Here is a 70352-nt window from a genome sequence, read left to right on the forward strand (position 1 = left end):
GAGCTTTGTTGTTTTCTGTTGACTCGCCAAGTTTATAGCCGAAAAGGTTTGTTGTGCTGTTCTTCGCATGAAGTGCTGACAAAAATGGCGATTTGGCTCCTCGAGGTAAGACGTCGTTTTCATGTAGTATTCTTTCTCGTGTTTACTTGAAACGTAGAATTTCTGCAAACATTTGCTTTCAAATTTGTTTGTCATAAATAAACTTCGTTGTTGGGCCATATTTTTTTTGTTCCGGGAAACGCTGAGTTAACAAAACGGTCTCTTCTAGGCAAATAAACGGGAGTTGTAAACAATCCATCGACCACAAAACTCCACAACAGTAAGTGGAAAAACACCGTTTTGAATCCTTCGAAGTCTTTTCTTGCCTGAAAAAAGGTCAACCCTAGGATTTTGTCGACTTTTAAAAGATCTTTCTCTAACAAAATGGGAAAAAAGCGAGCTCACACATTATCCACTCGCTAGGAGGTGAATATTGTTGAATAGTCCGAGATAGTGAACCAATCAGATTGCTTAAATCACCAAGATCACTGAGTGTGTATATACTAAATCTATATAGATACTTGCGTGTTATTAATTTTTTAATTATTATTACATGTATATTATTATTGCTCGTTCCCTCCAGCTTCCGCGCCATAAATACTGATGAGGTAATAAAGGAATTGTTTATTCATTTATTCACTATCTGTTTCAGATACGACGATAGCTGAGATGATAAAAGAAGAAACTGACGCTGAAGAGTTCAGAGAACGAATTCAAGTTGAACAAGGTGATTTCGTTGTTTTCTATCGTCTCAGTGAGACAAAGTCCTAACTGAAAGGGACGATAGTAACCGCTTCTCTCTTTGTCGATGCTGTTGTCGATTCTATAACTACTCTCTACCATGCAAATATGTGATGATGATTATTTTAGTAATATAGCTAAGACTTTTACGTCTCTAGACGAAAGCCTTAAGTATGACCATTCAGACTTCAAGCTCCATTTGCTTCAACCAATCAGAAGCACTACCTAGATAGTGCATCATCAGTGTGGAATTTCTGCGTTCGTTTCTCAGACGTCATTTTGTGGGGAAACCATTGGTGGAGTCGCGAAAGTCGCCTGTTTTCTCAGGCCATGTGGATGTAAGTGTAGCTAACCAGTACGTTAAGATGGATAAATCGGTGAATTACAGCTAAAAAGACAGACAGACTGACTGACTGAGGCGCCATTTTACCTCCCAAGAGAAACTGAAGACAATGCTTATGCAAAATTTTGGGGTGACCAACAAATAGCATTATGGTATGTTATGGTATTTCTGGAGTGATCAATTTTAATTTTGTATTTAATAGAAACTGTCTCTGGTTTTTCTTTATCTCTAGAACTGGCTCAAGGCCTTGATACGGACAAAATCAACCCTTATATCGAAAAGTGTTTTGGAATAAAGAAAGATCTTATAACGGTGAGAAAATAGACATTTCTTCACTACATCTCTTCAACATTTACGACACTTAGGCGTTTACGTGTGCTAACGCTTGCGTGTTTTGTTTGTTTGTTTCTCTGTGTTTTTGCAGGTTCTCCGTCTACTGTGTATTCAGTGTTTAACCAATAATGGGTTTAAGCCTAAGATGCTAGAGTTCTACTGCCGTGAAATTCTTCAAGTAGGTGTTGTTATCATGTGCTAAATGCAACAAACTGAACAAAGACCCTCTACCTTGAACAACAAAAAACATATCATTATTACTTTGCATTTTTTCAGACATATGGCTTTGAGCACGTGTACAGGACACTTTCTCCACTGGAAAATGCTGGCCTTCTGAGACCGCAGACCGCACGGTCATATAATATCTTACGCAAGTCACTAAAGCTTGTAATGGAAGACGTACAGGAACAGGTAGAAAGAAAATGATGCATTGCGCATGTCAGATAGGTAGATAGTCATCGTCATAAATATAGTAAACCCCTGCAACTAAGAACCTGCTTTTTAAGAACCTGTTAGTCTAAAATTTGCCTGTTAGGCGCCCTCTGTGTAAGAACCTGTTTAGGTTATGAGTCTCCCAGGTGGGGGCACATAAATTACTAGGGATACGTGTTTCCCAGAAGGGGAACACATATCACTAAGGATATGTGTTCGCCAGGTAGGAGAACACATATCACTAGGGATATGTGTTCCCACCTGGGAAAAAACATATTACAAGGGATACCTGTTTTCCAGGTCAAGGAACACATATCACTAAGGGTATGTGTTTCCAAGGTAGAGGAACACATATCACTAGCGATACGTGTTTCCCAGGTAAGGAAACACATATCACTAGGGATACGTGTTTACCAGGTGGGGGAACACATATCACTAGGGATATGTTTTTCCCAGGTGGTGAAACGCATATCACTAGGGCTATGTGGTTCCCAGGTGGGGGAACACATATCACTAAGGATATGTGTTTCCCAGGTGGGGCAACACATATCACTAGGGATATGTGTTTCCAAGTAAGGGGAATACATATCACTAGGGCTATGTGTTTCCCAGGTGGGGGAACACATATCACTAGGGATATGTGTTTCCCAGGTGGGGGAACACATATCACTAGGGATATGTGTTTCCCAGGTAGAGAAACACATATCCCTAGGGCTATGTGTTTCCCAGGTGGGGGAACAAATATCACTAGGGATATGTTTTTTCCAGGTAGGGGAACATATATCACTAGGGATATGTGTTTCCCAGGTAGGGGAACACATATCACTAGGGATATGTGTTCCAAGGTGGGGGAACACATATCACTAGGGATATGTGTTTCCCAGGTAGGGAAACACATATGACTAGGGCTATGTGTTTCCCAGGTGGGGGAACACATATCACTAGGGATATGTGTTTCCCAGGTAGGGGAACACATATCACTAGGGCTATTTGTTTCCCAGGTGGCGAAACACATATCACTAGGGATATGTGTTTCCCAGGTAAGGGAACACATATGACTAGGGATATGTGTTTCCCAGGTAGGGGAACACATATCACTAGGGATATGTGTTCCAAGGTGCGGGAACACATATCACTAGGGCTATGTGTTTCCCATGTGGGGAACACATATCACTAGGGATATGTGTTTCCCAGATGGGTGAACACATATCACTAGGGATTTGTGTTTCCCAGGTAGGCGAACATATATTACTAGGGATTCGTGTTTCCCAAGTAGGGGAACACATATCACTAGACATATGTGTTTCCCAGGTAGGGGAACACATATCACTAGGGCTATGTGTTTCCCAGATGGGGGAACACATATCACTAGGGATATGTGTTTCCCAGGTAGGGGAACACATATCACTAGGGCTATTTGTTTCCCAGGTGGGGAAAGACATATCGTTAGGGATATGTGTTTCCCAGGTAGGGGAAGTCATATCACTAGGGATATGTGTTTCCCAGGTGGGGAACGCATATCATTAGGGATATGTGTTTCCCAGGTAGGGGAAGTCATATCACTAGGGATATGTGTTTCCCAGGTAGGGGAACACATATCACTAGGGATATGTGTTTCCCAGGTGGGGAACACATATCACTAGGGCTATGTGTTTCCCAGGTGGGGGAACACATAACGCTAGGGATATGTGTTTTCCAGGTAGGGGAACACATATCACTAGGGCTATGTGTTTCCCAGATGGGGGAACACATATCACTAGGGATATGTGTTTCCCAGGTAGGGGAACACATATCACTAGGGATATGTGTTTCCCAGGTGGGGAACACATATCACTAGGGCTATGTGTTTCCCAGGTGGGGGAACACATATCACTAGGGATGTCTGTTTCCCAGGTAGGGGAACACATAACGCTAGGGATATGTGTTTTCCAGGTAGGGGAACACATATCACTAGGGCTATGTGTTTCCCAGATGGGGGAACACATATCACTAGGGATATGTGTTTCCCAGGTAGGGGAACACATATCACTAGGGATATGTGTTTCCCAGGTGGGGAAACACGTATCACTAGGGATATGTGTTTTCCAGGTAGGGGCACATATATCACTAGGGATATTTGTTTCCCATGTGGGGAATGCATATCATTAGGGATATGTGTTTTCCAGGTAGGGGAACACATATCACTAGGGATATGTGTTTCCCAGGTGGGTTAACACATATCACTAGGGATATGTGTTTCCCAGGTAGGGGAACACATATCACTAGGGCTATTTGTTCCCCATGTGGGGAACACATATTACTAGGGATATGTGTTTCCCAGGTAGGGGAACACATATCACTAGGGCTGTGTGTTTCCCCAGGTGGGGGAACATATATTACTAGAGATATGTGTTTCCCGAGTAGGGGAACATATATCACTAGGGATATGTTTGTTATGTGGGGGAACATATATCACTAGGGATACTTGTTTCCCAGGTGGAGGGACACATATAACTAGGGCTATGTGTTTCCCAGATGGGGGAACACATATCACTAGGGATATGTGTTTCCAGGTAGGGGAACACATATCACTAGGGCTATGTTTTTCCCAGGTGGGGAAACACATATCACTGGGGATATTTGTTTCCCAGGTGGGGGAACACATATTACTAGGGATACGTGTTTCCCAGGTGGGGGAACAGATATCACTAGGGATATGTGTTTCCCAGGTAGGGGTACACATATTAGTAGGGATACGTGTTTCCCGGGTGAGGGAACAGATATCACTAGAGATATGTGTTTCTCAGGTAGGGGAGCATAAATCACAAGGTTACATGTTTTTTAGGTTGGGGAAGACATATCCCTAGGGATATTTGTTTCCTAGGTGGTTGAACACATATTACTAGGGATATGTGTTTTCCAGGTAGGGGAACATATATTACTAGGGGTACGTGTTTCCCAAGTTGGGAACACATATCACTAGGGATATGTGTTTCTAAAGTAGGGGAACAAATATTAGTAGAGATATGTGTTTCCCAGGTTGCAGGCGGGAAAAACCTTAAAGTAGCCGGTGATAGTCCCGGTTACCAGCGTATTTTGACAAGCCTGGTAATGGTATGCTTATTTTATATGAGGAAGAAGCTGAACCGCTAGATACTCTTATCTTTGTTTTATGTTTTTTGGTTCAGAGAATAAGAACCTATTTAAGAACCTAAACTGAACTACCATTAATATAAGAAGCTGTTTAGGCTATTTGGTAAAATCCAGGTCCTTAGTGGCGGGCGGTTTTTTACTGTGGATGTGGCAGTCCAAGTAAACTATGATAGAAATTGGAGTCTTTTTCAATCATTGGAGGGCGCAGAACTCCTTAATAGTTATTACAACAAAACCCGCGTGAAACGTTAAGCATGCGTTTTTATTGGCCAATTTCCTAATCACATATTTGTTTATAAAAGAACGCTGAGAGTGCGTTCTGTTGTCCCTGAAAAGATACGCGCGTTTACTCGTAGCCTAAAGTAGGAAAGTATTAGTAAAGATCTTTTCAGCTTTCTGCTCACAACCAAGTCATAGTTTTCCAAATTCCGTGACCATATCTTGTTTGTTTCCGTACAGAATCCAAATGACATTGCCTACGTGTTTTCAGGATATGCACCCCTGACTGTCAGACTGGCTCAGTTCTTAGCTCGGCCACAAGGCTGGAGAGGCCTAGAAGAGGTGATATTATTGTTACTTAGCTTCCGTATTTTTTGAAACTTTCTTCGTGTTTTAAACCACTGAATTTTCGCATTTTGGGTGGTGGCTTACGGGAGGTTCAACTGTACCAAAGAAACTATCGCGACATAGCTCCTTTTAGGCATTATTTCCTTGTTCATGCTTGAAGACTTTGTATGATGTTGCTATTGTTGTTTCTCAAGTCCTGCTAAGCTGGTTTTCAACTTTTTAAGTATCTCGTTCAGTCTCAGCCCCCTACCAACGAAAAACAAGTCAAATTACAGGGTGCAAAGAAAATCATTTTTACAGCTTGCCACTCGGGCAAGCTGAAGCTAGCATTTACTAGGCCAGACGTCATTTCAACTTGCCCCAAAAGCTTTTTGACGAGCAGAATTGATTTCACAGTTCTTCTGTTATTCGAATTCCTCAAAAAACATCACTTGCCTGTCAGGCAAGTTAAAAACAGAATTCACTAGCCCGTTAGCAAAAGGCTATCGGACATTACTTTCTTTGCACGCTGAATTACATGCAAACTGTACATACCATCACTCTTAAAGAAAGCTTTTGCTTGCTGATTCGCTGGAGGCTGATATTTACATAAGTCACCTGACAGTGTATTTCAGTGGTTTGTAGTTTAATTCTCCTGTGATTTCTGATAATTTCTGTTATGCAAGGTTCTACGTTTGCTTCCTGGCCCTGCAGTTGAAGAAATTCAGCGGCTTCCTCCTGGTCTTCAGAAAAGTAAGAATGTATAAAAAACCGTTCATTTTGCCAAAGTGGAATTACCTATGTTTTGCATTGTTTACCACATTTTCTCATAACACGCTACTAAGGCCCTGTCAAAACGTACGCGGATATTTTTGAAAACGAATATTTTTTCTCCATTTTCAAAAAATAGCCATCCACACATAACGTATTTGAATCGTTTTGGCCCGTCCACACGAAAGCGATAAGACGATGGAAATATGATAACATGCGTAATGCTAGTGGTATATGATGTATGACATCATCGTATTCGAAAACCTCCGTTTCCGTCCGTCCACACGTAAACGCCGGCGTTTCAAAATCTCCCCTCTGGGGCGCGTTTTAACGTGCGTTGTTGGTGCGCTGAAAGCATCGTCTACGTATGGACGGAAGACTAATACAAGGAAAAAAATCTTAGTTTTGGAAAATATCCGGATTCCTTGTGGACGGTGTCTAAAATGTTTAACATTTTTCTCTACTCTTGTATTAAAGGGGCATCCACAAGTACAGAAAGTTCAATGGAAGGACCTTCCAAAGTAACTCTTATTTATTTTATCGGGGGCTGTACTCACGCCGAGATATCTGCTTTGAGGTTCCTCGCACGACAAGATAACAGTAAGTTTATCGTAAAACATTTGTTAAATACTTCAGTACTGTTACGGGGAAAATATATCCTATCGTGCGAATTACATGCGCGACTCCAAAACATAACATTTATGGTAACAGTTATTATTTACAGTATTTTCACCCTATCATAGCTATAACAAAATTCTTCAGTTTGATTGGCTATGAGAAACCCTAATTCAGTGAATAGGGCCTAATGCTGAACGCTTTATCGCGTGAACTAAAACAGGCACCAGTGCTTTTTTTCTTTGTCTAGGCATCAATCTCAAGGGGGCGGGGGAGGGGGGTTGTTTATTACTGTTCGAATGGACTTGAAGTATGCCCCCTTTTTAGTCCGTAAAGAGAAACGTGCAAAACAAAAAATTGGCCTAAGTGCGTTCATTCACGGTACTCAGTGTGTAAACCGTGACGGCTTTCATTTCCTGCACTACATCTGAAGAAAAATTAGACTGGTAGCGTTTTCCTGTCTGAAGGTTTTTTTTCCTCCAATTTTGTTAATGTTGTGATTATTTGATAACAGAACCTTGTGTTGTCCAATTCTGCTTATAATCATACTTGTGATTAAATAAATCAAGCTCGTGTGACTTGTATGATTACAGACCCAGCTGGACTCTGGTCAGTCAGGTTAGCGTTATATATAACCAGGAAAAAAGCACTCTCTGGTTCGTGTCTTTTTTCCTCGGCGAGGTGGCTGGCGCTGTACTCTCCTGCCTGGGATGAGTTTTATTTGATTATTACCTCGTTTATTTTGCTGTTTTAGGCCCCACAGACTACTTAATAGCAACCACAAAGATTATTAACGGCAAGACATTGATCGAGTCCATTATGGAGGAGGGTGGAGCCCACGATGGGAACCCTTTTACGTAACACTGTCCCTTCTGGCCATTCAAATTGGCAATTTGGACTGCTTATTCCTTCCTTTCTGAACGGCTTTTCAGTGATTTTACATATCTTCCTTAACTACAAAGGTGTACCCTACAAATTAGTTAAAGACAGTCACGTGCCCTCAATTTAGTGGGTTCTTACAACTAGGGGGGATTTCCACTGTCGCGCAATTTTTACGTGCGCGTTTTTACGTTTCTGCGTGACCTTCAGTACATTGCCTCTATTTTATTTACGGGCGTAAAATTTACCTGCCTACCCACGTAAAAAGTAAGCGACAGTTGAAATCAACCTTTACACGCTTTCACCGTACTGAAGAGGTCTTGTTTCCAAGGCAAACCCACAGCTGCATACACTATACCTAACAAAGGTAGATGATTTACTCCCAACCATTAGAAATCACACCTTCTAGCGGGCCGCCCTCTTTCAAGTTTACCTGACTGCAATCCGCTTAGATCTTCTTGAAATCAAAAATGAGAATTCATGAGTGAAGTAAGTAGTTTATCTAACTTTGCCTTAAAACATATACTCGGGAAGAAAACAGGTTGTAAACTAAAACGATATCGCACAAACAAACAAACAAACAAAACATTCAGGCTGGGGAGCCACTACAGGTTAGTCGATTACTGTGTTCTCCTTACACATAAGAAAATACGGAAAATAATACATAGAATTAAGAACACATACATTAATTATCATATGAGAGAGGTTTTTTACGTCTTTATGAAAACAAACATATCTTAGTTCTTCTTGAAACTTGCTGTGAAGAAGATTACCTTAGTGAGAATAATTTCGCCTCATTGATCGCGAGTGGAGAATGGTCTGAATAGAGGCATTAAGACTACTTGGCCATTGAACCTATTTTGAGTTGGTTAGATAGGACAGAAGTAGATCCCTTAGAATTTACTCTAGCTGTACTTAAGCGAACCAGTTCCAGGCGTTCATATGGTGGAGTGTGGCGCGAAGTCAGAGAGAGAGCAGGAGAGGGGGAGAGAGTGGGGAACGCGTTCCTTCGCTCTCTCCCCCTTCCGGCAACCTCTCGCCGATCTTTCTGCTCACCTCTCTTTGCGTCGTCCCCTGTCGGAACGCCTGAAACAGGTTATACTTAAGCTTTATTAACTAGAAGGCTCCGCGAGCGGGAAAGATCGGGTGAATCCTGTTTACTGATTAGCTACCCCTGCGGGCAAGATGGGCCTTTGTTGCCCGCTCGGCTCGGGAATTCCCGCTTTAGTCCCGCAAGAAAAAGTAAATCCCTTATCGAGTAGGTACTTAGGCTGCGTTGGTTATGCAAAATGAAAATTTTTATAAACATTATAAATAATATTGCGTACACATTACAAAGAATATTTCAGTTAAGAAAGCTACCAATGTAGTAATTATGGGCGCTTTCCATTTAGGAAAAAACCCCGGAAATTTCGGTGGTAGCAAAAGTGGAATTTCCGATTGGTAAAAAGTTGTTCCATTTGGTCGTAAACCCCGGTACGTGGCGGTGCCCGACCGTGGACCTGGAACTGGTACAAACTACGAGAAACGTAAGTGGAACACGACATTCCGTTCGAAAATTCCAACCGGGAAAACGGGACCACCTTTTTAGATTTTCCACTTTTTCTGGGAATTTTCCAGTGGGACGAACCGACGAAACGTGTTCCATTTACCGCAGAACCGGAAATTCCGGAAATTTTGACTAAATGGAAAGCGCCCTATGTCACAATAAAAGTAGAGGAGATTTCTACTCAATGTGATATGTTTATGTTTAAGGACCTTCTAAAGAGAAGAGGAGCCTAAATCTTAACTATAAAATACCATTTTATAGTTAATCGCCAAATTCGCAGTTTTTTAAAGGGGTTAGCCCAAGATTTTGGTGAATAAAATTGTTTTCGAAGTTAATTTTTCCACAAAATTGGCCAAGAAATCATGTTTAGGCATCTACTATAGAGAACAGGAGCCTAAATCTTAACCATAAAGAAACATTTTTAGATCATCGAAAAATTCGTATTTTTTTCAAAGGGGTCAGCCAATGATTTTCACCAAAAATATCAATTCTCTCCTGTTTGTTTTTGGACAAAATAGACCAAGGGGATTAGGGATCTTTTGGAGACAAAAAAAGCCTTTATAGTTTATAAAAATATCATTGTTAGATAACTAAATTCGCATTTCTCTGAAAGGGGTTAGCCCATGGAGGTCAAGTCAATAAAAGTACCATAATCGCCAAATTCGCATTTTTGTAAAGGGGTTAGCCCACGATTTAGGTCAAAAATAGGGAATTTTTTTTCGTACTTAGCCTTTGGACAAAATAGGCCTTAAATAACGTTTGGTGATCTTCTAGAAAGAAAAGAAGCTTTTCTTGTCAATAAAATACCATTTTTTTTATTTTCCCTAAAATCGAAATCTGCAAAAAAATACCAATTTTTGACCAAAACCATGGACTAACCCCTCTGAAAAATCTCAATGTTTCGACTTTTTGAACTTCTTGTTTTTACAGTCTAGAAAGGCGTTTCTCCCTGCTAGAATATCTTAAAACACTTTTTTCTGGCCTATTTTCCCTAAAATGAAAATCTGGAAAAATTACCAATTTTTGACCAAAAACATGGACTAACCCCTTTGGAAAAATCCCAAATTTTCGACTTTTTGAACTTGTTGTTTTTATAGTCTAGAAAGGCGTTTCTTCCTTCGAGAATATGGTAAAAAACATTTTTCTTGCCTATTTTCCCCCCCAAAAAAAATCTCGAAAAATTACCAATTTTTCACTAAAACCATGGACTAACCCCTTTGGAAAAATGTCAATTTTTCGACTTTGTGAACTTCTTGTTTTTACAGTCTAGAAAGGCGTTTCTTCCTTCTAGAATATCCTAAAAGACATTTTTCTGGGTCATTTTCCTTAAAATCAAACTCTGGAAAAATTACCAATATTTGACCAAAACCATGGACTAACCCCTTTGGAAAAATCTCAATTTTTTGACTTTTTGAACTTTTTGTTTTTACAGTCTAGAAAGGCGTTTCTTCCTTTAAGAATATCGTAAAAACATTTTTCTGGCTTATTTTCCCTAGCATCGAAATCTAAAAAAATTATCAATTTTTGACCAAAACCAAGGACTAACCCTTTTGAAAAAATCCCAATTTTTCGAATTTTTAAACTTCTTGTTTTTATAGTCTTGAGAGGCGTTTCTTTCTTCAAGAATATCGTAAAAATATTTTTTCCCCTATTTTCCCTAAAAAAAAATCTGGAAAAAACTACCAACTTTTGACCAAAACTATGTACTAACCCCTTTTAAAAAAAATTTACATTTTTTCTTTCTTTTTGAACTTCTTGTTTTTACAGCCTAGAATGGCGTTTCTTCCCTCTAGAATATCGTAAAACACATTTTTCTGGCTTATTTCCTTTAACATCGAAATCTAAAAAAAATTACCAATTTTCGAACAAAACCATGCACTAACCCCTTTGAAAAATCCCAATTTTTCGACTTTTTGAACTTCTTGTTTTTATAGTCTAGAAAGGCGTTTCTTCCTTCGAGAATATCGTAAAAAACATTTTTCTTGCCTATTTTCCCTAAAATAAAAATCTAAAAAAATTACCAATTTTTGACCAAAACCATGGAATAACCCCTTTGAAAAATCCCAATTTTTCGACTTTCTGAACTTCTTGTTTTTACAGTCTAGCAAAGCATTTCTTCCTTCTAGAATATCGTAAAAAACATTTTTCTTGCCTATTTTCCCGAAAATAAAAATCTAAAAAAATTACCAATTTTTGACCAAAACCATGGAATAACCCCTTTGAAAAATCCCAATTTTTCGACTTTCTGAACTTCTTGTTTTTACAGTCTAGCAAAGCATTTCTTCCTTCTAGAATATCGTAAAAAACATTTTTCTTGCCTATTTTCCCGAAAATAAAAATCTGGAAAAATTACCAATTTTTGACTAAAACCATGGACTAACCCCTTTAAAAGAATCCCAATTTTTCGACGTTTTCAACTTCTTGTTTTTATAGTCTAGAAAGGCGTTTCTTCCTTCGAGAGTATCGTAAAAAACATTTCTCTGGCGTATTTTCCCTAAAATGAAAATCTGGAGAAATTACCAATTTTTGGCCAAAACCATGGACTAACCCCTTTACAAAAATCCCAATTTTTCGACTTTTCGAACTTCTTGTTTTTATAGTCTAGAGAGGCGTTTCTTCTTTGTAGAATTTCGTAAAACACATTTTTCTGGCTTATTTTCCCTAAAATAAAAGATCTAAAAAAAATTTCCAATTTTTGACCAAAACCATGGACTAACCCCTTTGAAAAATCCCAATTCTTCGACTTTTTGAACTTCTTGTTTTTATAGTCTAGAAAGGCGTTTCTTTCTTCAAGAATATCGTAAAAAACATTTTTCTTGCCTATTTTCCCTGAAATAAGAATCTGGAAAAATTACCATATTTTGACCAAAACCATGGACTAACCCCTTTGAAAAATCCCAATTTTTCGACTTTTTGAACTTCTTGTCTTTAGAGTCTATAAAGGCGTTTCTTCCTTCAAGAATATCGTAAAAAACATTTTTCTTCCCTATTTTCCCGAAAAAAAAAATGGAAAAATTACCAATTTTTTACTAAAACCATGGACTAACCCCTTTGGAAAAATCCCAATTTTTCGACTTTTTGAACTTCTTGTCTTTAGAGTCTATAAAGGCGTTTCTTCCTTCAAGAATATCGTAAAAGACATTTTTCTTGCCTATTTTCCCGAAAATAAAAATCTGTAAAAATTACCAATTTTTAACTAAAACCATGGACTAACCCCTTTGGAAAAATCTCAATTTTTCGACTTTGTGAACTTCTTGTCTTTAGAGTCTATAAAGGCGTTTCTTCCTTCTAGAATATCGTAAAAGACATTTTTCTGGGTCATTTTCCCTAAAATAAAAATCTGGAAAAAACTACCAATATTTGACCAAAACCATGGACTAACCCCTTTGGAAAAATCTCTTTTTTTTTGACTTTTTGAACTTCTTGTTTTTACAGTCTAGCAAAGCATTTCTTCCTTCTAGAATATCGTAAAAAACATTTTTCTTGCCTATTTTCCCGAAAATAAAAATCTGGAAAAATTACCAATTTTTGACTAAAACCATGGACTAACCCCTTTGGAAAAATCTCAATTTTTTGACTTTTTGAACTTTTTGTTTTTACAGTCTAGAAAGGCGTTTCTTCCTTCAAGAATATCGTAAAAAACATTTGTCTTGCCTATTTTTCCTTAAATAAGAATATTGAAAAATTACCAATTTTTGACTAAAACCATGGACTTACCCCTTTAAAAAATCCCAATTTTTCGACTTTTCGAACTTCTTCTTTTTATAGTCTAGAAAGGCGTTTCTTTCCTCAAGAATATCGTAAAAAACATTTTTTCCCCTATTTTCCCTAAAAAAAAATCTAGAAAAAACTACCAACTTTTGACCAAAACTATGTACTAACCCCTTTTAAAAAAAATCTCCATTTTTTCTTTCTTTTTGAACTTCTTGTTTTTACAGCCTAGAATGGCGTTTCTTCCCTCTAGAATATCGTAAAACACATTTTTCTGGCTTATTTTCTTTAACATCGAAATCTAAAAAAAATTACCAATTTTTGAACAAAACCATGGACTAACCCCTTTGAAAAATCCCAATTTTTCGACTTTTTGAACTTCTTGTTTTTATAGTCTAGAAACGCATTTCTTCCTTCAAGAATATCGTAAAAAACATTTTCTTTTCTCTACTTTCCCTAAAATAAAATACTGGAAAAACTACAAATTTTTGACCAAAACCATGTACTAACCTTTTTTAAAAAAATCTCAATTTTTTTTTACTTTTTGAACTTCTTGTTTTTACAGCCTAGAATGGCGTTTCTTCCTTCTAGAATATCGTAAAACACATTTTTCTGGCTTATTTTCCCTAACATCGAAATCTAAAAAAAATTACTAATTTTTGACCAAAACCATGGACTAACCCGTTTGAAAAATCCCAATTTTTCGACTTTTTGAACTTCTTGTTTTTAGTCTAGAAAGGCGTTTCTTCCTTCAAGAGTATTGTAAAAAAAATTTTTCTTGCCTATTTTCCCGAAAATAAAAATCTGGAAAAATTACCAATTTTTCACTAAAACCATGGACTAACCCGTTTGGAAAAATCTCAGTTTTTCGACTTTTTGATATTATTGTTTTTATAGTCTAGAAAGGCGTTTCTTCTTTCTAGAATTTTGTAAAACACATTTTTCTGGCTTATTTTCTCTAAAACAAAATCTAAAATAATTACCAAGTTTTGAGAAAAACCATGGACTAACCCCTTTGAAAAATCCCAATTTTTCGACTTTTTGAACTTCTTGTTTTTAGTCTAGAAAGGCGTTTCTTCCTTCAAGAGTATTGTAAAAAACATTTTTCTTGCCTATTTTCCCGAAAATAAAAATCTGGAAAAATTACCAATTTTTGACTAAAACCATGGAATAACCTCTTTGGAAAAATCTCAATTTTTCGACTTTATGAACTTCTTGTTTTTATAGTCTAGAAAGGCGTTTCTTCCTTCAAGAATATCGTAAAAAACATTTTTCTTGCCTATTTTCCCTGAACTAAAAATCTTGAAAAATTACCAATTTTTGACCAAAATCATGGACTAACCCCTTTGAAAAATCCCAATTTTTCGACTTTTTGAACTTCTTGTTTTTATAGTCTAGAGAGGCGTTTCTTCTTTCTAGAATTTCGTAAAAAACATTTTTTTTCCCCTATTTTTCCTAATAAAAAAATCTGGAAAAATTACCAATTTTTGACCAAAACCATGGACTAACTCCTTAAAAAAAAATTTCAATTTATCGACTTTTTGAAATTCTTGTTTTTATAGTCTAGAAAGGCGTTTCTTCCTTCGAGAATATCGTAAAAAACAGTTTTCTTGCCTATTTTCCCTAAACTAAAAATCTTAAAAAATTACCAATTTTTGACCAAAACCATGGGCTAACCCCTTTCGAAAAATCCTAATTTTTCGACTTTTTGAAAATCTTGTTTTTGTCGTCTAGAAAGGCGTTTCATTCTTCTAGATTTTCTTAAAACACATTTTTCTGGCTTGTTTTCCTTAAAAGCAAAATCTGGAAAAATTACCAATTTTTGACCAAAACCATGGACCATGTTAAATCCCAATTTTTCCACTTTTTGAACTTCTTAGTTTTGTAGTCTAGAAAGGCGTTTCTTCCTTCTAGAATATCGTGTGGCCTATTTTTGCCTAAAATAAAAATCGGGAAAAATTTCCAATTTTTGACCTAAACCATTGGAAAAATCTCAAATTTTCGAATTTTTGAACTTCTTGTTTTAATAGTCTAGAAAGACGTTTCTTCCTTCTAGAATATCGTAAAACACATTTGTGTGGCTATTTTTTTTGTAGTTTGCTTTTAGACAAAATAGGCCTTAAATAACGTTTGGTGATCGTCTAGATAGAAATGAAACGTTTCTAGTCAAGTAAATACCATTTTTACTTCATTGCTCTATCTCGCATTTTTTTAAAGAGGTTAGCCCATGATTTTGGTTTAAAATGGGAAATTTTTTATAGGTTGGTTTTGGACAAAATAGGTGATCTAGAGAGAAAAGAAGCCTTTCTTTTGAAATACCATTTTCACATAATCGCATTTTTTTCAAAGTTAAGTTTTGGATAAAGCAGGCCAAGCAGTAATGTTCAGAGAACTTCTAGAGAGAAAAGAAGCCTTTCTAGTCTATAAAAATACCATTTTTTCATAGTAGGCAAATTCGCAGTTTGTAACTGAGAGTTAGCCGAGAGAAGCGACGACCAGAAATGCGTCGGTGTCCGTAGACTACCCATGATTTTGGTCAATTTTGGTTTTTCGACAAAAGTGGTCAAGAAATAATGTTTAGCATGACTAAACATAACCTTTTTTACCCTATCACCAACAAAAACCGTTGTTAGTCTTTACCTTTTGTTTTAAAGTATTAAAATGTGGATGTTAAGTTTCCTATGAGGACCCCTTGTGTTCCCAGCAACATTGGCCACATTATTGAGGTAGCGCGTGAGACCTGGGTCTGTTTTATGCAGAATTGCACCATGGGACTAGTACTGTTTTGTAGCTCGAATTTAGACCCAGTTTCTAGCGCATTTTCGCGGTAGCCAATAAATGAAGAGATGGAGTCCGTCCCCCAAAACAGTCTCCAATATAGTGCAATTCCACACCACACCGACGTAGTCTCATGCACATGCTCAGCATGTTTGTTACTGGCAAAAAGAAAATCCTGTAAAACTAGCTCGTTACTCGTCAGATATAAAGGGCCGCCTGATATCGCGGCTACGCATTATTTGAGCTTTATATTGCATTTCACTCAGCACTTATTTATTACACCAAAGATTTTAGGGTGTACGATGGGACACGTGACCAGACGATGACACGTGACCAGCCCATGCTCCCCCCCTTCCATTTTCTAAGGGAAAAACCCTGGGGAAAAGGCTGAGAAATGTAATTCGCCATTTTATGTTTGTTTCCTTTCTTTATTTTTTATATCACTCTTCCTGCCGTAAGGATTAATTTACTGTTTTAATTTTGAATTGAAGATTTTACTGATCCAGGTCTACTAAAGATCCGGCTTACTCTCACTGGTTTGTCGTTGTGGTTTTGCCTTCCCAAGTGTTTTCAAGAAACGATGTTTACCGACGTTTGTGACAAAAAAGCCACGGAGACCATGAGATTACCATTATGTCTGGCAGTAAGTTGGAATTTTTCTTGGGGGATCGCCCATGATTCTGAGTAAAGGAGGATGAATGACCTCTCTTGCTTGGTCCTTTATCCTCTCTCCGCGTTCTACGAAAAATACTGGAATTTTGTATTTGTTTCGTCAGTTTTGTCAGAAAGGGCCAAGAAATCATATTTGACGACGTTTTAAAGTGGTGAAAAGGCCACAAAGACAATTTATAAATATTCCTATTTTGGCTGGCAGCTATTAGCTGGATTTTCCAAAGGGGGCAGCCTTTGACCTTTGGATAAAAAACAGAAATTTCTTTTGGTCTGAAATTTTAACTAGCCGGCATCAGTACATGGATATTGTAGTTTTTCTATTCTTATTTAAAGATTTAGATAAATAAATTTTCAGTTCAATAAAAGAAAAACTTAGTAAGCGCCCTCTAACTTAGGAATAAGTTCACTCCTTCGATCAAATAACCGTCTCTCCAACACCCCCAATCCCCACCCCCACACTTAATTTTGGTTACTATGATCCGGGGCACTTAAGCGGAAATCCTCCGGGAAATGCCCTTAGACAGCTCACGTGATATACGGCTATCACCTTCCAGCCGGATCGGTGTATGTGATCTTTTTCTTCCATCAGCATTTGTTGGTGCGTCGGTCATTTTCGGGCGCTACTCCAAGCAACCATGAGCTGTCATTTGGTGTCGCTGTTGTTGTTTCTTACCTTGTTGTCGCAGACCCAAGGATTTTGTGGTAAGAAATTCAGGAAAATGCCTTTTAAAGTGAACAGTTAATTAGATTATTGGTGAAAATTGCAATCGTAACGTAACGTGAGGAGAAATATAGTATCTGACAATTCTGAAGAATTCATTTTGAAGAATTCACGTTCTGATGTCTTCAGTTAATACAGATCCGTTTTCATTTAAGGAGGGTATCGTTTACATGCCATTTTCATCAACAGAACTAGTTTGTAAGAAATGTAGGAACGGGCTTAAACACATCGCCCTTGCACCGGCAACAGTTGTTACTGCGTTTTAAAATAATTCATTGTTCGACTTACAGCGTGTGGTATAAATGATAATCGAAACATGATTTTAAATTTACATTCTTGCAAAGCGACAGATTGCTAGTTGTTTTTAACCCCAGACTAAGTAATTTTTTCCTTTCTTACGAAATTGAGAAAGAATTCACTTTGGTCCTTGCCGCGAATTGGCGGGTGGGGTGGGGGAAGGGGGGTGGGGGTGGGGGGAGTTATCGCTTCACTTGGTACGTGCGTAGCGGAGCTCCTCCTGGAGGGTACGCATGGTCGCTGAGCATGTTTCTCTTTACATAAATCTAAAATAGTTTTTGAAATAAATATTGAATTTGTTCCGCTTTAAAATTTACCTCAGCCACCAAATACAAAAGCAGCTTCCCCGCTTGGGGCCCTAATGACCCCCGTTCCTTGCCTGCGTGCAGACGTCTCCTATTTCCTTTTGTTGCGTTGGAGACGTCTGCACGCAGGCAAGGTTTTCCAGCCAAAACAAATCAGAACATGTGCCATTGTGTGCTGACCGTTCTAAATCTTGTGCGACGCCGCGGAAAATTTAACGTGTACGAGGAAATTATTTCTTTACAATTTACTGTGCATGACACATCACACCATATTTGTAAACAGTGTCTGAGAAAACTACAAAAACGGCGTGGACTTCGCAGCAGGTAGGCAGCCAAAGAAACTAAAATCTAAACACTTAACTACTGCATCTGAAATCAAATCCTATCAGGAACACCCACAGAAGCATAACCACAGGAAAAGATTACTCAGTATGCATGTAACAATCCTGCTTCATGATCTCTAAATGTAGATTTACTCAGTTAAAGTTTAGAATGCTGCATGTTCTGTGTAGTGCTGGTAACCTTCGCGCGGGAGAGAAAAGAAGAAAAACCTCTGTTCAAGCAGACTCTCAAGATCACGTTTCGCGTTATCACGAGCTTATGAGTCGTGTTTGGCCTGTCAACTCTTATTTCTAACCGGATATTATTTCACAATTTATGCGAAATAAAATACCCTGCCAGCGGGACGCTGGAACACGATTAGCGACGGCGTTACGCAGACGTCCCTTTTCCGCGTGCAACAAAGGAAATAGGAGACGTCTGCACGCAGGCAACCCCGTTCCCGACCCCAAATTGAAAATCACTTTTGCGACTTGATGATAGATGACGAAGGAAGTTGCAAAAGAGTAACTCACGCTCATTTTGTAAATCAATGAATATCAATTGCTTTACAGTAACAAGCCACACGCTACACTGGTCACACGCCATTATTTCTACTATGCTGAATAAGGCAAAGAACAAGTTCGGTCACTTGAGACGGTTCTTTATACACCGAAGGTTATCGACTTTCAGCTATCATTTATCTCGTCACGCATCTTTCTCCCGAGACAGCCCTGGGAACGAGGTTGACATATGTCTTCGTAACGCGTTCCTTCTCCCCTAAGAACTTCTGCGTGAGCTGTAGAAGGTGACTAAAGACGACAACTAGAGACTACTTCGAGCAATATTGACAGGAACTGCCGAGATAGTGGCGGGCCTCATATTTTCCGCACCTGACAATCTTTTGCCAGTCGTCTATGCAAGAGCCACAATGGCACATTATGGCTCTTGGTTTGTGACATTTTTCGTATCCGTTGCTCTATTAATTAAAGAAACGCACGGATCATAAATTGTTAATATCAGGAGTATTAGTTCTTTAGATTCAAAATCCATTTTTTGGATTTTTCTAAAGAAACTCCCCCCAGCATTTAGAATGCTTTGTTTGATGAGTGGCATATTCATTCCGCATGCCACTGAATTATTGTGAGTTCTAGCATCGCTGAAGGCATGAACGATCAGCGCAATTACAAGCTCTTCTATTTCGGGTTATGGGATTAAATAAAAGTAGAAACTCATAAGGGGTTGTGAATTTCTGATAAAAGTAAACAAATGAATTGATGTCTTAGTACAGCAACAAACTCGTCAACCTTGTTGATTAAAAACAACAACGATGATAACGACGACGATTTTACATACGTTGCCCCGGACGAGTTTGATGGTCGTACCTTGAGCATAGACTAACCGAGCTCAGTGACAGTCGTTCGCATGTTCTCTTAAATCCTTAAAGTTGCGTCGGTTGTTGTGTGGTCCCGACCTGTTTGGCTCTTCTTGCCTGGGCCCAACAATCGTGCAAAACATGAAATACGTTTAACTAAGACTTAATCTGTTTTAGGTTCAAGATTCTTTCAGACAAGCCTTATCCGCTCAGCCGTCAAAGCGGCCGAATGGCTGCAAAACCAACAAGACGAAAATGGTACGTACGGGGAGGGGCACGTGACTGCCGCTGCTCTGCACTCCTCCGGGTTGATTGGGTATCCTGTGGAGAAGAAAGCCGACTTACTGACCGCTGAAATAATTAAAAACGACCTAGGCTCTATTCATGGTGCTAGACTCGGCTCTTACATACTTGGTGCCCTGGCTACCTGCCAGGATCCACATAACATCAACCAATCAAGTTTAATCCTGGCTCTGAAGAGTAAACTTGACAAGTATCCTCATTTGAACTTTGATCACCCCTACCAGTACAGCTGGGCAGTAATGGCCCTTTGTAGCAGCGGGAACATTCTCGGAAAGAAGACGAGCGACTACGCGAAAAAAGTGATGAATGACATTAACGGACAGCTGGACAGGAATAAAAATTTTAGCGTGGACACTTTATCTATGCAGGTATTGGCTTTGACCTGCATCAAGAAAACCAGGAAAAGAAGAGACGCAAGGGGGCTGCAGAAAAAGCTTCGAGCCAGCATTAACAAGGCGAGTGAAGAACTTAAAAATCGTCAGATAAATGACAGCACGTTTGGAGAGAATGAAGTTTCAGCAGCTCTTGCTTCTCAGGTGAGTAGGGTGAGGGGAGGGAGGGGAGAGGTTGCTGTCATTTGTTAAGTGATGAATCGATGATTGTAGCATTATTTGACCGAGGGAGGTGCTGGTGCATCGTTTACTCAGTGACATTTTGATTTTGTAGCGAACGGCAAACATTAACCCTTTTCTTTCCCGAGAGAATGATGGACTCTTGTAAGGTGGTTCTCACTTTTGACTCTATCTGTGGGTGAAATGCTGCTGTATAGCATTACAATTAAACTTCTTTGTCAGTTCTTTCACATAGTGAAATTTATTGTCCAGCATTTCACAAAATGAAATTTTTTGTTGAATTTTTACTTTTGCCAATTCAGGAAGTGAAAGGGTTAAGATTGACAGTAACGGTGTGTCACCAAAACCAGTTAAAACAAAGCTGAGCAATCAAATTAGAGAAAAGCGATCAACGAATTCAAAACAACCCTTTGAATCAAACAACAGCTTTTATGAAACTATTGTTTGGCCCTGGTTACGGTAGCCGCCATGTAAAACGTCCCTTGGCACCCTCTGCAAACGTAATTCTATCCTCAGCATTGCAGGGGCGTAGCTACGATATTTCCAGAGATACGCAGAGTTTTACAAATTAACCCTAACCTGTCTTCCTTGTTGTTTCCATGCGGGTGATTTAATTAAATTTCCGTTTTCTTGTCATTAAGGTGATGTAATGACTTTTTTTTATTTTCAGTTTGTTTCTTTTTAAATTTGACATTTTTCAGCCACGCAAATGCGAGCTGGCGCAAGCTACAACGCTGGATTACCCGACCCGCTGGATTGGTAATACCTCTAGACGGGTCAAAAAGAACTACAGCAAAATAATTAAATCAATGAATAAAGGTCAATGAAATGAAACTGGAGCACCCAAATTGATTCTCGTGCTTTGAACTTTTTTGTCATTCCAACTAGGCTCTGTTAGCGGCCGAAGCAAAGAAAACTAAGTGTACCAAGACCATGCGCTGGTTACTATCTCGACAAAAACCCGACGGATCCTTCACCAACCTCATGTCCACAATTGCCGTGCTTCCAACTTTGATCGGAGCCTTACCTTTTGATGTGCAAAATAGATCATGCCCTACGAGTACTACAGGTAAACATTATGGCGTGCAGTATATATTACGCTCTGAGAGAAATGTAGGTAATTATCATGACGTGCAGAACATTCCCTGTTCTGAGGGTACCACAACCAGTCTTGTTTCTCAATGTGGGAGAAAGTACCGATATTTTTTGAGCGACCGGGAACGCACCTCAACCGGAAGTGGAATTTTTGCACTCTTGAGCCTTGATATTGAACAAATGTTTGGGCCAATGTCTCTTTAAGAATAAAGATGCTAAGCAATAAAAATTTGGTAGAGTCAAAGCATGCTAAAAGAGAAAAAGGCCCACTCCCGGTTGATGTGCGTCGCTCAAAAACGTCACTGCTTAAACTCAGTCCCAAATAATAATGATAAACATTATGACGCGTAGAATTACCTCCCTGTTCTGAGAGAACTATATTTAGTTCAACGTTATTTAAAAACAACAACAACAACAAAACAAAAGATCCTAGCCTGTGAATACAGCCCGGGGATATCTCTATGGTGGCCAATACGGGGAGACTTCGTCCGAAAGGTGTACCGTTTTCAGGCTTCACCAATATAAAAGGTAGGAATCTCGTGAGTTGAAGCATACGAAAGGGCAGGGAAAATTATCATTAGGTGTTTAGGGACGGTTTCTCTTGCGAAACTTCCAAGCAGCAGGAAGTGATAAGAGGCGGCTGTTTTTGTAGGCGAAATCAATCAGTAAATTGATCTAAATTAAATGTGCAATAAATTAGTGTAAGCGGTCTCATTCTTTCACCTGTTTATAAAGAAGATAGCATCTGGGATGCGACTGATTTCACATTTAATTCTTCTTCTGTGAGGTCCATTCCCTTCCTCGAGAGATCATTTCTATCCCAACTGGTTCCAGTTTTAAAAATACAAATGTCTCAAAACAAGTTATCATTATTATTTTGTTTTTGATTCTGTTTATAGGTGAGGAGGGAGGAAACGAGGTGAGAAGTTAAAAATGTGAAAATCTAAATGACGAAATAAATACTAGCACAGTTGAGTTACTCTAGCAGAGTTTCAAACTTAGTTAAACAAGAAAGAACTTTCTGTTTTCATAAAATAAAAGGCTATACAAGGTTTTCAAACTTGTAAAACAACGGTAACAAGCTCTATTCTCCAGAGATCTCAGTCACCCAGGTCTGGTTACAAAATGGTTTCGTCTATTCTCCTGTCGCTACACTCAGCCGAATAGAAAATATTTCTGCTATAAATATGAACAGACAAAACAACACAATAATACATGGAGGGAGCAGCCAGCAATCGAGTTAATTATACCAATAAGAGTTACAACAAAAGCACCAGAATATTACCAAGGGACTGGGGAAATTTGTTCGCTATATCGAACACCTCGATTTTAGTGTGAAATTCACAAAGAGGGGCTTATAAAGGGTCTAATCATCTCAATGGGAACTGAACAAAACAATGTGACCAACAACTAAAAGAAATACATCTTAGTTTCGGATGTTTCGAGATGCTATTTAATCCATTCGCCACGTGTTGCTAACGGACTAGATGTGTGCAGAAGCTGATAACAAAACTTTGACCAGTGTGATTCCGTAATTCCACAGATGATAAACGTTTGTGTGGAGCTGCAGTTTGAAGTAAACAAGTACTCCAAAGGGAAAAGCCCTCCTCCCCGCGTATGCGTCAAGGTCCTTAATGGCACGAATGCGCATGACATCCTCAAAGTGGCCGTTAACGAACATCCCTGCTACAACTTCACTGCTGTCAACACGTCCTGGGGCCACATGATCACCTCCATTTGTGAAATTGAACAAAGACATTCGGATAAGTTCTACTGGATGATAAAAATCGACGGCAAATCAGCAGCGACAGGCATTGATGATCTCATACCTTCTGATGGCTCTAATTTGCTTTTTGAATACAAAAAACTTAATTGGGGCAAGTAAGATTAGCTTTCAGGTGGTTATTTTTTATGTATTGGAACAAGTCGACAGTAATTGAAAGAGTTCGTAACATTAGAAAGCGAATTTCAATTTCATCTTCTTTCATTGTTATTTAAACAATAATTTTAGAATTTTGGTGCTGGCAGTTAAGTATTTCCTTTCCTCAGTTAATTTTTAAATTTTCTTTCTTCGTGACAGGAGAATAAAGAATAAAGCATTCAAAAATCGGCGTGACAAAGAAGGGGATTAATAAAGATATTTTACCTGTTTAACACATTTCCACACAAGGTTATACTTATACTGGGAAATAATAAGCTTTCGGAAAATAAGGAAAAGACCGAAAGACGAGATGAATCTGAATTTTTTTTAATGTCTACACTGTAGAGAGGAAAAGTCGTTACGTCACGTTGCAATGGTAGCAAAATTTCTGGACCTCAAACGGTGGTCCTCAATATGGCAGAAAAAAACCGGAAAACATTGACATATACTCAGGAACAAAACGGGAGCCCATACTTTTCTTCTATGGTTGGACAATGCTTATGGCCGTCACTGCCAAGAAAGATTGCTCAGAAAAAACTGCGGCAATTCGAACAGACGAGTTTTATCGGCTCTGTCGGGTATATGTTCTTCAAATGCGTTTAATTCGGCTTTTTACCATTAAAACTCTGCTTATTTTCCTGAAATATATCTTTGAATGAATATTTCATACCGACCAACTAGCGGTTTCCGCCCGACATTAAACGGGAAATGCTTAAAATATGATTTGACGTTACCAGACGCATCTCTAGTTTCCTGGTAAGTTAGGCATCGCTCTGGCATCGCCGCTCTTACTACTAGCCCTTAACCTGAGCTCGCGAGGTTCTGCGATACAAGTATTTCTCAAGCACTTCGTGCGTAATTAGGTTGTAGTTATAGTTTTTTTTAGTTACTGAAGAAATCATTTTATAGCGGGTAGCCTAGTGGGTATCGGATAGCTCATTCAAGATGCAATCAACTTTTTTTTAGTCCCTAGGCCTCATTATTCCGCGCGGCCAAAGCGTTACGGGTCACGTGATCCAAGCGCGTTCGCCTTGGAGACGCCTTGGATACGTCACCGAAGAGAATTGACCGAGAGGGACTGGGAAAACGCCGTACAGGGACTAGGCAACAATCGAGTACATTAAAAACCCGCGACTAAGAACCTGCATTTTCCTAAGTTAGCCTAAACCGGTTAGATGGTTATTAGCATAAATTTAGGCTATTTAGGTTCTTATTTTCTGAAGGGAAAAACACACAGCTAACAGTATTTCGTGGTATCCAGCTTTTTCCTTCTATATTATCTGCATACAAGTATATTGCAGTTGGAGGGAAAGATAGATGTCTCCAAAGAGGATCCTGAATGTTCACGTATCTTTTTGCCCAAGTGAATAGAATTTTTTTTATAGATTTTAGAAAATGAAAACCTGTTTCAAATTTTAAGCTAAACAGGTTCTTACATAGAGGGGCATAGCTGGCAAATTTTGGCCTAACCGGGCTCTTAAAAAACCAGGTTCTTAGTTGCGGGTTTTTACTGCATCGTTCTTGACGGAAGTTTGGACGTGTTGAAAATTTTCTTGCCTTAATCAATCCACGTTTTATCTATCCAAGTTTTATTTATCCATGGCTTATCCATTTTTAATCAATCCAGTCCATGTTTTACTAATCCAGTCCAGTACAGTCCTATTTTATAATATGTCCTGTTATGTAGGTTTAAAAAGTAACTTATTTTGGGGATTTTGCTACAGTATTTGAAAAGTCATTGAATTAGGAAAAGTATTAATCTTTCACGCATTCGTAGCAAAACTCGGTAACAGATGTTTTCTGTTGGTTTTCGGCTACCATGTTGAGGGGTACTAACATGGTGTCTCCATAAAGCTCTATAAATTTAGATAAAACATTTCTCCGAATATCTCGCATATGAAAAATTGCACCGACCTGAATCTCGGCGAGGGTCTTTGTATATTTACGTTCTTTTATTTCCCGGATTCTAGACTTGATCTATTGAACGGTTTTGATTTTTATCTTTGATGGCGTGACAGTGAAAATCAGATTCCGGAATCGGTGAAATTTTTGCTTGTGGAATCCGACATCCTGGGCTTTGAAATCCGGAATACAGCTCAAGGAATCCAGAATCCTAGTTCCACTGACAAAGACTAGAATCCAGTAACTGGAATCCGGAATCCGCGGCGTAGAATCCAGAATCCAAGACTGTCTTGGATTAACACACATGCAGCGAGGCAATTATGGCTGGCTCAAGAGTTTCGTTCTCAAAATATCTAGAACGCCATTCTGATTCTCTACCGCACACAGAGCAAACGAATGTTATATTTAGATACATGACAGTCGACAAAATTCATTGTGGGTTGAGCATGACACCCAACCTCGTTCCCAGAGCCTTTCCCTTGAAAATGGAAAAAGCCCTGGGAATGAGGTTTGATGACACCCGCATCCACGCCAGAGCAGAGTGTTCAAATGTCAGCTGTCAAAGGACTTAGATGAGGAAAGCAGAAAAACCGGTTAAGCAAGGACCCTGTAACTTTGGGTGATACGTGTTGGACCTGAAGTGATCACGCGACGTGGTAAGTCTGCACGAGTAAAATAAAGTGATCAACGTACTGAGCAAAAGTGGCAACTGAAAAGCTACATGCAAGATATCATTACTCACCAAACGCTGAACAGTCCGTGCAGAAATACATTGCGACTATAATGCGCTGAAAAGATTACTTAAACGGAATTAACCTGTCCGAAGGTGAGCGATTATTTCAGCGAGAGATTTTTACCTCAACGCGTTAGCGTATACCGTTCCACTAAGCAAACTCTTCACGCCGCGCGATTTTATGGTTATGTGACAGTAGCAATTTTGGCGGGAACTGGCGAGAACGTGGTGGACCTCATAGTAGGCAGCTTGAGCAGAGACGTTTTTGAGCAACGCACGTCAACCGGAAATTGACTTTTTGTATTCTTGGGCAGTGATTTTGCCCTAATTTTAGGGCAAATCGTCTCTATAAGGCAAAGATAAATAGCGATACAAATTTGTTCGCTTCAAGGCATTTTTAATAAAAGGGAGAAGGCCTCACTTCCGTTCGACGTGTGGTCGTTTTGATTGTGGTCACGCATGCTCATTGATACCGCTGTTTCTAAATTCGGTGAAACTCATTTTCGACCCCAGTACTTACGATTCTGACTGCGTGCGTATAAAGCTTCTTTCTTCTCTCCCTGACGGTCATGCGCAGAGCAGATCTGGTTTCGAGATTGTGGTGAAACTCTGTCTGGTGTGGTCGTGACTACCTCGTCCTCAGTCGCTCGCGATCGTTTATTTTGAGGAGAGGGAGATGGGAAGGAGAGAACAAGGGGAAACTGCTCTTGGAACGATGACAAGCAAGTATCACCTTTCCTAAGTTGATCTTTAGCTACTTCCGCCCTCCTTTGGATTTTAGTGTGCGTTGTTCAGGCTTCACCATCGCACCAAGGAATCATGAATTGCCATTTGGAGTCAATTTTGGTATTTTTTACCTTGTTATCCCAAACACAAGGATATTGTGGTAAGGAATCCGATAAGTGCTTTTCAGAATAATAGATTAACAGGGAAAATTGCATCGTTAATGCAAGGCATGAAAAAAATAGATCCTAAAAGGGCAATTTCAAGGCGATCACATTCATAAATATGAGTGATTCACACGTTTTCAGTCAGAACAGTCGTTTTTGACAAGCGATTTGCCTTCTGACAGAACTAGTTTGTTAAGAGTATTTTGACGAGCTTGAAAGCATCGGGCGTTGCGTCAATGGAGACATTTTCTCTGCAATTACGTTTTCGTTTGAAAACACTCTCATAGCGATTTAAGTAATTTGAATTGACGACCCAGTCATTATTTTAATATGTACTTTTCTCGCACAGCAATACATATAGGTATATCTTTTGACCCTGCAAGTTATAAAGCTATAATTGGGAGGGGGCTGGGGGGGGGGGGGGGGGGTCTTGCTGTGAAACTGAGGAAGATAATACGAAATTTTTCCTTGGGTCAGGGGAGGGAGAAAGTGGTTACCACCACACGCGTGGAATTTTAAATAGCTATATTTATTTTGACTATGTGTTCAAAAATAAGTATAGAGTTTTCGGTTCTGAGAATTTCTTTGAAGGATTCGAAGATGACGCCAAGAGTTGTACAAGGAATCATGCTTAACAAGGTGGCGATTTTTTTCATAGTAAGCCCTCCCTGCTCGGGGCCCAGCTGTAATCAAGATTTCAAATTCTCAACTACGTTGGTGAAATGATGACTAATTAACAAGGTAGTTGCCTTACACCAAATGAGTTTTGAAGGGAGCAAGACAGAAAAAAAGTTCATTGAATATCGATTGGCGTTAAACCCTTGCTTCGCTGACCAGGGTAAAGTAGAAGGGCTATCACGTGAAGCCGATTTTTATGCACTTCAGTATCAGGATAAACCACATTCTTTGGGCGAATCCCAGATAACAAACTTTAGCTCGTGTATACCTTGCCTTCAGAGGTCCGTTCTCAAAGAAAAATATCTACGACACCAGCATCCTGCTTCCCTTTTTCCCCGCATGCCAAACCGCAAGGATCGTTCGTTTCTTGCTGCTGGGTACCTTTGCTGTCGAATCAGTTAGTACATGGCCCTCGATAGATCTAGCGAAATTTTAATGTTAATACATTGTAAATACACGACGAAATTCTATTTTTAGGATAAAACACTCATCCATGCCAGAGCCACGCTATCTGGATAGAGTTTCTTGTGTGAAGTTCAAATGTCGATAGTGAAGAGATTTAGATGTGGAAATAAACATGCACGCCAGCACAAGAACCTGTTTTGTGAGATTGCGTGAAATTGAGGCCGGTAAATCGAGTGACAATCGTACGTGTTGGACCACGTGATCACAAGGAGGCTTTGTGTTAAGTACACTGTCGGCTCGAGTAAGATTACGTCCATGTTCAAAGTACAGAGCAAAAGTGACTACATCGAGCAGTCAACATTTCGTGCATGCAGAAACACATTCTATTAAACTAAAGTGCACTGAAATGATCACGTAAACGGAAGTAACCTGACCTGAGCAATGACCTGAGCGATCATTACAGCTTTAGCGTGCTGCGCGCGTGATATGTCGCGGCTTCGCCGCTCGTGCGGCGCGATCAGTTGGATCATTAGGACGAAAAACGTAACTTTCTGGCACCAAAGGTATATTTTTACAATTTAGGCGCGAACTGGCGCGAACGAGGTAGATCTCACAGTTTTCCCACAGGGTAGATAGTCTATCTGACAGCTTGTCAGATAATAGAGGATGTTAGCATCGACAACGAGTACGAGTTCTAGAACGAGATCAACTATTTTGCTTACTGCGCATCCGTTCTGCGCATCTCCACGTTTTCAAGACGTCCTGTCAAGTTGCACTACGACGAGTTCTCACCAAAAACTCGAAGTGGGTAGAACGACTGGGAAGAGCTGGTTTTCAAAGGTAAATTCCGATCGTTTAATGCAGTTTCTTTTCGTTTCTAGCCTCTCTTTATCATCTTGAACATTCCTTATATTATCTTTTATGTAAAATACTGCTTTTGAAGTCGGGGAAAAGCAACCTAACGCGATATTTCCTACACAGAGTAAATTTGCATTTACCCGGGAAAGTTTCATGTCTCTCCACAGGCCTCACAGGCTCACGAGATAACCCCGAAAATTGCCATTATTTGGTCGAAAATAGCCCAACAGTCGAAGATATCAATAAAGAATACTTACTTCTTTATCCAGTGTGGTTGTTGTGTTGAATTTGATGGGAGAATACACAGCCCTTCCTCTGTATAGGCCGCTGTTCGATTTTCGCACACAAATTTTTCCGGTAGACGCAAAATACGACCAAGGTAGGGAATGACCTTGTCGCTAAAACGAAAGCGGCTGAAGCACTCTTCCTCGGAAACTTCATTCAGGTCGAATCTTCGATACTTTCCATGTTCAAATACAGGATAATCTGTGCTGTTTACATCATATAAAGCACAAAATTCTTCTTCGTCCAAAAAACCTTCCATGTAACTGAGTAACAAGCAGTCTTGAACGTTTTTTAGAGTCATTTTTTGTTTTCCAAATTGTTGTGGAAGCGCTACCTCGACTCAAATTTGGCGCCCAGTCATGCGGAATCCCATAATTTTATTTTCTATAAACTCGAACTCGGTGTCATCGCTAACATAGAAAGCTGAGAAAACGACTTCGAGTACGAGTACGGCTTGAAGTCGTTCTCGTATTCGTACTCGTTGTTGATGCTAACATCCTCTAATTAACTAAACAACACGAACGTGATAACCTTTGCCTACTTACATAGCGGTTAATGATGGATTAAGGAAATGCCGCATGCTCAGTGAGATCCGCTTTGAAATATACTCAATCTAAAACTCTCCACCAAAGTCTGGTGTTGTCGTTTTTGCTATGTTTAGTTGCTTGCGTTAGTACACACCAACACTCCGTGCCCTGGAGGCTGGATGTTGAGTAAAAACGTAACCATGTCGATATTCAATCGCGTATGCCAAGGGTAACCTCGATAATCTAAGTAACCATGTCTATATTCAATCGGGATTCAGGGAGCTTGGAATCTTTTGAAATCTACACATATCATTCAGTCCATCGCGTGCAGCCCAACAATATTTGGGACCAATGAAATGAATCAACGTGTGAAGGCGAAATGTAATAAAACAATATTTGAAGTCCAATGTTATACGAAGCTATTTTCGAAGCATTTCGTGTGTCTGTGGGCTTTCTATCGATTAAAAAGTTCTAGTTATTTAGATTCCGCGTAGAAAGAGATGTTTGGTTTGTGTTTAGATACGCTTCGACATGTTTTAACATCTTTCGAGTAGGAAATTTGCGTTGGTTTCCACAACCACATCCTGTAAGAATTACGAAACAAAACGTGATTTGGATTAGGGTCACTAAAAAATAACCCTTGAGATAATAGGCAAGGCTCTTATCGAGCTATCACAAGCACAATGACATGTGTATACCGGCGAGGACACTTTTATCGAGGTTAGTTGTTTTGCGGTGCACTGTACCTTAAAGATCTGTTCTGTGGTTTCCTTTTAACGCTTAAGTTTGTTTTGCCAGATAACAACTGCTATGCATCGGCATGCACTTGAGAATAATTTCATAAGCCCGCGTTCTCCTCCAACATTTAACTAAGCCATATTTTTTTAGGTTCAAGATTCTTTCAGACAAGCCTCACCCGCTCAGCTGTCAAAGCGGCCGAATGGTTGCAAAACCAACAAGACGAAAATGGTACTTACGGGGAAGGGCACGCGACTGCCGTTATACTGCACTCCCTCAGGTTGATTGGGTACCCTGTGGCGAAGGGAGCCAACGTATTGACCGCCGGAATTATTAAGAACGACATAGGCTCTATGCCTGGAGGTAGAGTCGGCTCTTACATACTTGGCGCCATGGCTACCTGCCAAGATCCACATCACGTCAACCAAACTAAATTGATTCGAGCCCTGAAGACCAAACTAGACAAGTACCCTCACTTGGGCTTTAACCATCCCTTCCAGTACAGCTGGGCAGTTATGGCGCTCTGTAGCACCGGAATTGATCTTGGTAAAAAGAAGCTCGCCTACGCGAGGAAAGTGATGAAAAGCAGTAAACAACGGCTGGCCAGAGAAGAAGGCTGTACCGGTGACACGTTGCACATGCAAGTGTTGGCTTTGACATGCGTTGAGAAAACCCTGAAAAGAAATGACTCCAGGTGGCTGAAGGAAAAGATTCGAGACGCCATTAAGAGGGCCAGTGACAGAATTGTGAAAAGTCAAATGAACGACAGCACGTTTGGAGAGAATGTAGTTACAGCAGCTCTTGCCTCTCAGGTGATTAGAGGGAAGGGAGGGAGGGGAGGGGTTGCTTGTTGTACACTCAATCAAATGAGAGAAAATATTGCAGGGGTTAGGGGAGTGGGGATGTTTGATGGGGTGGGGGAGGGGGAAGAGAAAAAGGAAGGGAGTTTCTTCTCCATTTGCTGTCTCTTCTTTTCGCTTCTCTCTTTCCCTTATCCCATAGAAAGGCTTTATACTCAGGCTAAAAATATTAAAAAGAGTTACAGTGCGACTATGCTAACCATTCAGATCAAAGGAATTATGGAATGTCAGCAAAAAAGTAGTTTGAGCCAATCAGCATCGGCTCAAAAGACTTTGTATTTTTATTCATGCCAGACAGATAATTTATTATAATTAAAAAAAGATGCAATTACGTAGAAAGTAATGGCGAGGAGGCCTTCAGGAAAATATATAGCTTGGAGAACTGCCAATTTGACTAACAATAGACGACTGTTTAACTGTGACAATAGACGGATCGAAACGCACCAATGACATCACGAGTCTTCGTAGCCAATAACATCACGGCTTCACTGACAGACGACTAATAACATCGCGGCTTAATTAACCGATCAGATCAATAACGAGAGTATAATACCGTCAACTGACGTGATACAACTCACTTTGACTCTGAAGATGACTACCGCACTGGTTGTCTAAGTGTCAGTCACTGTCAATAACAAAAGTCCTATTCAAGACTACGTTCACCCGGACGATCAAACTCAATCTACTTTTAAAATGACTCCTGGGTTCAAACCTTTCACAGTCTTATATAGCTTATGTTAATTAGGCCTCCTCAAATACAATTTTTCATAGATAACATAAAAATTAGGTGACGGATACAATTATTTATCAGAAGGAAAATAACTTTTAAAAGCTTTCTCTATTCTGATTGATTAGTTTCGTTAAGCTGGCCCTGACTGATAAAGTCGCACTGCAAAACGCCCATTCCTTTGCAAACGTAATCCTATAGGGATTGCATTAACTTGTAATAACTCTATACGGGTAAAAAAGATTCAATAATAATAATTGATAGCACGCAAACCATTTCTTGCTCTTTTAATTTAACATTTTTTTCTTCTCACTCTCACAGGCTCTGTTAGCGGCCGAAGCAACAACAGATCATTGTCCAAAGACCATGGGTTGGCTGGTGTCTCGACAAAAACCCGACGGATCCTTTACTAACCTGCTGGGCACCATGTACGTGCTGCCAAGTTTGATCGGAGCCCTACCGTATGACCTACAGCATATACCTTGCCCTAAGAATACTACAGGTAAACGTTATGACGTGAAACTAGTGTTGGGAATCGGATGAGATTTCATAATCGATCATCGGAAATAATCGGATTCACCCACCCGATCCATCATCGATTATAATCCATTTTGAACGGCCGCTGGACTTTGTTTTAGAACACAACAAAAACATACGAAATGTAAAAGAAAATGGACATATATACAACCCAAGTTTTTAATATATTTTTTGCCACCAAGAAGTTTTATTTTTTCTCGCGATAATCGATTGAACATTTACTGACCATAATCGCTTATGATCGGCACACCATTATCTGAAAGCACTGCATGTATTCACAATGTCCTGCTATCTATTTCACAATAGATACTGAGTACGTTAGCCAATCAGATTCAGCGCGGAATTCTTGATAGCATGCTAGTTGGTTTTTACTAGAATTTAAAATTCTCTTTTTGATCCTGCTTGTAGGTGCCAAGGAAGACACTAAGGTAAGAAATTAAAGTGTGAATTTATCAGCAATTTACAGCTGAAGACCAGAAATTCCAGTTGTGGTTTGACCCCTTGACTCCGTTTGCTTGGTTCGTATAACTTCAGACAAACAAAATTCAAGGACTTTTCAAGAACATTTCCAGGACAAATCGCAGTTTTCAAGAACTAAGATAAATTCAATAAATCGGCATTCTTTGACCCCCTTTTGATTGGCTAAAACACTCAATGGAGTCAATTACGATTTTTACTTCTTCAGCCATGTTTGATCACATTATTTCATTACTACTTCCCGTAACACCACTTTGCAAAATGGCAACAGTCACTGGGTATGACTTGCAGTTGCATCTGAAAAATAATATATCGTTCATGCACAAAAAAAAATTTACCCTGGTTTTTACGCTACTCGTGAGTTTTACAGGTTCTTAGACCGAGGATGAGCTAAATTTCCCTCTGCAAAATAATCTTATTTCACAGACAATGATGCGGTGTAAAGAGACCAAAGTAGTGAATTTCAAGGACTTTTTAAGACCTTATGAAGAAATAAGTACTTTTCAAGGACCTTAACCGAATTCAAGGATTTTTCAAGACGACTATAAAATTCAAGACCTTTCCAAGATTGTACGAACCATGGTTGGGCAAGCATAAGAAAAACGTGCTAATGTTTGTTTTGATTCATTTTTTCCCACTGTCTATACCTTGTGAAAGGTTCTGGTTGTATACACTCTCGAGTAGACTTCGCTGCATTTTCCTCAGGATTAAATTTGATCGTTGAACGTTTATGTACTAGAGGTAATCATTGATTACGGATCCGCGTTCGTCACTTACGGGAACGAAATCGAGTCGAAAGGAGTCAGTTTCCCGGCCGAGATGCCCCTGATAAAATCAGTGGGTGCGGCTAATTGGTAGTCGCCCACGATCCCTCGAAAATTTGTGGCTTTGTACCACTGGAACACCAAGATTAGGATGTGTTCTGACGAACGCCATGAGCAGTGATTTTGTTACAAATAGTTATGGTGAGTCCTGGGACTCATCTTGCGAAAAATCATGAGTCCCAGTTTTTTCCACAAAAACACTGTTCAGTTCGATCGATTGATGTTTGCGTTTTGCTTGCCATGAATTATTGATCACTGTATGAGATGTTCATGTAAACGACGTTTCCTATAATAATTATTTTGACCAGCGCAATTTCTTTAATCCGCAGATGATAAACGTTTGTGTGGAGCTGCAGTTTGAAGTAAACAAGTACTCAAAAGGAAAAACCCCTCCTCCCCGCGCATGCGTCAACGTACTGAAGGGCACAAACGCGCATGACATACTGACAATGGCCGTAAAGGAACATCCTTGCTACAAGTTCACTGTTAAAATGACGTCGTGGGGCCGAAGTATAATGTCTATTTGTGACATTACGCGAAGACCCGTAGATAAATACTACTGGATGATCAAAATCAACGGCAAATCCGCCACAACAGGAATCGATAACCTCAGACCTTCAGATGGCTCTCATTTGCTTTTTGAATACAAAAAGCTTTATTGGGGCGAGTAAGATTTTCACAGGTTAAGATTAGCTTTCAGGTGGTTAATTTGACTGACTGAATCGTTTCATTCTAGGCAGTAAGTGGCAGTGTAGTTTGAGAAAGTGTACTTTGTAATGGATTTTCAGCAATCTAAATTCATTTTTATTCATTGTTAAGGACTAATAAATAGATTTGGAAGTTAAAACTGAGCTCTTCTCAGTTAATTTATTGAATTGAGGAGTTTCTTTTTTGTGTGCTGCAATGCCTTTGTTACGACCAACTAGATTTGCTCTACCCATTTAGATTAGCCCTGCTATTTGCTGGTAGGGTGGTATGTAACTTTTCGATCTGTTGTTGAACAAACTTGAATAAACTTTATAATGGTGTAAAATATTGTAGAGGAGATGCAACTGGACGTAACTTAAAGCTTAAGATATTTTAACTCGCAGACAGGTTTGCTCACAAGAATTTACCTGAAGAAAAAAATCGGCTTATAAAACGTACAGGGTTCGTACCCTTTTATGAACGAAAAATTTGAGGATTTTCAAGGACACATTTCCCATTTTTCAAGGACCTCATTCGGTACAAAAAAAACCCTTGAGTCTATGTTATTTTTAGCTCTTCCACAACATGAGTAATTTTATCCGGAAGGTCTTTCTGTGTTTGCTCCTTTTTCTTTGGAGTTCTACTTAAACTATAGAGTTAGCATTGAAATTCAAGGACTTTTCAGCAGCGACTGCAATTTTCAAGGACTTTCAAGGCCTTGCATTTTTATTTTAAAATTCAAGGACTTTCAAGGTGCGTGCGGACCCTGAAAGTAAAATGGGAAAGAAGGCAATAATACAGGAAAAATCTGCATTTTTTACATCTACACAATTTACAACTTTACATAGAGTTTCAAAAATTTACAGACTATATCTTAGTCTGACACGAAATTACACTCGATAAAGCGAGGTTCCGCGAAGTTCTGCTTGAAAAAGACTAGATTTTAAATGTATCGCCGGCAAACTCTTGTACCCAGAATGCTCGGGGTTGTTCACGAAGAAAACTTTTTCCATATTTAATGGTACGCGTTCAGTCGAAATGTGCCGTAATGTAACGTACGGCCTTGCCTTGTCACGCAAGTGTCCTTCTAGTCATGCACAATCGCGTGACAGTGAAAAAGGCCGATGGTGCCTTCTGTTGCAATTACATGTGGATCGATTAAGTTTCTAGGTAACTGACCCCCTACCCCTCCCCTCAGTTACAATTTTGCCTTAAGTGTTAGGTCAGTGTTAATGTTGACTTAGGGGAGAGGTAGGGCTTCAAGCTAAGCAGTAGGTTGGCTCATTGACGATTGTGATGTAAGCTTAACACTTGGAATTTCTCCAGGGTTGATCTTTAAAAATAATTATTCAAATGCTGTCCTCCTTCTCGGAACAAACTGCGAAGATATAAACATATTTTTGAAGATCTGAGTTTTGTTTAGATACAGTCGAATCCCGTTAATATGGACACGGAGGGGGTCCTAGAAATTGTCCGTTTTAAGCGGGTTGAATTTAAAGAAAATGTAAGGGCTTTCTTTCCCTTGGAACAAAGCAAACTGTCCGTAATAATGAGGTGTCCGGGCTTTGACTGTACTTCTGTCTGCACCAACCAAGCCTTGGTGGTAATGTACACCAAGTCAAATCGAAGAGCAGTTGAATTCCAGTATTACTGTGTTGGAACTTTAATGTAAGGACGGACCAAGGGTTGGAGAACGTTTGTCATAACAGGGTTCTGTTGCACACCTTTCCTCATAATTGGCGGTTAGAGGGGTTGGGAGAGGAGAATGTCATTCGATATATCAGGGTTATAGAAGTTTGTTATCAAGGCTGTGTTATAAGAAAAATTAAAAGGAGACCATTGCTCTGAACCTAAGAAATCCAGATTTCATAATAGTCCAAAAGCAAACTGAGGTGTGGCGCGGGGGCCACCGGGCGCCGCAAGAGCACAGGACTGGTTATATTGGGGGTTTTACTGTCTAGTCAAACATCGAACATGGATCGTTCTTCAGCCGAAAGCTGATCGTACCATGTCGGTCAAACATAACACCAATCGTAATTCAGTCGACCTTGGATGGCACTGGAATCCACCCAGTCGCAAGCTACTGGTGGTGTGGATTGTCTCTGACAGCGAATACTGCAACCTGGCGGCGCTTAAGACATGGGCTTAAACATCTTCATATTGGGTTTTAGGAAGGCTTATAAACGGAGTGGCTTGTATCTGAGCAGGCTTATAACCACAATAGAAAAAGCGACTCGAAACAAGCTTTAGCAGTGATCATAAAAATACGTTTTGCACTTACTGGTTTTAATTGAGCTTCAAAACGTCATAACAAATCGAAGCCATTTCAATGCATTTGCTTATATCCTAAGGGGCATAAAATCGGATGTACTTTGGCTTACAGGTGGATGGGCCTATAACAGGGTGGGGAGGGGGGCTTATAAGTGGGCAGTAAACGGTATATGCTGCTTTATTCCTCAATCTACAGCCACCCTCTGTTTTTTAGTTATTGCCCATTCGATCATATCCCGTGGAAAATAAGTCATAGAAGTGTGGAAAAGGTCCCTACCCTCGCTTGAGGTCCTCTAGCTCTCATGTGATCCGCCTCTTGTCTCAGCATCTGATTATAGGCTTCTTTTTCTCGTCTGAAAAGAAATTTAAGTGGTTTCAGAGACGACGTCGAGCGAAACACGCGAGGCACGAAATTGACCACACATGTGCGCGCGCGTGCTCTTTCCTCACTAAATTTGAAGAAATAAAAAGAGACTGCTCGCAGTCGACGACGATGACGACAAATTAAAATGTCACCCTGAAAACCGTAAGAGGCTACGTGTACGGTAGAAAGTTCGGGGGGAATTTTGGCGGTGGAGCCGCCAGTGTAAGCCGGCGAGAAAAATTGGTCGAGGAAAGGTCGTTTAGCGTTTTCTTTGTTCCATTTAAATTCTTGCCACCTTTGCTGGCTCGCGCTGGCGGTTTCGACGCCAAAATTGTCCCTGAACTCGCACAAGTGATCAGCGTCAGATTACACCTGCATTATGGACCACTTTCTGCAACCTCGTTCCCAGGGTTCTCTCCTACCCGCCCTACGGAGCGGGTAGGAGAGAACCCTGGGAACGAAGTTGCACTTTCTGTTTTGAGCAATACGAGGGGGAGGGGGGTCCGGTTATACAGACCCTGAAATAAGGGGGGACGGTCTCAGTTTGGTCTAAAAATAGAGGCGAGAAGGTGGGGGGCTCCCCTGGATCCGCCACTGATACTTTCTGCATAAGACGACATTACCTACAGTGACGGTACCTACCTCTCTCTTTCTTGCTCTTCTTTTTCAATTTGTTGTGCTTCTTTCGCCTTTTCTCTGCGTGAAGTTATCTGTTAATAGATAAATTACCAATTAATTCCACTGAGCGGCTGACTTGCGGGCGACTTTGGGACAATTTTTTGGCTTCCGGAAGGTGTGAGTTTACGAGAACTTTCACTATGTTATGGAACGGGAGGGGCGCGAGGGCTAAATAAAGCAAATTTTGCACTGGGATTTGCTATGCCAGAGCGGGAACGATCTGGAAATTACTTTTTGGCCATATAAACACATCCCTACTTCACAAAAATGTCCTTTCAAGTGGACCTCGAAAACGCAGAGAAAGAAATAGTACAATAACGGAGCCGCCTATGTAAGAAAAGCTTATTTTAGATCTTTCCTTGTGAAATAGCCTGAAGAAATGTTAATAACATTGTGATCTTGCCTGCTCTTGAATCTCTTCCTCTCTTTCTTTCCGTTGCCTGACTTCCTCGGCTTTTTCTCTCGCTGTCATTCGCTGAACTTCCTCCAGTTCTCTGAGAAGCTCTTCTCGACTCTTAATAGACTCCTGCTGTCTTCGCTTATTTTCCTCCATTTTTTCATCCAGTTGGTTCCTACGCACTTCAAGAACCTGATGGCACAATAATGGCATAATTTTATTCTAATACGACGGTATAATCAACGACGAATGACAAAAGATAGGTGTGGTTTTTGATGACTTCGCGCTGCTTCGTGAAAGCGTTAGCCTGCGAATACAGCCACTAAGGACGAGGGGAGACGGCTGTATTCGCAGGCTATAAAAGCGTCTGCTATAATGTCAAAATTTTCCTAAGAAAGTCAAACATTTCATGCGACAGTGCAAAAGAAATTAATGTCTAATGAGTCTGAAAAAAAAAATCTGAAAAAAAAAAAAATACGGCTGAGTTGTAAGCTTAAATCTTCTTCGCGAGTACAACCCAAAATCAAAGGATAAACGAGAAAATAAACAAGTTACAGATAGGCGGCTGATTCGTCCCCAGTCGTCTCTCATACTCCTATTGATGGTGGGAGCGTGAGGGGTGATAGGAAGGAGAAAAGAGGGGCAACGACTGGTAGATCACTTTTGTTTTCCTCCTTTGAAAATGCTTCTTGGGTTTTGTCCTCCGCGCGCGATCCAAATAGAGTCGACTGAGGACGAGTCCGGAAAGGCGCTGTATTGGTGATCGGCCCCTACAATCGGCCGCCTTCCGGCCGTCCGACATAACAGTACGTGCCGCTCCCGTACGTTGTACACATAACTTCTGTACCTCAGCCATAAGCCTTTCTCTGGCCAGTCTTTCTCTTTCCCACTCTGCCTCTCTCTTGGTCCACATTCGCGCCGCTTCGTCTCTGAAAATCAAAGAAAAAAGACAGCAAACTTGAAGTCCCCAACTTACAACTGATTGTTACAAGACAAGCTCTTTCATACTGTCTCCACAACCAATTGCAGTGCAGTTTTCGCATGTTAAGAGCTTCAGAACGTTACTTACAAACAAACAAAAAACGTAACAGTACAGACTGCATCTCCCTTTCGGTCACCGCAATAGTCACAAACGACTAAAACAACGTTGGAATGCCCTTTCTTAAATCAAAAAGGCAGCAATGCTTTGAAATTTGTTAAAAAGAGTATCGGAGCTGGATTAGGACTAGGAATTTCAGTTATTTACAAAATTTACGGCGAAAACAAGCATCTGGGATAACTAGACCACCTCATTCGTAGCAGCGTAACCGCAACATATATTGTCCTTGATAAGAATAAAAAAAAGAAGAACTCCCCAGTAATGTCGCCAAGAAGAAGCACAAATGAAACCAAAGTGACACAGGCGAAGTTAAAAAAGAGGAGGAAATACATCATAATTTGAAATAATTCTGCCAAAATGTTTAAAGGTTCAGATTGATGTCCGTTATAACGAGAGTTAGAACAATAAACTTGTGCAGTCGGGACCGAGAAAGGTCATAGGTCTCCGTAAGTCCATAATGTCGAGAGTTCGTACTAGCGGGAGTCTGTTTCGGTCAAATGTCTATAATTTTTGCCGGGGATTTAGCAGCTGTCCGTATTAGTGGAGTGTCCGCAAGGCGAGAGTTAACTGTAAAGAGTTTTCAAAGTATTATTGTTCTCCCTCCAGTAGTTCGAGGTCTTTTTTAATAGTTCTCTTACCAGAAACTTAACTTATAATTGTCACTTCTTAAGTTACTGTGTGGTATAACAGTTTCGCTTGTTGCGTTCGAAGAAAGCAAAGTTAATTTCGCCCTTCATGCAAAACAATTTGAAAAAAAAAACAGTTTCTTGTTTTGATTCTGATGTCCAGCGAGGTTAGTTAAATGATGTTCATGTAAGCTGTACCTGTAGAGCATGTCCAACTCTGCTTCTCGTTGTTGTTCCAACTTCAACTGGTCAGCAACAACCTGTGAAATAAAAACCGGTTTTATCCACTTAGTTACGTGAAACAATACTAAAACTCTAGCCAATCAAAACAAGAGAAACCAAAGAACCAATCAGAAACTAGGCCAAAGATTGAAGACTGAGTGACGAAGACTGATTGATTTCCAACGTAATTTAATACCTGTCTCATATACTCTGCATCAGCTCTGGCCTTTTCACGACGTGATGTCTGTAGTGCTTTGTCTTTATCCTCCTGTTAACGAAAAATAATAAAAGAAAACAAATGGCTTCGGACGACACGTACGACACTGTCTGTATAGACTCCAACGATTTAAAACTATTATTAGAAATTCCGGTTACCTTCTTAGCCAGCCCTTCTAAAATCTTCAAGTCAAGTTCCTACATGAAAGAAAGGGAATTTTTCAGTGTTAAAATGTTTAACATTCACAAGATTTGAACTGGATTATAGTTCAAACACAGCTCAAGGTATGTTTTACAATGGAACCTAGATATAACGAACTTATATAAAACGATGTCCTCGGTAGAACGAACGATATTCTTCGCCCCAGTTATGAAAAGAACCTCGGTATATTATAACGAAACCTTGTTATAGCGAACTTATTTGGCTAGTCCTCGGGGCCTTCATTAAATGGAGGTTCCACAGTAAAATGAACTTAAACCCTTGATGACTTTTTTTTTAATCTGTAAAATGAAATAAACTAAAGGTGACTTGCTAATAACTATCCTTGAGCTGGCGTTCATTCTAGCAAGCGCAAAAAATCGGGAAAAAAAGATAAAGCTCAAACTCTGCCAACTTCAGGGCTCGCACAAAAAAAATCCTGATGGTTCTGGGAAAGTTAAGGCAACGTTTTCAAGTTCTTCCACTGTTATAATTTGCATTTTAGTACGTGAAGGAACGTGTACTCTCTACAGTGGCTCTACAGTTTTAGGAAACCGCACCCCTCCCTCTCCCCCTCCCCATGTGATAAAAACCTTTTCACTTTAAACGTATGTACATGTATTTAGTTTAAGGGGGTGCTTTAATATTTATCATCTCACAATCGTTATCACTCACCAGTGCCTCCTGTATCTCTCTGCTCTTTCTTTTCATCTGAGCTTTGTGTTGACGGATTAAGACCCGGCTGCAAAATAGTTCAGTAAACATTCATCTCCTTACAACAACTTGAGAACAAACAGCCAAAATGTACGATCTTTAAAAATGTTCTTTGACATGACAACATTAATGACTACGATAAGAAACCTTACCCAAATTCCCGCTTTCTCCTTGCTTCCTCTAACAATCTCCTGTCTTCTTCCTAAATCAGACCAAATAAAAAATATAAACGCTACATGCACGCTGTATCTCTAATGAGCACAAGTCTACACTTGCTATTTTAGCTAATGCAGCTGTGAACGAGCATAAGATGATGAGCTGCACTGGGGTACTTGACTTTATGTACTGTGTTTTAATCTTCATAAGACAAACTGAAGACCACCCGATAGTCCTCTAGTAATCTGCATTGATCTTTCAACATTTTACTTCTTTATCCATGAACAGAATTAAAAGTACTCACAGCTTGCTCAAGTTTCCTTTGTTCTTTGATCAAATCCTCCTGCTCCTGTTTCAGCATAAGAGCCTGTAAAAACACATTATGATAAGACTGATACTCTTGACAAGAGTTACTGATGTTAGACATAAGCAATGTTAATGTTAACGGTTTGTTTATTCACAGGGACTTTGTGATACCTCATTTTCTTTCCTGTTGCTTTGTTACAAGCTTCAGGTAGTGAGGATTTGCTTTTATAAACGTACTTGAACCTTTTTAATAGTGGGGAAAGATCACAATGTGCGAGTGTCTGTATCAATTAACCAGTCGTTTCGATATAAGCTGACTCAGTCATGGAGTAAATAGTTTCACATATTTTGCTAAAAGATCAAGGAACATTCAGCCCATACATGTATGTTTTTCTCATTCGTGTACGAGCTATACTTGAAAAGAGAGAGAAGTCAGATTGTTTTTATCATTTTTGAGTTATTGCCCCATTGATTTACACTGTACTGGATTCTCTTTCTCATTCCATGCTATATTTCTGTAATTGTGGCAAAATCCTCTCCTAGATTAAACTGGTACAAATCAATCATACTGCATATTCTGGTTAACAATACTTACAGTAAGTACATGAGTGGAATCATACCCAACAGATAAAAGTGAATAACAACAGGTTTATTAAGTGTCTATTGCATGAAAGGCGAAATATTCTGTGGTTTAGCAAGCCTTTTTCGTGATTTTAAGGACAGGGTTCAGGCCCTGTGCTGTATCTGTCATCATGTAGCTAACCTGCATGACAGGCGATTTTTTTTCACGTTATTCAGGAGAGGGAAGGCATTCACAAAGTGAGCGACGAGCACCAGACATGCCAGACACACGCCTTCCCCCATCCTGTGGTGCGGGTGCACCTCATTCACTTCACACTTGCCTTCGCTTGCCTAACAAATGCCTGTTATGCAGGCTAGTCCTCAAGATTGCACGACACATACCACTCATGCAAGCCAGACTAAAACTTCCACTTAGAAGAAAAGCTGAACAGTGTGTGTGTGCGTGAGTGACTGTTCTTACCTCCTCTTCTCTCAACTTAAGTTCTTCCATTTGGTCTTTCAGATCCTCAGCAAGTTTTTCACGTTCCCTGACAAAATATGAAGAGCAAAGTTTAATTCCTGTGCTCTATGCATGAACATACGCTGTCAGGGTTTTCATTAAGAATTCTAGTAGAAGGAGAAAGGTGTAATGTTATGGGAGAATATGGTGAAAGAGGCTCCTCATCTGAACAAAAAATAGTCACAGGCTACTGAACGTTAGATGGAGAATTTTTCATGGTAAACTGAGAATTCTCTGATCTCCGATGCCTAATGAACACCCCGCACTGTACAGTGTAGATGAAGTTGACAGAAAACTATGCAGCCATTTCTGCAAACATCTTCAAGATGTTAAATTTAATTTGGAAGATGCAAAAAAATTTGAGAACCATTTCAATCTTCCAGATGGTTCTAGTGATAACACTGCGTTCAGTAAGAAAAAGCGTAACACTGGATCAAGAGAGAATAATGGTACAGAGAGCAAAATGCCTAGTCTAGCCCTTGGGATAGGTGAATTTCACAAACGTTATTTTTAGACCAATTATTAAACACTTGAAATTTATCAATAGTTGGTTTCTGGAGAGGAGTGCAAACTTTTATTCAGTGTTGTCAAGAGGAATTCAACAGTTGCCATTAGAATATTCTGCGTTGTTTCCTTTGAGGCAGTTGCCTGTTGACTTGACGACATTTCAAACAAACCATTAAAATGTTCGGACGTCTCAGGAATTAGACTTCTGTTTAACCGCTTAGGGCCCAAGAGTGACCAACATCAATATTCTCCTAACAACATCAATACATCATCAAGAGTAAAGGTTTTGAGAATTACTAAATTGATTACCAAAGGGAGAACGCTTTGATCTTAAACCAAATTCTCTCAACTATTCTTAAAAGAAATGTATGGAGGTCAGTTTGGAGAATTTGCATGTGGATCTTGGGGCTTAAAGGGTTAATTCCAACCTCTAAACATAATTTAGGGAAATTCACATATCCTGGCCCTGAATTATTTCCAGTGCGTAGCCTGAATAATAAGGAAAATGATTTGGTTTTAGAATATCACTTCTTGGTACCTCTTCTTTGCTTCTTGTTTGGCCTGTTCTCTTTCCAGAGCCAGTAGTCTGTCTCTTTCCATTGCAGCATCCATCCTGCCAAGTAACACAGAAAACAGTTAGAGAGTTAAACCTCCACTTCTGCGTTCAAAGAACTATACAGACATGAAATGCAGCTCAAGCATTTGATGCTGAGACTATGGAGAACTACAGTGAAAGCACTTTGGTGTTATTGAATTTGTTCTTTATAAACAAAATTTAAATTTGATATTTTTTTCACTGACTTATTACAGTTTTTACTGCAAGGAGTGCTCAGAATGAAGTGGCACTTTTTTTAGCAGTTTGAAACAAAAAGCATTTATAACATAGTACAAAATAATGTATTGTTACCATGATGCAATCTCTTGTGAATACTAACATTTGTTTAGCTTAAACGTACCTTCTGTCCTCATATCTTGCTGATTTCAGGTTCTACAATGGAGTCAAGTGATCAAATACAAAAAGAAAGCATTTCTAAGTTCATGTAGTGATTCTGAAAAGCTATAAAGTAGTTATTTTAATGCTATGGCAAAAATGTTATGAAGGAAATAACTATAAAAAAAAAATAAATAAATAAAAAAACAGAACAGAACCGACAGATGGAAAAATATAAAGTTTTATTACTCTAATTTACCTCCTCTCTGTCAGAAACTTGATCAGCCCAGCTGTTAACGACATGTTCCCTCAGTTGATCAGCTTCTATCTGTTAATCAATGGCAAACAACAGACTTTTAAATAAACAACTCCTTTTGACCGTAAAGTATTGTCAGAGTAAATTGTTTTGCGAAAACACATGGGGGTTGGGTGAGAGGGGTGGTGGAGCCTGCAAACATGTATTGTAAAATTCCGAAAATAAGCTCCTCCAAATATAAGCCCCCCAAACCAGTAACGCAAAAAAACCTTCTGTTAAATTGCCCCTCCAAATACTAAGCCCCCCCGCCCCCAGGGCTTGTACTTGGAAAATTGCCCTCAAATACAAAGAAAACAAAGCAAAAACAGTAAATTTATTTCCAACTATAAGACTAGCCCAATCGATTTTGAAATGCAACTTGCCCTCCGTAGATAAGCCTCTCCGAATATAAGCCCCTCCAAAAATAAGCCCCTCAAAAATGGCCTTTGAAAAATCTAAGCCCCGGGGCTTATTTTCGGAATTTTACAGTATTTTTTTTAATGGCTATCCTGGTATACTGCCAGCTCCTGGTATACCCTCTCTATCTCCCACCTTCCTTAGAAAATGGTCTTCTTATTTTCGCTTGGCTAGTTTTCACGGCCTCCCTACTATCTGAGAGCCTGAAACAGACTATGTATTTCTGTACAAGTGCAGTCTAAGATTTAACATGGGAGACTTAACACTAAAAACATAAACAGAAGGTGACAAGTGCTAACTTAATAGTAGTCAAAAAGGGAGGAAGGGGTGGACCAGTTACCTATTAGGCAGATTTACTGGTAACAAATACATGTAACAAAAAAGTTGCTGGCAGATCTGAAACAGACCAATGACAGAGCAGCAAATTGCTCACTGAAAATTTCATTCAGTCCTTTCCGAATGCATTCACATTCCCATCTGTTGTTGCATAGTCTTTGCTACATCTTTTCTTCACTGGTAATTTTTTGTTTAGGACAATGAGCATGAAGAGAGAGAAGGAGTATTTTTGGCTTAGCCTTGCAGTTCACTAGGTTCACCTCTTGTGGTTAAACCCCTTTTCCAGAATAATACACTGGGCTTGCTCACGGGTTTAACAAGTCCATCACCCTAACAACGATGAGGTCATGCCATTCCCTGAGTGCCGACATGCATGTAGAATCAACTAGAGGCAATTAATAAAATTATTGAATGGCAAAAATATTGCCTACACTCTTATTCTAACCATTACTATATGAATAATAAATGAAATGAGAATTTGTGGAGAGAAGGACACAGAAAAAAATTCTGAGTTCTGGATGGGAATTGAACCCATGACCTTCCATACACTAGTCGGATGCTCTACTTATGGCTTGTTTACTAACCTCTCTGAGTTCAGGAGCATTTTGCTTCCAATGTTCATACAATTTTTGCTCAGCAATCTGCAAATAAACATATTTCACGGTAATGAAAGTGATGCCTGTGTTATTGAAAGTACAGTGTATATTTCTAGTAATGACCAGTAAAAGGGGTATTGCAAAGTTTCAGAGCAGTGTTAGTGTTTGAGAAGAGGAATCAATACAACAATCTGCAGTAGTACCTCTTTCCTTCTGGCTTCTTTTTCTGCTTTCAGTTCATCAGCTCTACAAAACAAAGAGTAAACAATCTACTTAGCTCTTTTATCTTATCAAACACAGTCTGGTTGCTTGTGACAATTGAAAATGCCAATTATCATCGAAACACTGTACCAATGTACTTCTCTAATAGAAAAGAGGAATTCTTTTGACTCTACAGTCATCTCTGTCAAAGTGGGCATTGCTTTTGAAATTGGAATGGTTGGTAACTGACAAATAAATTCACTAGAATTAATTGTCTTGATGCAGACAATTCTTTGGAAGGATTTTTTATATTTGATCCTGAGATCCTAGTAGTACATGTAGTAGTGGTAACTTAATTAAGCAAGGGTAATAGCATGTGACAGTTTTAACAACTGATGACCCAGTGTGTGACCTTTGCATCACAACATTCTTTAGAACTTACTGACAGCTACGAATTACTTCTGAAAAGTGTGAGGTACATGTAACCAAACCAAATATTACAAATATTAAAAAACTGACCTGTCTTTCATTTGTAACAACCTAGGTGTACCAGCACCAACAACTCTTTTGTTCTTAAGCTCTGCCTACAATGTACGTAAAGTTCTAACTTCAGATCACAAAAAATTTAGAATATGCATTATATTGGATAGTATAATTACGCTGCTGTTGCATTATAAGTACTACAGTGAACCTCTAAAATTTCTTTAACCCGCTTCGCCCCTGAACCGCCCACAATCACCCATGCCTAGATCCATGTCCCTTCTGCTGCTTGTGATGTCATCATCTTTAACAGTGAAGGACAACTTTGTTACCTAATTTGTTCAAGGTGAAGAGATCTTTCAAGCCGCACCAGAATGAGCATGATTCAGACAAGAATGCCAAAGAAAAAAGGCAAAAAATCTTTCCCATTGAAATCAAGCCTACTAAATGCCCAGCAAAAGAAAAAAAATGAGGCAAGAAAAGCAAAGGAAGTGGGGATTAGAGAAAGCGAAAAGGAAAAGTCAAGACTGCTGTGTCCCAAAATCTCGAAATTTTGCTTTCTGTGCATGCCCGAACTTCCAAAGCTAATACTTTGCAGCTGGATCAGAGGGCCGCAAAGAGTATGACCTGTAAACGACTTTGCAGTAAGTTTTAGCTCTTTTTAGCCAGACAGTGACCAGAAAACTGCTCAACTACATGTAACTTCAAAACACATTTTTCTGCAAAATTCCCAGGGCAAATGGGTTTAGGAGACAGAGTTAAGTGTTAGGCAATTAAGCCCAATTGAGCCATTAGAATAGGGCCTAAAACAGCTGTAAAAACAGCTGCTTTAAACAGTGAAGGAACATGATAAATAACAGTGGCTCTGTCTCTTTTAGTAACTGGGAACAGTAATGTTCCTCATTCAACAGGTGCCCAGTTGTTCAAAAGGTGGATAACACCATCCACAAGGCCCTGGTTGTTCAAAAGCTGGATAGCGCTATCCACAGGATAAATCACTACCCGGTGGATAAGTATTTGGAAACCAATTGCGTTATCCATTAGATAGAGATTTATCCATCGGATACCGCTATCCAGCTTTTGAACAACTGTGACCAGATAAAACTCTATCCAGTGGATAGCACAATTGTTTATCCACTGGATAGTGATCATTTGTCCAATGGATAGCACTATCCAGCTTTTAAACAACTGGGGCCTGATATTGAAAGGAACACAACAACACAAGTCAAGGAAGACCAAGGTCCCAGCTGAGTATTGAGCACAGATGGACAAAATTCAAGAAGATTAAAACAGTTGTAATTGGGTTTTTTAAAGTTATTCATTCTGTCAGTTTTCAAAAGTTTATCCTGTTACTTGTCAATAAATATTTGTATGCTGTTATAAAATTATAGGGACACAATTTTTTCTTCATGAGGCTGTGATTTAATCATTTAGAAGCAAACATACAGTCTTTGCTAGCATAAAGTTGCACGCACAAAATTAATTCCTTACAATAACTTATCATTATTTGATATGCAACGTACCTCATATTCTTTTTTTTCCTTCAGTAACATTTCAGATAGTTTCTTCCTTCTTTTCTCTAATCTCTGTATTTTTTCTTCTTTTTCATTTTTTCTGAATAAATTATCCACTGCTTGCATACTGAAGAAAAATTTTATGGTAACTAAGTTAATTTTCATGAAAAGGAAAAAAAGGATATTCAACTACTAATAATAATTTATTGTAAGAAGCGTTTTATACATTTTGTACTGAGCCCGATTGGTGCCATGCAAATTTTGTCGTTGATTTTTCTTACTTCTATTTTTTTCTTGACTTTTTTTGTGCCCTTTGGTTTTTTTCCTGACTTTTTTCTCGACTATTTTTGTTGACATATTTTTGCGACTTTTTTCTCAGCTTTTCCTCAACATTTTTTCTGACTTTTTTTTCAATTAATTTTTTCCCAACTTTCCCCAATATTTTCCAACGTTGATCACATATATCAAAGGCTCATTCTTAAAAAATTTGCTTTGTAACTATTTTATTCATTGCTGAAAATGTGTTAGTGTTGTGCAGTTTAACTCCCCCGCAGCAATAAATAATAAAAAAAAGCCAATTACGAATCAAACCTGGTCATGCTTAAGCACTTCAACTCAAGAATGAGCCTTTGATATATGTGATCAGCAGTGCAAAAACTCAGGAAAAAAGTCAAGGATAAAGTTGAGAAAAAATTTGGGAAGAAAGTCAAGAAAAAAATTGAGAAGCAATTTGAGAAAAAAGTTGGACAAAAAGTTGGGAAAAAGATGGTGAGAAAAAGGTTGTAATTGGCGAGAAAAAATTGAGAAAGGAATTTTCCAGCACGAAATTTGCATGGCACTAAATGAGTGGTAGTATCGAAAACGAATACCCATGCGAAAACCTCATCAATTTGTATCAAGTCTTGAAAAGACAATCGAACATGATGCTTTTCAAGTGGGTCTTCATTTTCGAGTAGGTTTTTGTTTTAGAGAGAGTCTTCATTTTCGAGGTGGTCTTTGTTTTGGAGGGGGTCTACAGTCTTTGGTCTTTGTTTTCGGGGTCTTCGTTTTCGATACGGGCTCTGTAGTTTTGCGTTTAGGTGTTTTAGAGTGATCTCAGCCAGTTTTCTTTTTGCTTTACACAGCAAGCAGTATAGAAAGTACATGAAGTCAATGTGTGTTAAATAACAAAGGGAGAGGTGCCTGAAAGGTTTGTGGAGCATACATGAAGAACTGCAGCCAGGAGCAATGCATAACCATGACAACCCTGTGAGTGGCATTCACCCAGGCACTGTCAAAATGCTAACCATTTAGCCACACATGACATTGTAGCAGGGTATACTATAGTAAAGCCCTTGGGTTATTGAGAACAATCTGTTCCCCAATAGTGTCACTGTCTGACTCCGAAAAATTCAACATTAAGTTCTGTTTCGGGCAGCCCCATAAATTTATTACGTAGGCATTTTGTTGCAGTTCCTGTTTTTAGTATCTGCTTGTTGGTAACCGGTCAAGTCGCCTGAAAGTCATCTTGCCTGAAGTCATATCGCCCGGAACCAGAGTCATGTTGCCCGAAATACATAGTCATGTCGCCCACAATTTTATCGGCCCGCAATTTTATCGAGTATATAAACTTGAAGAAGAGTAACATATTAAGTAAATCACATGGAATAAACTCGTAAAATGTTGACTCGCTAACCTATGCAAATATGAAGTTAAACAAAGACTCCAATATCGCTGTTCATTTCAGCGTTGTTCGTTGTTCGTTGCTATTAACTAAGCTGCTCATTCTACAATAAAGATCCTAGTAATTATAAGCGGAACACTTTCAGTTATCAGAATTTTTCACACATATCAGAAAAATACATCAAGTTCAACAAAGCATGTTAGCATCATTCCCCTTGGGATCAGACGCGGTATAAATTATCGCGACTTGTTCAGTTGTTCCTTGTTTCCTCAGCCGGTCGCATATAAATTTTGATCCGGTTAACCATATATAATTTTGTGTTTTATTTTAGGTTTACTATCTCCATAAAAACAACAGCGAAACGAACAACCTGAGTTTCACAGTTTCACATTTCACTCTGACTAGCATTTTTAGAATCTTTTTGAGCATTATGAAATTTCGGGCCACATGACTCAAAATATCGGGCGACATGGGTATAAATTTCCGGCGACATGACTTCGGGCGAGATGACTTTCGGGCGAAATGACCGTAATTCTGCTTGTTTATCAATAAGCACATAAAATTAAGTATTAGTTGTACACACAAAATGCAAGTAATATAATGCATCTAGTTATAGGGGGAGTTGTGTTGAAATCAAACCGTCCAGTGCACATACAAACAGTTAAATCCATTTAACACTATTATTACGGCTTAAAAAGCTAAGTTTAGAAGTTAGTTTTATGTCCAGTAAAATTAAGATAACTTTGATATTGCATATAAGTTTACAGTATGCATGGCAAAAACGTAAGATGCCAATAAAAGTTTAGATAATATAAACCTTTACCTAAACAGCAAGATAGGGATTTTATTTGACAACAAAAAAACCGAGAATGTGATATAACCAAAATAGATTTCAACAAAACAAATCAAGTTATTTTGAAGCAGCAGATTTTCTTACCTTTCTTCGTATGAGTCTCTCGATCCCCAAACCCTTTGCTTCGTAGTTTCCACATTAGATCTGTCGAAATATCTGGCATTTTTATCCCAGGCTTCCCTTCTATCCGCTTCAAATTGATTTCTTCTAACTAAAAGACCTTCATTTCTGTTTTTGTAATTTTTCAACCAGTACGGCTGTAACGTTGGAAGCGCCATTTTGTTTGGAATTTCTACATCAGAACGAGGCAGTAAACTTATTTAAATTTATGCAATCGAGGCAATACGTCGTTGAAAATAAAACAATAAATTTTCCCCCAATTAGATAACAGCCGAGATAGCTCAGTTGGGAGAGCGTCAGACTGAAGATCTGAAGGTCCCTGGTTCAAATCCGGAGAGCCCGCATGGGCTCTGAATAATCCCGGGTCTCGGCAAGGTTTTTTCTTTTTTCAATAAATTCTTTCACGTCTTGACATATTCCGAGAGAAAAACAAAATGTATTATTAAAGCCGTATTTGGCAAAGTGGGCACTCTGTAATACCATGATTTTGATACCGAGCCCCATTTAGTTTGGAGATTTACTGAACTCGACAAAACAATCAACAGAATGCACGAACACTATTACACAAAACGAGGGCGGGTCGAACGACTTCACCGAGATCCGGGAGAGTCTGGACACAATGTAGCGTCCGCTGAAAGCAACCAATAACGTGGTACTGCAGACGGTGGTACAGTTGAAAAGTAGTTCTAATTAATTAACAAGTGTATTCCTTCAATTCTGTTAAAAATATTTTTAATGTACACCTTGCTGGGATTTTATTACATACTCCATCTCGTTTACTAGTTTTACAAAATACTGAAGTCGATCCCTTTTGATTCTGTTAAACTATACAAATCTTTTATATACAATTATGTAGGTTCTCTTCTTATACCTTGCTGGGATCTTTTTACTCGTTCCTTTTACAGTGTAATATATATTTTTAATTCTGAGCAGTATACTGCGGGCGGAGGAAGGGGAATATTTTTTAGCTAAATAGTTTCTTTGTATGTTAATAATGTTTCGCTTAGCATGGGTAGATATTATTAGCCTTCGTCTTCCCTTGAGCTCTCCTGGCTTCCCCGTCACTTTCCACTTTATAAGGGAAAAATACCTGCAATTACACTGTTGCCTCAACTGGAAAAACGCATTGACTACATTATACTCTGGCGTCTTTACGATAATTCAGACCTCAAAATATAGCTTACACTGTTCAGTCTGTTTCATCAGCTCACCACGACGACCTGGACTAAGCAAGCTAAACCAGGAGTCCATTACTGGATCCCTTAAACATAAGGGCACTTTGATCTCACTAGACATGATAAATGATCCTTCTGTCCAATGTTTCACGTTTTTGATTTGTCTCGTAGATCCTTATAGGCGTGTGGAGGGATGTCATCATCTTCATCATCTTCATGTAGTTTCTCCTTGGAAGCATGCAGAGCATGTCGCCGACTAGGCCTAGGTGTGGTTAGTGCTGAGGAGCCACGCCTCCCCGAGCTTGGCTTGTCCAAGGGCGACCCATCTTTGATGGCATCTACTGGACTTAGTCCCCTCACGGTGTTGAAACAGAAGCAAAATACGATGCAACATAATAAAGCGAATAGATGAAGAAAACCGATTGCAAGACCTACTCCCCCTACAACCTTCATTCTATTGTCATATGAATAATTAAGACCGGCAAGTTCGCTGCATCCTAGAATGTTTATGACGTCAATAGGGTTTTTAGTGTTCATATCGTGACCGCAATTTGGTGACGGAAATTTACAGCACGATGTGGGAACCCGATTGTTCACGCCCTGAAAAGATAAATTAAAGATCATGGGTGAGTGAAAAGTTTTTATCACAATTCAAAAGACGGAAGTAAACCTTTCTGCCAGTCTAACCTATAAGAAGTACTCAGAGACAACTACATTTCGCTGGCCTTTTTTTCAAAAGAGCTAACAGCGATGCGTAAATCATTAGGAAATCACCATTGCCTAGTTGCATGTTCGTCATTTTGTGATTTCGTTTTTGCAGAATTTAGTTATTGAGGACGATTGAATGAATTTCCTTGTCATGTTCCTGTGTTTACAGTCGACTCTCTCTTAACGGACACCTCTCTAAAACGGACACCTAGAGTTGATCCCTGCCTTTCTTTACTTCTTTTATTTGACTCTTTATAAGACGGAAATCTCTCTAAGATGGACACTTAGTACCGGCCCCAAAGGTGTCCGTCTTAGAAAGAGTTGACTGTACAGTCAAGACCCGCTTTACCGTCACCCGCGCTTAATACGGACACAGCTGCATCGTTACGGAAAGTTTGCTTTGTCTCTGGGGAAAGAAAGCTCTTACATTTTCTCCAAATTCAACCCGCTTAATACGGGCACTTTCTAGGGCCCCCTCAATTTCCGTATTAACCGGGGTTTGACTGTATTTCGTTTTCAATACAGTAAAACCCCGTTAATACGGACATTGAAGGGGCCATAGAAAGTGTCTGTATTAAGCGGGTTGAATTTAGAGATTATGTAAGGGTTTTCTTACCTCAGGGACAAAGGAGTCCTTATTAAGCGGCTTTCCGTAAACCGGGGTCGAACAACCAAACCACTAACCTTTGACAGTACTCATTCTGGACTGCAACCGTTTTTTGGGTACAAAAAGGTGTCTTATCAACTGCGTGAATTAAGTCATCATTTACCCTCGTAAAAAGATTAACTAGCCTGTCAACAAACGCCGCCCCCCCGCCCCCAGGGAAAATCTGGGAGAGGGGAGGGGACGTCTGTACACAGGCTATACCCCACCGTCTCAACAGCACAGTAGTTTTACTTTTTTAAATTAACTGACTCCTTCGTTTATTTTAAAAGCACACAGCAACACAAAAAACAGAAACCTCGTTCCTGGGAACGAGGTTGATGAATAGACTGGGCAACAAACCTGTGCTGCGTCCCATTTTGAAGTGAACCAATCACGATAATCAGTTAGTCCACAGCACGCATAAGTCCGCTGGATTCGATCGAAGGCTTCTGTGATTTTCTTGTCCATTCCATAAGCCGCCATCATCTGCATTCCATTGCTAAATTTGTCTTCATTTAAATTAATCTCACTTGTCAAGGTGAAATAAATAATTGCTAATATAAATTCAACCAGGAATAGTATTATCAGCAAAACCGCAAACACTGTTAAAAGTCGATTGTTTTCCTTCGTCACAGCATAGAAGCATAGTGCTGTTATAATCAGGATAAGGAGTAAGAAAATGATTCTTATTACGTAGCTGATTGGAAAGGCAGCCCCTTTCATTGTGAGGTAGTCTCCAAATGGCGTGGGTACTGTAACAGCAAAGATGATCAACGATAGACCAGTGAGTAAATAAAGAGTTAGAAATCCCATGATTGACCATTTCACAATATCTTTCGCCTCCATGTTATTCAGTATTGCAAGCCCAAGATATCTAAAGTGTAGTGAAAAACAAACAAACAAACACGAGTATTAGCTGAAGACATTCAACACAACCATAAACTCGTCTCGCTGATAACAATTACCTCTCGCCACAAATGCGTGTTACAAAATCGGTTGTACCAAGATTCACTGTGTGGAAAGCAGGCGTTCGAAACGGAAAACGGAAATATGGCGCTTGAGAGAAGGGCGCGCGAAATGGGAGGATGGACTCCTTTCCTTCACATTCGAGTGCCCTCGTATTCAAATTCCGACCAACTACCAAGCAGGCTCAAGAAGAGTACAACGAATTGAAGGGACTGTCTTAAAAGTGTCTGCCTTCAGAGGTGCCTTTCGTTGGATGGTGGTCAAAGTTTTCTTGCCACTGCGCTGACTTCACAGACGACCTTCATCTTTAAAGTTTGAGTATGCTTTAGGAGAAGTCGGTTCAAGTTCGTAAACCGGTATTGGTTTCAAACATTTTCTCTTTACAGAACGATGGAGTAGAAGTTTTATTGATGGGAATGAAGCATTAGATAGGTGTTTGCCTGGATCCAGCCAGAGTGTAAGATCCTTGGAAATGCCCACCTATCCCTCCCCTAAACCAACGTTAACGTTAACTTCTTACTCGCTTACTTAGGGCAAAATGTTGGTTAGTGGCAGTAACTACTAACCAACCATATTACAGACAACCGTTCCGGCAACTGTTATCAGTTGTGGTGTGAACAAGTGACAAACGACGTGTCTCAACAATCATAAAATGGCTACAGTAAACACTTCACGCGAACGAACACCTGTGGATTTGTCTTTCTTGTTCTCTAGTGTTGAATAATTCCTTGCCGCCCTCAAAATGGCTTCAAATGTGGAATTAAGTCTGGTCTTCGACGGCAACTACAGTGTAGGTTTATAAGAAGAAACGTTCTCTCTAATCAAATCTTTTTATCTAACTAAAGTAAACGGGTGGGTGATGTTCATTGATCGTTGGCCAATGAAGGAAAGTCTTATTTGTCAAGACGTAGCTTGCCTAGCGATTTCTTACCTTTATTTATGGCGGATTTATTGACAGCATCTTTTCATCTTCAGCAGAGTCTCGTCGTCGTCAGAGCCAAAAAAAAAAATACCACTTTCCCGCCCATTACCTTTCGTTTTCATTCAAAAAACTTAAAACGCGCCGTACGAGACTATCCTTGTTGAAGTAAGTCGGTTATGTTTTCAACTTGCTATACATTTTTCACTCTTCATTCAATTTTAATGAAATCTGGAAGTTTCCTACCAGTTTCTTAAAGCGTCGTGTTTACTCAAGCGTTAGAAAACAAAACAAGCTAAGAGTTTTAAACACAGTTAGTTAAGAGAACCGTTAATGATATTGTTAGTATTGTTTATTAATAGCCGTCAAAAGAAAACAGGTGCCGGTAATCTCGTTAATAAGAAGCTGAAAAACTTCAAGCGCTTTTTTAATCTCACAAGGTCGAAATAATATTGTACAACATGAGAGACTTTTCTATATTTCGTCAAGAAATATTATGTCACATAATTTCAAGGATATAGATCGACATTATTTCTTAAACATATTGATGGAAGCTGTTGGCAAGAGCAATGGGGATGGGCAAATCACAATGCTTGAGAGAAGTCGCAAAACTCCTTTATCACAAAACTCTTTCTCCTTTCCTAACTGAAAAGGTTGAAACTAACCGCGTGATAAAAAAATTTCTCAGGAATTTAATTCTTATTGTTTAATAATCTGCTTGTCTACTGTTTGCTATTTTCAGCAAGACGAAAGGGTTATATCATGAGCTGAAGTTTCTTAATTTAAACGTAGTGGGTGTAACAACTGCACTCAGGTACTGTAAATTCATACTTGAGCTGCTTGACGAGTTTTCGGCAGTTTAAGTTTATAATATCAAGAACAAATTTCTGAGAATTATTTACAGCTCACCTGTTTCTTCAAGCTCGAAAAATCCGTTCCAAAAACTGAACAACGGGCCTCCCGCCACGGGGAAATTGTCAATTGTCAATTGAAAGTGTCAATTTAATAGCGTGCACAAGCGTGACGAACTGACACATGAATTATGGTAAAAATTAATCAAAGTAAAAATAATTTTTAAAGATCCTGTACAGAAAAACTAACTAAAAGGAGATTTAGAATCACGTTTACAGAAAACGGCAAACGTCAATTTGTACCATGTGGCCAAGTTTCCCTTTTTTTTTTCGTTTTAGGTTTATTGTGTCCAAACTAAAAGTTTCATGCCGGTTTCATCTATAATAATGTTTTTGACAGTTTTTATGTGATCATTTTCTAATTTGAGAAGTGGCCAACCTGAATCTAACGATTACCGTTAGCCGTGAACGTGAATCTAAATCTCTCTATCATAATCCCTGCACGCAACCTTTTGCCTCCAGCATTTAATCAATGTGAAAATATGGGAGTTATTCACGACTTATTTTATCACGTTCCAACGGAAAATGTAGTAAACACAAAGAGAAGGAAATCTTATTAACTGATCAGTTTATTGGAACTGGGGAGGTATAGTATGACCAGATGGAATGGGCAAGTTTTTAGTGACCTGTATGCAGGGCGGTGTCACAGTGATATGGGCATCCCAATTCCCAAAACCCTATTGATATGGGCATCCCCTTCTCATATTACCTTAGCGATTTGGGTTAGGGTTAGGGTTACAGGGGATGCCCATATCACTAGGGTTTTGGGAATGAGGACGCCCATATCACTGTGACAGCGGCGCAAAAGGAAAGGGAAAGGGGTGGAGGGGGAATAGGAACGAGTGCTTAGCATAGCGCACTTGTAATCCACCCATGACGAGTGCGGTGTGCAAGTCCCGCTTTGACAATTAACTGGTGTCCTTTTTACACTTGTCTAGACTTCAATACTTCGAACAATTGATTCGCCTCTTTTTTTGCTTCGCTCGAACAGACTTGTTTCTGATATTGGCCCTGGAGCAATCGGCTTTTGCTTTGACTGGCCCCAATATACTCCGAGCCGAGTGCTAGGGACAGTACTGAAAACCGCAGTAGATTCCTTTTCTTGCCCGACTTCATTTGTAATAGCAGTAGTAGGGACAAAGTTATAGGTAAATCAACTTGCATCCAAATGGTTATTGAAGGTGCATCTAAATTCGACTACAAGACGTGCAAATTACTTTTTGACCTCAGTTTAGATGCGATTTATCCCCTCGTTTCGCCGTGTCACGTGTTCTGCGGTAACAATTTAAGGTGCCATCAAAAAGAGAGCCTTTTGCGTTTAAGACCAAAGGCCTGAAACGCTCAATTCATCACAAGCCACAAGAGGAAAGTCATCTTTTTAAAACACATATTGAAAAAGGCTTATTGCATGTCACTCAAGAAGGTTTATTACGGTGTGTTTGCAGAGGGCAAGTGTTTGAATGATATTAAATATATTAACATCGTTGATTGAGATAGCGCGTAGAGAGAAGATGAGAAGGAGTCTCTATTCTAACCATGTTACTCACTTTATAGTAGGGGTTATTCGCATTAATTTCATTCTCATCGGTAAAAAAAATAAAACAGTTATCAAGTCTTTGTGTGTAGAGACTCTAATTGCGCGTTTTCGTGCATTTCTGTACAATTATTCTCTATTCCAAGCTGACCCCAGCAGCGAAAATAAATCCCCAGCTTCGGCGTTTATAATTTCAAGAGTAGTACCAGAGTGGAGCTGAATTCTCTTTTGGGCAACTCCTATCACGGCCAAAACGCTGGGCAGCCCGGAAACAAGGAGCTGTTTTGCCTCGTACCCAGACTCCCATATTGTAAAGTTAGCCGTTGTGCCGTTTCCTGCCAGCTAAGTCGGTGTCAAGTTTAATGGAGATTCATGGGTTCTCCTGTGAGCTAGGACCCGTTGGGTCAAGGCGGGTTAACCGATGCGGTCTACTTCAGAGACTATTCGGCATTCCGGCTTAGTAGTGCGCGAACGGATTCGTGCAAAAGTCGGACCGATCAACATGGCATATTCCAACATGACTGCCACAGCTCATGCATCCTTATACGTCCGTCTCGTCATTGCAATCACTTGATTCACTGATCTTTCTCATGAGTGTCGAGGGTAATAACGTGAATTGCATTCCCGATGGCAGTGGTAGACCAACTTCCAGGTGAAGTGCAAGCGATTCTAGCCATTTCTCCGTCTCCCAAAACTCTGGTCTGTTTAATAAACAGAATGAATTATCAGCTCAGTGAAACCTCAGTGAACCGCCTTACAGCGAAGAGGCTCAAAGTCAAATTTAAAGGAAAAACCAAAATTTCGTTTTGCAAAATACTGATAAACAAACGAACTGCAATTAAGACAAAGCGGACGAGGCGTTACCTTTTATCGGGGTCCACGTTACAACAGAGAAAAGCTATCTTGTAAAACAGCACCGGGCAGCTCTCACAAAACTCTTGGTAGAATTTCTTCTCATCCAATCCGAAATCCTGACAACAGAAGAGAAATGAGAAAACATTATGTTACAGCAACAATATATGAAAGTGAATGTCTATCGAGTGTTAAATGTTGAAGTCACAATGCGCGCTGCATCAAGTTGTTATTACATCGTACCCTATCATTAGTTTGCCTCAGTTTCTTTTTCGGTCATATGTTATTCATTTCGCTTGGATATTCAGACCTTCAACTTTTTTCTTGTACTTCGTTCCACTGCCTTACTTGAGGAAAACGTTTTGACCAGGAGCCGATTACTGGTTTTGACATATTTTTTTAGCAATTTTTAAAGAATGTTCTTTAGTGACTTTTCGCATCTGGAGAACACATCCTAGTCTCGCCCCTATGTTAGTATTTTGCAAATACACCGCTAACTCATGTTTTAAGGATACAGCTCATCAGACGAATTAGAGCCTGATCTCGGGTAACGACGAAAAGTTTTCAGTTTCTGGAACTCTAATTCTCGAAAAGCCAGAAAACAAACTGCGTTTGCGTTTGTTCATACAGCGGTACCTTGGTGCGCTCTGCATGTTTACAAATCAAAATACCAGACCTACCTTCGTACGAGGCATGTAGTCCGGATCAGCCTTCACGCGTCCGATAATCTGCAAAGAGACAACTAGGTGTTATTACTGTGGTATTACATAGACAACGGCAGTGAAAACGTCCTCGCGCCAAGCAAGGCCTTTTTAGGCTTACTCAATTTGTAACAAGTAGGCGAATTTTCCAGGAGTCGAATTCTTAAGCTCTGTATCGAAGTATAAAAAAAAATGGAAATTCGTCGTAGTGTGTTCAACGCTTCGCATTAAAAAGTTTCACCTTGTAGTCGTGCAGTGGACGTTGAAGAAATTTACCAGAAAGTGTGATGCACGTGCAGAGCTGTTGTTTTACTCATAAACAAATTTTTGTTCTTGTTGTCATCGTTGTCATCTTCGTGGATGCTTAAGTTCCCTGGTAGCTGTAACACTGTTTACACTAAACCCTTTTGCCAGTTGTTTAAACGTCGTTTAGCCAGTGTTTAACAAAACCGCGTTCTAAGCCATTTTCAATTTGCCCAACGTTATAATCTAAACACCATTTATTGTCAACAGTTTTATGAAAGTATTATAGAGCAGACGAGAAAAGCATTTATCGTCTTAAAATAACCCACTAAGGAAGAGATCTGGGGGTTCAAAGATTTGTTAAACCGCGGCTTAAGTTCCATTTCGGTTAAATAACCGGCCCTTTAGGTCTCAAAGGTGACCAACATCAATTTTCTCGTAACAATATAACAACAAAATCAAGAGAAAAGGTTAGGAGAACTGATAAAACGATCCCAAAAGAAAAAGGCTTTGATCTTTGATCAACTTCTCTCTACCTTTTCTGTAAGAACTGTATAGAGACCAGTTTGGAGAATTTGTACGTGGACATTGGGGGGCTTAAAGGATTAACAAGAACAGAAACACTGTCACAGTGTTCAACTTGTTAATTGTACACCAAAAAAATATATGTACCTAAAAAAAGAATGAAAACTTTACCTCGCACATTGTAATTCCAAACGAGAACACGTCGACTTTCTCGTTATAGGTCAATCCTAAAATTCAAAGGATAAACAAACACAAAACAATTAGCGTGGACATTCTGGATTTTGCGTTTTAAATGTCTCGCACAATTCCATAAGGGATCTACTGCTGTGCGTAAAATAAGTCAGGGTTGGATGTTCCATGCAGCAAAACTAGTAACAACACAACTGTTGAGTACGGTACGCCAAGCACTCGAGTAACCACTCGGCAATTAATTATCAAAGACGAGATCTGAATAGAAATACACATTGACCAACAGATATAAAAAACCATACCCCTCAACATCTCTGGAGCCATCCAATACGGGTTTCCAACAACTGTATATCTGTCAAAATATTTCGTTACTCAATTAGTATTAGCCCAATAGGCTTCCTTAAAACTTAAAGCACAGACAAAATCATCCCTAAGAAGCTTCTTCAAACTACATATAAGCTACCATAAGCGCTCTCTGAGAGGGCCTTTCGTGACATACCCATGAATGACTTATCTTCTCGAAAGGATCAAAATTAATTGCCACTCTAGTAAGCGACCACTCCTCCCCCCCCACCCCTCCCCACCCCCTTTTCTCAAGACACCTGCAATCCTCGCCAAAAATCCTTGAAACACCCCTTTCCCCTGTGCAACGTTGAGATGACATTTCACTGTTTCACTGGCTAACACAACATTGCAAAAGGGAGGGGGACGGAAGTGGTGCGAGAATGTTCAAAGTGTTTCAAGGTTTGTGTCTAAGATTGTGCGTATAAGGAACACACATCACCGCTAATTAGACGCCAACAAAAGGAAAAACAATCGCTTTGACGAAGCTCAGGTAACTTTGATTTCAAGGCCAGTATCACTGCAAGTTGTGCAACTATTTTTTGTTTGAAAGCCGGGTTTGCAGATTATCGTTATGCTCGCCAAAAAAAGAGATCATCCACAAGCTTTAAAGAAGAACAAAATGGTCGTCACAACGATCGACAGTTTCTCTATAGTCGTTGACGAATTGTTTCCACTTAATGGCTCCATTTTATTTCTGTTTCTCATAGCGATCACAAGAAACCACCCTTCAAAATGCTTTAAAACACATTCTAGTAAGATAACCTGAGATCAGGCACAAATTTTAGCAGCTTCCATACATTCTATTTTCTTTTCGCCCTTCCCGCCACAATTTTATTTTACCAAGCGAAACGAAAACCCGTAATTCTTTCCCCAACTTCTGATTTTATTCTGATTTTCCATTTTTTTACTGATTATCTAATCATGCAGATATTTGCGAATTGTAACAGTTACCTCTTTTTCGGTGGAGGCGGTTTATTTCCTGGAACCGGAAGTAACCTGCGTCCAACCGAAGGTGGTAATGTTGATGAAATGAGGTTGTTAGGCGAGCCTGGACTGTCCCTTACCACACGAGCCAAACCAAAATCTGCCACGACAACCGACATTTCTCCTGAATCCTACATAACAAAAGAGCAAACGAAGAAGTTTTATGGACTAAAAAGGACCCTTGGAATCAAGATTGAAAAAAAGCACAAACTGATAAGGCTTGTTACCTTGTCTGTTGCGAGCAGGCAGTTCTTAGAGTTAAGATCTCTGTGCATTACATTCATTGAGTGAAGGTATGCCTGGAAAAATCATAGCAATGATTGCTTAAAAAATTGTTATTTAAACCTATGCCGAAAAATTAAATCTTACTTGAACAAATAAAAACGAGTAACAATATTAGGTTTGAAGTCAGGCTTTTGGTGCCGACATGACTAAGCTATCCGGGACAGTATGAACGGCAACTGAGGCACAGAACTGGAACAAGTCGTTTACATACATCCAACAATAGCTTAAGCAACGATGGCCACCGCAACTTAGCCGTCGTTGCACGACTACGACTAGACTTGCCTACAAGTCAAGTTCAAATTTTTTCACGAGCGCGAAGCGCAAGCGGTAGACTTTTTATGTTTTCTGTGGCAGATGCGAACGAGAGTGAGGCCAGCTACCGCACCCAGAAATGAGAAGCAAAGGACTTTGAGAAAGTCTAGACTATGACGTGAAAGTGCCTAATTTCATGTTTTGTCGAGGACGGGAACACAAGACAACGACTTTCTTTTTCTTTTCCTGAACTTTGATACAGTCCTTTAGAATTCAACTCCAAATAAATTTGCCAACATTTGAAGAATTAAACGAAATGGAATAAGCGCGATTAAGTTTGAGGCAGCGTGAAGTCACTTTATAAGTGACGTTTTAGTAGTCATAGTCGTCGTAGTTGCTTAAGCTCCCTAATGCATCGGAGAGGGAGGCAGCATGGCTGAGTGGTTGGAGTGGTGGACTTGTAATTCGGAGGCCCCGACCTGACCTCTAACTGGATTTGTTCTTGGTAGTCCCGAGTTCAAATCCTCAGCCACGCTTAGCCAACTGCTTCGCCTTTTATTATTTGGGATTTTCAACGATGTTATATCCCATTTACATTATTTGTTTCATTATCCCTAAAAAGCCTCATAAGGGAAGAGGATAATTAAAGTATTAGGGCTCCACTCCTCGCTTCTACTCTTTTACTTCCGGTATGATCCGAATACCTGTAAGGTGTTCACACTACGACAAAAAGTGGCACAGAACCTATCCAATATGTGACAATCCACTTTACGATCGACGCGGTGTAGCTTGGCTCCATTATAGAAACCGAGCCGAAATCACTGTTCTTATGTGTAAACAGAAGCTCTATCCGGTTTAGTTTTCGTGCCGGTGCAAAAGTTATCTGGTACAATGTGAACGCATCATAAGAATGAAAGGAGGATTAAACTGCAAACTATATCTCCTCACCATTCCAGCTGCAATGTCTCTTGCAAACTTTATTCTCTGTAACCAAGATAACTCTTTACCCTGCACAAAAAATACAACAAAAATAAAATTAGACTACGAGTAGTCCCCCATTTTTCCTCAGGGATAGTAGAGCAAGCGAAACGCGAGCACGCGTGAAAATCACCCCACGCGAGAAACGGCGAAAAATGGGGTACTACTCGTAGTCTAAAATAAAATTAAATTTGAACTCCTTTAGCTTGTCTTGCGATAGGGTAGGATCCCAGTTTCTTGTACTCTCGGTTTCGTAAGAGTATTGTGTTTTTCCCCGTGAAAAGTTTGTTTATCTTGCTCGTATCTGTTATCTCACCTTATTCTTCAAGATTTGCCGCAGCGTCCCTCCTGAGATATACTCTGCACAGAAAGAAATTTCAAGATTCATTAACCTGGAGACATTACAAAATACTGAAAGAACACAATTCATTAATATTACACAACGCAGATAAAAAAGAAATGAAGGTTTGTAAATTCTGACCCAGGGTGTCAACTGCATCACTTAGATCTTAAAATCATCAATACTACCCTTTGGCCCCGTTTATATGGAGAAAACTTGTCCCAGGTAGAAATCTACCCTTGGCGAGCCAGCATTTCCTAAATCCCTTATTGGACTTAGCAAATCGTTTACATGAGAAACAAAAAATTGGCTTGGCTAGAAAGGTGACCTGCCTAGCTGGGCCACCCACCCGGCTGGGTCGCCCACCCAGCCAGGTCACTTACCCAGCTGGGTCACCCATCCAGCCAGGTTATCCACCTAGCTAGGTTACCCACCCAGATGGGCCAACGTTTTCCATATAACACTTTAACTAGCCCAGCCGGGTCTACTCGGTCATGGCGATTATCACTTATCAAGAAGTACTGTATAAAGGTTACCACAACTCAAGCTTGATTCTCTGGTACAGTTGTACATGTAGACAAGGGTTTTTTCAGTAAGTGACTTTAAACAGTCTCAGAATCAGACAACCATAACTCACCAGTAATTAAGTTAAGTATCTTGTCTCTGTATAATATTCCAATGAATCTCAACACATTAGGGTGATCCAAGCTTTTTAGTAATGCTACCTGGAAACATGATTCAGTGTCAGTGTTAAGGTTAAATTTCAATGTACAAATTTAGTCTTAATCCTGTAAACGATTCTTAAGGGAGATTTTAAATCTAGAATGGCCAATCTGTTTTAAAACTTGCTGTTTATTATTACCTCTTTCAAGAAACCTGAGCTGGTTTCCTCATCATAACGCAGAATTTCCTTTAAAACCATCACCTCTCCTGTCTCTTTATGAGTTACCTGAGAAAAAGAAAAAAAAATGTTTCTTTCACTACACTCCAACAAAACTACCAGCTATGCATGCTAGAAAATAAATAAATTAATAAATATATTGCTTAATAAAGCCAAGACTCAAAGTTTTCCTAGGCTCTGTCACTAATTTCCACCTACTTCCTAGCTTAACAGTTTGGCAAGGCTGTTAAACTAATAACTAGAAAAAAAAAAAGGGTTGGTAACAGGGTTGGTAACAAGCCCAATGCATTGTTAGTACGGTACCTTTCTGACTTGTCCAAAAAATCCTCTTCCAAGCACTTCTCCTATGATTAGATCACATGGTCTGAACACTCTAAACAGGACATTGAATAAAAAAAGTTTGCCTCTATATAAAACAGAAGTAACAGATAAATAGACTATGTAAACATTTTTTCAGTACTAGCCCGGGTAGCTGGCAGGATTAGCGGGCGAGTGTTGTAGTTTTTGGCAGCAGAGCCGCATGAAGATTGGGAGCTAGGCAAATCACTTGCAAAAATCCCTCATGGCATCGCCACTCAATTCGCGTGGTGGCTTCGCTGCCAAGAAATTACCCCGCACACAACAATCTTACCAACTATGCAGGCTATTTCAGGACCAAATTTTTTGTCCCCTAAATGGAGGTGTCCCTTGAATAGAGAAATCTCAAAAGAAAGGTTGCTCTCTACGTGGATTTTAAATGGACTTTCATACCTGTCTGTAACAGGCTCCACCTTGAAGGACTGTGCTCGATGGATCAATGACCGTGTTTTCAGGGTCTCGGAGCAGGAATTACTATATAACCAAATCAAAACAACCAAATATCAGTAATGTTACCTTTCAATAATCCATTTTGTTGCAGCTACATTATTATCATGGTATTAATCAACACAATATAGAAATGCATGCAAACACAAAATGATGCAAAAACTAATGACACATTCCTTTGTATTTTCATGTGGAATACATCTTCTCAGTTTACGTTTATAACCCAACAGAACCATTTCATGTTTATGATTAACATACATGTAATGGTTAACTGTTGATCAATATTTTTTCAACACCCATCTACATCTACTCTATATGGGCCAAGAAAATTAAAATGCCACATCTTTAAGGCCTGTTTGCCAAGGTGGTAGAACAAAGAATTAAGCTATAAAACAATTTTTGGCAAAAAAAGCAATGATTTTGCAGTTCTGGGAAAATTGGGGTTAATATTTGACTGCTTCACCTATGAAAGGCTCAACAGCCACATGTCACACCTAAACACTGTTCACCTCAACATTATCTGTCTACTAAGCAACCAGTTTTAGTATATTGTATAATACAACATAAACATAAAAATACTTTTCCTTCTGACTTCAGGCAGTTATTAAAACATCATGACTTGATTGCTTATCCTTATTTTAAAGTGTTTTTCAAAGTTTCTCTAATCAACAGGGAATCTGAATTCACTAAGTCATCTTAAGGTAAAATGTACCTCAACTACGTTGTCTCAAACAAAGACCAAGTATATATTGTTATATGAAACAATACTTAAGAGATAACTCGCTCATCCAACAGGCTGCAACATCACAAGCCATTTGCTGAGCAAAACATGTTGTCACAATGAGTGTCAATGACTTTCCTTTCTTTCATTTATTTGTTTTACAGTCACTCACATTACATAAAAATAAAATGTTACAAGAGGCATTAATTAAAAATTAAGTTGTTGTGAAAAGAAAACCTAAAGAAGCTGCAGGGAGCTTATATTAATAGGCTTCCTTAAGCTATATTACAAAGACTTACTTGATTGTAGAGTCTGCAGAAAACATACACCTTAAGTGACAGAACGACTTGACAATATCAATTTTTTTATTTTACATGTATAATGCTATTTTGCCTACCTTCGGGGAAGTGAGTTTGATCTCATAGCAGGCTTTGTCTTCTTAATATTTCCATTGTCATCTAGGTTTGTTTCACCATTCTGCATGGTGTTATTGTGATACGTGGTTGGTGTTGATTTACCAGCACGACGTAAACGCCTTCGTGTAAACCCCAGAGAAACTGACCTATGACGAAAGCTTTTGTTGTCACATGAAGACTCAGGTTCACTGTCGGAGCTTACACTGACTGTCCTCAGGTTTGGTTTAACTTGGAGTCCACTGGCATTTCTTTCTATTGTGATTTGTGTAATCTCTTCTGGTCGAGATGTCAAAATAGCAGCAACCTTAGATGAATAAAATAATGCATTACAATGAACACATAGCTTGTTATGAGCAATATTTTTAGACTCTACCACACAGAGTTGATCCTTGAGTCATTAATTCTAGCCTTTTTAGTTTAGAGCCTAAACTAGGTTTTAAAAAACTATTATTTTGGATTGCACCTTAGCACAGGAGAACTTTCACAATACAATAATATTTTTCATCCCTTTGTACCTTCTGCTCTGAACACTGTACTTCTCAACACCTGCTTTCAAATTCACAGCATGCAGAGAAAGTTGTGTCCAGTTAACTGAAGCTATGGTTGTATTGTGACATCGATAGACCGATCCTTCTACTTCTAGCACTAGTGGATGTTATGAATTCGATAGATTTCAGTTTAGGGAGGGTGTACATGTGTAATATTATATTTGGATATCAAAAATTACTTTCCAGTGGAAAACAAACCTGGTAATTCCCAGATACTTATCCATTGAATAGTGATTTATCCAGTGGACAGCGCTATCCACCCTTTGAACAACTGGAGCCTAGTTTGGGAAGTGTTTTTTTTTAATGCAGAGGCTGAGCTTCATTCTTTAACTTACCTTATCGATGGTGTTGGGTGATACAACAACTCTGTTGACCTCCAATACTAGATCACCTGCCCTGATGATAGGCATGTCACCACTTTGATGTTTTGACGAGGAATGGTACCTTGTAATTGCAGGAGCAAAAATAAGAAAAAAAATGAAAACTTCATTGGGGATCAAAGCCTGAATGGAGATACTGTAAAATTCCGCAAATAAGCCCCTCCAAATATAAGCCCCCCAAACCAGTAACACAAAAAATCCTCCGTTAAATCGCCCCTTCAAATATAAGCCCCCCAGGGGCTTGTACTTGGAAAATTGCCCTCAAAAACAAAGTAAAACAAAGCAAAAACGGTAAACTTTCTTCCAACTACAAGGCTAGCCAAATCGATTTTGAAACGCAAGTTTCCCTCCGTAGATAAGCCCCTCTGAATATAAGCCCCTCAAAAGAGGCCTTTGAAAAAATATAAGCCCCGGGGCTTATTTTCGGAATTTTATGGTAACATAGTAAAAGAGTGCTCATTTAGTGTGATTCTCATTTGAGCTTAAAATGGTTAGGCTTGAGCACAACTAAAACAACAAACAAACAAGAGTATAACAAGAATTAAATTGATTATTTTAGCAAACAGACTAAAATGTCTGCAGCTTATGGTTGGTTTAGCGAACACCTAGCGCATTCTCAGCTGAAAAAGAGATTGCTGACAAAATAATGATTTCCCATAACTCAGGGCAATAGAAACTGGGCTGCCGAATGAATTGGAACTGACAATGCTTTTTTCCATCTTAATAGGTTTTTCTTTGATTGCAAAATGACAATGCCTTGCTTTAATAATTTTATCTATTAGCTAATAAAACAAATAATGGACATTTCTAGAAATTATCATTTTCAGGGACCCCAGAGCATATTTTGGATCGGTGGGGCATCATTTTGACTGACAAATTCGTTAGGCACTTCGGCAAGTCACACAGAGTCAGTTCTTGTCTTTACTCGTATTTAAGGTTGCAACATACTGCTGGGTCATCTTTGCTTTGCTACTTTGTTTGTCTCATAAAGACTTGAACTCAAAAGATGTACCAAGTAACAATAAACTTGCAGATCCTCCAATTTCATTGATCTTTTATAGCAACATGTCCTAGCTTCCAGAACTACAACACAAGCCGCTTGTAGTGCTGCCAAGCCAGTTCCTTTTTTCATTAGGCAAGGAAAACTTTTCAAACATCTTAAATATATGTATTCTCTCTGCCCCATAAGTCCCAACAATCTTATCATCAAGTTTAGATCAACTAACCTTGGTTTTGATTATGTGCTCTTGATTTTCAACTTGCAAATAAAATGCAAGTTTTTTTTGTAAACATGGGTACAATACCAGCAGTGATAAATGAACTGGCTTCAGTAAGAACAAACTACAACTTCCATCTTTGCTGAAGACATTTTTAGTTCGTAAACTGAAATCAATCTATTAACCAAAAGCACGCATCCGGCAAAGAAACTCATGTTTCATGCATTATGTGTATCACCAAACAATAAACAGTACCATATCAAAATATCGCCACTGGTGACCTTTCATTTTAAGTCAACACGTACAGTGGGTGGAGGATCTGTGTCCTAATTTAAGCACGTAATGCTATTGTTGTACTCAAAAACCATTACTGTCCCTTTGAAATTTGTGAGGTTTCACTGGAGAGGGTTAATTGACACATAGTCACGTACTAATACCTCCATTTTCAGCGACGGTCATTTAACCTCAATAACAATGCCGCAAATTGAGGCTTACCCTTTGACAATAATGGATAAATGTGAATCTTTCTCTGGCAGTGATGGTCTCCTCCTTTCGCTTTTGACAATTTCTATTTCAAATGTCTGTTTCAGAGCTTCCGATTCCGTTAGATGTAGGTGATGAAAAGCTTGCAAAGATGAACTCCAGGAAGGTTGTCCCACTTCCTTTTCATAACACATGAAACTATATTTGAGAATCAAAAAATAGATTGTTATTAAACATTCACTTTCAGAAACTCAATATAAGTATTAATAATATTATATATTAGTAAGATTGGACCTCTGAGATTGGTTCTACAGCTACTTATGGAGAGAATATTTTTATAACAGTAGTAGTGTTGACAACGACTATTCTTACAGATAATATCATTATTACAGTTCTGTTACTATCAGCAGCGATAGTTAGTAGCTGTAAATCCCTGTGTTTATGTTCACATGTGGATGTTTGTAGCCCAAGCACTGAGTGTGGTTAACTTGAGACCCAATCAAAGAACAAAATACAACACTATTGTGCCCCGTTCAGCTATTGCAAATTACGGTAATTAATACTAAATTGTTCAAAGAGGTCATTACGTGGAGAGGAGAGCATGAAAAAAAAATTACTGCACTAATGCCCATCTACATTAAGTGTTCCCAGTGTGATCAGAAGTCACAAAGTCTCTGCGTGATTGTCTCAGCCTAGCTGTCTCACTGTTATTGAATGAAACCTAATATTCTGAAGTGAAGTGATGTTAGGCGATGTCAAATCAAAGACGGATTCACCATCAAGGACTACATGTACACGTACATGTATATCCCCAGTTCTTATAGAAAGGCTAAAAGGATCTCCTTTCAATGGATAATCGCAAGAAAAGAAGGAGACAAGGATAGTTCAAAGACGCAATCACTAATTGCGCAGGGAAAAGCTGGGCTTCAAAGCCAGCATGATAAAATTACAAGTTGTTTGAACATCCTCTGATAGTTTGTGTCATGTTGGGATTTGAATGTTGAAACCCTTAATATAGGCAATCTGATGCTCTTCATCCTGAGCTAGCTTGCCGCTATTTGCTAAATATAATAATATTATATAAAATTGAAATGGTCATTTATGATGTCTTGATGTTAGTTAAGAGTGAAGGATTCTATAATATTGTCATGATTACAGCTGTATTAGTCAAAAATGACTATTCAAAACACTGTGTACGTGCATAGCTATTTGGACATGTATTAACAGTAAAAATGGGGGAGGCCGCCATTTTGGGGGATTCACTTTCACTAGCATCAAGGCTGCGCTCCAAGAAAAATTGCAAGTAGCCTGATGCTCTGAATCAGTGAAGTCCAGGTCACCCAGCAGATGAAACTAAGACTTTTTCAAATTTAGGTACCAGGGGCCACTAGGAGCTACTGGAGCATGCACATTACTGGGACTACAAAATCATCAGGGAACTGAGTTTCATCTACAACTGTACATGCCTGTACAGCCTACCAAATCAAACAATTATAATATACGAGCAATTT

At 39.3% G+C, this 70352-nt stretch overlaps 6 protein-coding genes and 1 non-coding gene across 9 annotated transcripts in view; 4 read left to right on the forward strand and 3 right to left on the reverse strand.

Moving 5' to 3' along the window:
• LOC140952227 (vacuolar protein sorting-associated protein 33A-like) overlaps positions 1-9862 on the forward strand; it is a 20534-nt gene extending 10672 nt beyond the window's left edge. Inside the window, exons 10-17 of the mRNA XM_073401653.1 lie at positions 692-766; positions 1356-1435; positions 1548-1634; positions 1733-1867; positions 5480-5581; positions 6253-6319; positions 6815-6937; positions 7707-9862. Coding sequence (XP_073257754.1) covers positions 692-766; positions 1356-1435; positions 1548-1634; positions 1733-1867; positions 5480-5581; positions 6253-6319; positions 6815-6937; positions 7707-7813 — 776 coding nt within the window. The 3' untranslated portion in view covers positions 7814-9862. The remainder of the gene's footprint in view (positions 1-691; positions 767-1355; positions 1436-1547; positions 1635-1732; positions 1868-5479; positions 5582-6252; positions 6320-6814; positions 6938-7706) is intronic.
• A 7221-nt stretch (positions 9863-17083) lies between these two features.
• LOC140952228 (cobalamin binding intrinsic factor-like) lies at positions 17084-23685 on the forward strand. The gene is made up of 5 exons (XM_073401654.1): positions 17084-17243; positions 19735-20396; positions 21321-21501; positions 22427-22446; positions 23071-23685. Exons 1-5 carry the CDS (start codon positions 17177-17179, stop codon positions 23410-23412), a joined length of 1272 nt encoding a protein of 423 aa, XP_073257755.1. The 5' UTR covers positions 17084-17176; the 3' UTR covers positions 23413-23685.
• A 3062-nt stretch (positions 23686-26747) lies between these two features.
• On the forward strand, positions 26748-34706 carry LOC140951782 (cobalamin binding intrinsic factor-like). The gene is made up of 5 exons (XM_073401131.1): positions 26748-26969; positions 30615-31276; positions 32373-32553; positions 32997-33016; positions 34219-34706. The coding sequence occupies exons 1-5, from the start codon at positions 26903-26905 to the stop codon at positions 34558-34560; spliced, it is 1272 nt and encodes a 423-aa protein (XP_073257232.1). The 5' UTR covers positions 26748-26902; the 3' UTR covers positions 34561-34706.
• Positions 34707-35268: 562 nt separating this feature from the next.
• On the reverse strand, positions 35269-50982 carry LOC140951781 (trichoplein keratin filament-binding protein-like). The gene is made up of 20 exons (XM_073401130.1): positions 50783-50982; positions 48192-48309; positions 46708-46772; positions 46191-46233; positions 45976-46032; positions 44603-44671; positions 44369-44400; positions 43951-44025; positions 42867-42933; positions 41823-41885; positions 41515-41564; positions 41324-41390; positions 40609-40647; positions 40430-40501; positions 40210-40271; positions 39134-39215; positions 38293-38478; positions 37854-37921; positions 37125-37200; positions 35269-35954 (listed from the first exon to the last, which is right to left on the reverse strand). The coding sequence occupies exons 1-20, from the start codon at positions 50974-50976 to the stop codon at positions 35922-35924; spliced, it is 1518 nt and encodes a 505-aa protein (XP_073257231.1). The 5' UTR covers positions 50977-50982; the 3' UTR covers positions 35269-35921.
• A 106-nt stretch (positions 50983-51088) lies between these two features.
• Positions 51089-51168, forward strand: Trnaf-gaa (transfer RNA phenylalanine (anticodon GAA)). The gene has a single exon. It is a non-coding gene; the product is annotated as a tRNA-Phe (tRNA).
• A 918-nt stretch (positions 51169-52086) lies between these two features.
• Positions 52087-54317, reverse strand: LOC140952652 (CD151 antigen-like). Its single transcript, XM_073402088.1, has 2 exons — positions 53708-54317; positions 52087-52593 (listed from the first exon to the last, which is right to left on the reverse strand). Exons 1-2 carry the CDS (start codon positions 54191-54193, stop codon positions 52141-52143), a joined length of 939 nt encoding a protein of 312 aa, XP_073258189.1. The 5' UTR covers positions 54194-54317; the 3' UTR covers positions 52087-52140.
• Positions 54318-57437: 3120 nt separating this feature from the next.
• Positions 57438-70352, reverse strand: part of LOC140951540 (LIM domain kinase 1-like) — a 15815-nt gene continuing 2900 nt past the window's right edge. The window contains exons 3-18 of one of the 3 annotated variants that reach the window (XM_073400813.1): positions 68854-69039; positions 67097-67205; positions 66195-66517; positions 65023-65103; positions 64576-64645; positions 64234-64320; positions 64009-64096; positions 63348-63391; positions 63002-63061; positions 61744-61815; positions 61484-61647; positions 60490-60539; positions 60170-60225; positions 59210-59257; positions 58542-58648; positions 57438-58378 (exon numbers count right to left, since the gene is read on the reverse strand). In XM_073400813.1, coding sequence (XP_073256914.1) covers positions 58219-58378; positions 58542-58648; positions 59210-59257; positions 60170-60225; positions 60490-60539; positions 61484-61647; positions 61744-61815; positions 63002-63061; positions 63348-63391; positions 64009-64096; positions 64234-64320; positions 64576-64645; positions 65023-65103; positions 66195-66517; positions 67097-67205; positions 68854-69039 — 1705 coding nt within the window. In that variant the 3' untranslated portion in view covers positions 57438-58218. The remainder of the gene's footprint in view (positions 58379-58541; positions 58649-59209; positions 59258-60169; positions 60226-60489; positions 60540-61483; positions 61648-61743; positions 61816-63001; positions 63062-63347; positions 63392-64008; positions 64097-64233; positions 64321-64575; positions 64646-65022; positions 65104-66194; positions 66518-67096; positions 67206-68853; positions 69040-70352) is intronic. The other 2 variants (XM_073400812.1, XM_073400814.1) reach the window with 2 other exon arrangements.

This window comes from Porites lutea, chromosome 11, assembly GCF_958299795.1.
Source record: "Porites lutea chromosome 11, jaPorLute2.1, whole genome shotgun sequence".
Classification (NCBI taxonomy): Eukaryota; Metazoa; Cnidaria; class Anthozoa; order Scleractinia; family Poritidae; genus Porites; species Porites lutea.

Bases quoted from the DNA above. Each gene is read 5' to 3' on its own strand.
- LOC140952652 (XM_073402088.1), bottom strand. From the start codon at position 54,193: ATGGAGGCGAAAGATATTGTGAAATGGTCAATCATGGGATTTCTAACT. The intron at 52,594-53,707 runs GTTTGTTGCCCA...TTATCTTTTCAG, and splicing joins CAAAATGGGACGCAGCACAG to GGCGTGAACAATCGGGTTCC.
- LOC140951781 (XM_073401130.1), bottom strand. From the start codon at position 50,976: ATGGCGCTTCCAACGTTACAGCCGTACTGGTTGAAAAATTACAAAAAC. The intron at 44,026-44,368 runs GTACGTTTAAGC...GTTACTTGGCAG, and splicing joins GCAAGATATGAGGACAGAAG to GATGGATGCTGCAATGGAAA. The intron at 39,216-40,209 runs GTACAGCTTACA...TTTGATTTTCAG, and splicing joins GAGTTGGACATGCTCTACAG to AGACGAAGCGGCGCGAATGT.
- LOC140952228 (XM_073401654.1), top strand. From the start codon at position 17,177: ATGAGCTGTCATTTGGTGTCGCTGTTGTTGTTTCTTACCTTGTTGTCG. The intron at 20,397-21,320 runs GTGAGTAGGGTG...CATTCCAACTAG, and splicing joins CAGCAGCTCTTGCTTCTCAG to GCTCTGTTAGCGGCCGAAGC. The intron at 22,447-23,070 runs GTGAGAAGTTAA...GTAATTCCACAG, and splicing joins GTGAGGAGGGAGGAAACGAG to ATGATAAACGTTTGTGTGGA.
- LOC140951782 (XM_073401131.1), top strand. From the start codon at position 26,903: ATGAATTGCCATTTGGAGTCAATTTTGGTATTTTTTACCTTGTTATCC. The intron at 31,277-32,372 runs GTGATTAGAGGG...TCACTCTCACAG, and splicing joins CAGCAGCTCTTGCCTCTCAG to GCTCTGTTAGCGGCCGAAGC. The intron at 33,017-34,218 runs GTAAGAAATTAA...TTTAATCCGCAG, and splicing joins GTGCCAAGGAAGACACTAAG to ATGATAAACGTTTGTGTGGA.